The following is a 54353-nucleotide window of genomic DNA, read 5'->3' on the forward strand; positions in this document are numbered from 1 at the left end:
GTTAATTAAAAAATTAAATTAAAAAAATTGAATTAAAAAATAGATTGAGGGAATCCTTCAAAGAAGATCATTTCTGCTCAGAAAGCTAATCTGGATGTTGGGTTCGAGTCATATCTTTCACTGCAGCGATGGAATAAAATGATTAAAAAGCATGGCATTAAAGCGGTTGCCATTGTGTGGAGCAGCTCTGTATCATAGCTGCCAAGTTTTCCCTTTTCTCGCGAGGAAGCCTATTCAGCATAAGGGAAAATCCCTTAAAAAAAGGGATAACTTGGCAGCTATGCTATATGCAGGTAAGGGTTGTGGGGTTTTTTAACCACTCCAGCACGAACATTTTCTTCTTTTTAAAAGGCGTTTACTGCAATTATTTTGGGAGACTAGTAACTCTCAAGCGCCTACAAGAAAACGTAGAACGCTCACTTCAATGCTCCCAAACCCATCGACGCGCTTCCCATTTAAACGACGGCAAGTTTTCTGAAGTCGCCTCTGATTGGCGCCCATGCCGGCTGGCCCCGCCCCTTTAGCCGTACACGGGGCGCGCTCCCTCCTCCCTCCGGAGCTGCTTCCTCCACCCCCAATTAGCGCAGCTCCTCGGCCGCACCACGTGACCCGCGTGCCGCGGCTGCCGCCGGTGACGGACGCTGCGCGCGCGCGGTGTTAGGGAGCGGTTGGCCAACATGGCGGCGTCGGAGGAGGACGGGGGCTTCGGGGACGGGGAGCGGCTGGATTTCCTGAAGGAGCGGCACGTGCGGTTCTTCCAGCGCTGCCTGCAGATCCTGCCCGAGCGCTATTCGTCCCTGGAGACCAGCAGGTAGCCCTCCCGGGGTGGCGGCGGCGGCGGGGTGGGAGAAGGACAAGCGCCTGTCCACGGCGGCTGGGCATCCCGTTGCGGGTCTCTTCCTCACGTTCATTCTCGCTTAGTGGGGGGGGGGGTAGAATAACCCTAAGAGGTTTCCCCCACTGTGTCAGGGAGCACAACGGTGGCAGCAGCCCCCGGACCTCTGGACTTGCCCAAGGTTTAATTTCTAAATCGGATTCTCTGCTTTCCTACCCCCGTCCAACTCTCGGACCCCCCCCCCCCAGTCCATGTTGGTTGTGGTATAGCTCAGAACTGAGGGGAACTCTGTGTATGCGCTTTGGGTACCCTTTTACTCAAGTTAAGCTTCAACCCAATTGGTAAAAGGTAGTTTGTTATGTATGTATGTACGTACAGTATGTATGTATGTATGTATGTATGTATGTATGTATTCATTCATTCATTCATTCATTTGTATACTGCCCTTCATCCAAAGATCTCAGGGTGGTTCACAACATAAAAATATAAACTGACTCTACCCTATCTTTTTAGATAAGAGGTGAGGAACGCCATGTCCTTTCTCTTAAAAGTCCACTAAATTCATATGCTTAAACCTAGTGGCTGAAAACTATCTTTGGTGCTGTGGCTTAACATGCGTTAAGTCTTGGCTAAATATGAAATTGTGAGGTCTGTTTCTGTTCTGCTTTCTTGTAAGATGAACAAAAACAGGAAGGAGGTACAGAAAGAATATGAAAAGGAGAAACTTGTTCCCAGATGTGCCAGCTAAGATGATTATCGCAGCTCAACTTGTTTTGGAATACAAGTTGAGCTTGTTTTGGAATACATGTTGAGCGCTCCTTCATACAATACAACTTGTTTTGGAATACAAATTGAGCTCTCCTTCAGAGCCTTGGTCTCAGTTGGGAGCAATACCTCCTTTGTGCAAAGAGAAATAATTTTAGTTCAGCATGAATGCAAATATATTTTCAGTTTCTTCCTCTTCTATTTTCCTCTGTTACCGCTTCCTGACACAACTTTCAGTTTAGTTCAGTTGTTTCCAAACTTTTTTGGGCCACTGCCCTCTTGGTTCCATAAACTTGGTTCCCCAGTGCCCCCTACTCTATAAAAAGCATTATTCAGAATAGTGGTTTGCACAGCCTACTAAGGAAAGAAATAACACAGTAAAATTCAAAGCAGTAACAATTATTCAAAATCGAATTAAGCTAAATAGTTTTAACTGAACAAAACTGATGAACTTGATCCAGTTCATCAAAGCTTTTAAAAGTCTGGTAGTCTCCTGTTCCCCGCTCAGGGTGTAGTACCACCCACTTTGGGAACCAGTGGTCTAGTTGGTGTGGGAGGAGATACTGTACTGGCAGCTACAACTACTACTACTTCACCAATAGGCTAAGTAATAATTGTCCAGTAGCACCAAGTTAGTTTGTTCTGGGTATAAGCTTCCATATGCATGCACACTTCTTCAGATATCTGTTACCCTGGGACAGTTTTTTTGAAGTGTTAGAAACAAAACAAAAACCCCTCAAACACTCTGGATCCAGCCCTGTTGAAAGCAGTGGTATTTGCTTCCGAGTAAACATCCATAGGATAGGAAACAGCTTCAGAATTGCTCTTGGAACATGAAGGTCTGAAAATTTGGAAGGAGGGGAAACAATTTGCTAGAAAAATTTCTAGAAGGCGATTAGGCCACATCCGGCCCCCGGACCTTAGGTTGCCTACCCCTGTTGTAGAGAGCTGCTAAGAGTTTAGAACTTGAATGTTAAAGACATCTTTCAGATGTACCGTGTTTCTCATATTTTAAGGCATCCCTAAAAAATAAGGCATGGCAGGATTTTCATGACCTGGCGAAATATAAGGCATACCCCGAAAATAAGACGTAGCAGTACCGGGTTGTGGTGGGAGCAGGTCTGTGCAAAATACGGTACCATAAGAAGAAAAGGAAGATGCCTCCTCGGAACTGGATGCCGCTGCCACGTGGAGCTCCGTCCAAGTGGGAGCCAGCAAGAGCTGCAGCACGCACAGCAAGAGCTGCAGCAGGAGCCTCAGTGCGAAGCCCGGCTACGGTAGAGCCTCAGCGCGCGGCGCCGGGACCCTGCTAGACCCGCAGCTCAAGCCGCGCAAAGCCCGGCAGCCGGCAGGAGCCGCGGCGGGCAAAGAACAAAGGATCGGGACCCTGCTAAGCAAAGCCCCGGCAGCCGGCAGGAGCCTTAGCAGGCAGCGCGCGAAGCCCGGGAGCTGGCTGGAGCCGCAGCTCAAAGCGCGCTCCTGATAAGCCCCGGCAGCCGGCAGGAGCCTTAGCGCGCAGCGCGCGAAGCCCGGGAGCTGGCTGGAGCCGCAGCTCAAAGCGCGCTCCTGATAAGCCCCGGCAGCCGGCAGGAGCCTTAGCGCGCAGCGCGCGAAGCCCGGGAGCTGGCTGGAGCCGCAGCTCAAAGTGCACTATCGGTAAGCCCCAGCAGCCAGCAGGAGCCTTAGCGGGCAGCGCGCGAAGCCCGGGAGCTGGCTGGAGCCGCAGCTCAAAGTGCACTATCGGTAAGCCCCAGCAGCCAGCAGGAGCCTTAGCGGGCAGCGCGCGAAGCCCGGGAGCTGGCTGGAGCCGCAGCTCAAAGCGCGCTCCTGATAAGCCCCGGCAGCCGGCAGGAGCCTTAGCAGGCAGCGCGCGAAGCCCGGGAGCTGGCTGGAGCCGCAGCTCAATAAGACATCCCTTGAAAATAAGCCATGTTGTGTTTTTTGAGAAAAAAATAAATATAAGACATGACTTATAATATGAGAAACACGGTATGAAAAAGCTTGAAGAGTTGGAGGAGAGATAAAACCTCTGAGAAAAAAGAGGACAATGAATTTGGTCAGCAAGAAGCAAATTCAGTTTGAAACCTGATTTCTCTTTAAGAATAAAATCACCATTTTGGAAATAGTTCATTTCCCCCCTACTGGTCAGTTTGAAATAAATCAATTACTTAAGTAGAAATTATTTTCTAACAGGAGAAATTTGTTTAGTTAGCTCATGGGAATGAGACTCCCCAATTAATCTTTTTGTAAATGATACAGTCGTACCTCGGAAGTCTAATGCTTTGCGAGACTAATGTTTTGGCTCCCAAACGTAGCAAACCTGGAAGTGATTATTCTGGTTTGTGAACGTTCTTTGGAACCTGAATGTCCGTCAGGTTCCTGAACATTTTGAAGTTGAACGGACTTCTGGAACGGATTCTGTTCAACTTCCAAGGTACGACTGTACTATGAAAGAGAAAAAATGTTTACTTTCTATGTTGCAGCTTTTCTACCAATGATTGGGGAATGCTGACCCACTTAATATTAGATTTAGGAGAATCCTCAGGGCAGCATTATGTTTTCCTTGAATATGTTCTCCAGTATATGGAGCCACTTATTAAGGAACCTGTTCTAATAGCTATGCAGGTAATCTGTGCACTTAATTATACCATGGCTCTCAATAATTCCTCAAGCAGTGTGATTAGTTAGTAGTTTGTGATCTGTGATCTGTGAAAAGCAAAACAGGTTACAAGCAACAATGGGTGTAGCAGACCTGGAGGTTGTTCATTATATTGCAGAACCCAGATAGAGGTGAATAAAAGCATTGTAACTAAGACTGCAAAGCAAAGTGTACATTATGCTTAATTATGACGCTTGTCTGACCAAATCATTAATAACTTGAATTGCTACTGGTCTGTGTCTGTTAACTATTATGTGCCACCAAAATGTAATTAGATGACATCTCTTGTTTGTAGAGAAAACTGATGTCACGTGAATCCAAGAGTGTACCGTGTTTCTCATATTATAAGACATGTCTTATATTTATTTTTTCCTCAAAAAAACATACTATGGCTTATTTGCAAGGGATGTCTTATTTTTTTCCTCCTCCTCCTGCCGCGGCCGGCATTGCTGCTGTGCCTATCACTATGTCTTATTTTCGGGGTATGGCTTATATTCCTTGAATGCTTAAAAATCCTGCTATGGCTTATTTTATGGGTATGTCTTAAAATATGAGAAACAGGGTATTGCAGAGCTTTCCAAACTTTTCATGTTGATGACGCTTTTTAGACACACATCATTTCGTGACACAGTAATTCAGTTTTACTGATGTACTGCAACGCCTCTAGGGGTACAGTGGTACCTCAGGTTAAGTACTTACAGTATATTCCTGCGTATAAGACTACTTTTTAACCCAGGAAAATCTTCTCAAAAGTCAGGGGTTGTCTTATACGCCGGGTCGTATTTCTTATACAGTGAGTGTATCCCAAACTCTATATTTTAACTGGAAAAGTTGGGGGTCGTCTTATACGCCCAGTCGTCTTATACGCCGGAATATACGGCAATTGGTTTTAGAAGTCCGTACTTAACCTGAAGCGAACTTTCCCATTGAAAGTAATGGAAAGTGGATTAATCCATTCCAGACGGGTCCGTGGAGTACTTAAATTGAAAGTACTCAACCTGAAGTGTACTTAACCGAGGTATGACTGTATTGTCAAACTCAGTAGCAGGTGGTGCGGGTGAAGCTGCATTGCTTTTCCAACACCCTGGACACAGCATGGTGTGCAGTAGTGGGAGCATCACATTGGCTCAGCTGCTGCACATGTGCCAAGCTCCCACTGCCTCTCCCCTTCCCTTCTCTTCCCTACCTTCCCCTTCCTCTTCACTGCTATGCACGGTGTTGGATGTTGGGAAATTCCATTCCACCTTTAGTGCAGACATGGAACTGTTGCGTGTCACATGTCTGTTTACATACCAGCACAGATTGATGGGAACTTCTGTTTGTGTATAGCTTTTGCTTTCGTGACTCTCTCTGAGGAGACGAAGGAGAGACAACATGTTTTCTTTGTCCTGATTTATGCTTAATAAATCTGCTTGTTGTTGTGCTTTCACAAGCCTCCTCACGCTGCTTCTGTTCACGCAGCGCGCTCTGCTAATGTAGTGTACTCAGACTTTTGAAGTCTGGGTCGCTGGTTTTTGTCGGGGGATGGTCCAGCATGTCGGCTGGAAGGGCATGATCCAGCTGGGGGCTAGCCAGCTGGCCTCTCAACCCCCTCTGGATGCAGATTGGCAATGCAGCCCCATCCACACTGTCCACTACTGGTTGTACTAGGAAATTACTAGGTGCACATCCTGGGTGTTTTATTAGATTTAATTTTGGCCTACTTGGCAAAAATCTGACAGAATATGTTCTGGGCAGCAATTTTGAAAAATAAATATACAGTACCGTACTCTTCAAGTAGTTTGTGTGGAACTGTGTCTGACAGGTATACTAATAAAACAAAAGACATTTGAGAATTAAAGATAAAGTCAGTTATGGAATGTCCTCCTTTTGGAGGTGCACCAAGCACCAACTTTTCTCTTGTTCTATTGCAAGTTTGAAACCTAGTTGTTTTCTCGGTTATTTATGATTTTTTTTATTGTACCTGTAGTGAGCAGCTCTGTGTTTTAAGATTACTATTTATTGTTTTATCTCAGGGTGGATAAAAATCAATGCTTTCTTTAAAACAATAAAAAAAATTCTACGTCATGTCAAGAACCTGAGACCTAGATTCCAATGCAGCCATTCAGTCCTCTTCTGCTGGCTCTTGGCACACTCTGTGCCAGGCACAGGCAACCTTGGCTCTCCAGATGTTTTGGAACTACAACTCCCATGATCCCTGACCACTGGCCCTGTTAGCTAGGGATCATGGGAGTTGTAGTTCCAAAGCATCTGGAGAGCCAAGGTTGCCTGTGCCTACTCTTACCCATCAATGCTTCAGGAGTGTGTGCATAAATGCCTCTAACATTTGTGTTGCTGGAATGTAACCTACTACAGTCATACCTCGACAAGTTACTGAACGCTTCGACTTCCGAAGGTTTCGACTTCCGAAGTCGACAACCCCCGGAAGTCTTTTCTCCGTGTGTGCTGGGTGCGTGCGTTCTGCACATGCGCAGAAATGCGAAATCGTGCTTTGCACATGTGCCGAAGCAGCGCTTTGAGAACCGAAAACCTCGACTTACGAAGACGGCTGCGGAACGTATCGTCTTCGTAATTCGAGGTACCCCTGTATACAAACATAAGCTACATCCTTTCTTTGTCCACTTTTGCCTCTGGACCTGGATCTCTTTTATGCGTCCCCTGGATAGTGGCCCTTGGGTTCAAAAGGTTCCCACCCTTGTTTTAAGTGGTTTAAATGTTGAATTTACAATTCATTAGGAAATACAGTTGACTCGCAACTTGTGCTGTGGTTTTAGGGATTGTGTGTAAAGCCAAAATCACATATAGTAAGAACAACCCCAGAACTGCCCCTGTGTGTCCATCTCTACCTTTCCAAAGGCTCTGGAGGTGCTTTCAGCGAGCTTTAAAGCTCTTTCCGTGTCAAGTTTTCTTGCTGCGGAAATTGCTTTTAAGATCTCCTCCTTGCTTACCAGGTTGTCTTGCTGGAGCTCCCCAGAACCTGGTAACCAAGTCTGAGAGCTTAGAAGCTCTTTCTGCATCCAAGCTGTCCACCTTGTATGTGTTTAATTTGTGCAATTGCAGTTGCCCAGCCAAACATAAAGCTGTGATCATTCAAGTTGCAGGTTGATTGTATGCAACAAAATCAGTCTCCTTATGATTCAGAATAAGGTCTAACTATAAAATGCAAAAATATTATCCTAGTAACAACAGTAATAACAGGGCTCCAAAATTAAATCTTCATCCTAACCCAAGTCTTTAAAGAGCACTACATTCTGATAGTTTCTAGGCATCATGATCATCATGTTTTTCTGGACTCAAAACAAGATGGTCTGCATCGCTTTCAATAGTAACAGTTTTTGTAGCTGGAATCAGTCATTGCATTACCATCCCAGGCCAGGTGGGAACAGGCCAGCAATGCAGGTCTTGCAGGGCTCACAGTTAAGATGGTCTATTTGGTTTGCATTCTTCACACGCAACTGTGTGGAGCCACATTGTAGGGACACCTGCACCACCTTTTTATCTGCATAATTTCTAGCACCAAAATGTGTCTGATTTGTGTAAGACTTGTGTTTGTTACCTGTCAGATTGCATTTTTCTTCCATGGCTCTCGGTGCTGAAGACATTTCTCTTTCCTGATTTTGATGCTAATGAGCCAGTCATTTTACAGCTTCGTGAACATGTTGTTATTCTACATTTATGTGTGGTCTGCTTCATCAGTTGGAGAGGCTTGTTGGTATCGGTTTTTCACTCCTTCACTCCAGGTGGAGTTGGTTAGTGAAGCTTGACAGCAGCATGGCTTTCTGCCTGCAGAGTTACATGTAAGCCAGCTCCCTGCAGCATATTGTCGGGTTGCAGCACTCATGTCTGTTTTCAGTTCATGCTGGAGCTGACACATAACACAGGTACTTCTTTGTGGCTTAGAAGTACGACTTCTCATGCTTACAAACCATTTGATATCGATGGCGGGTAGTAATATCCTGCTTTTCTTCCCTTGCAGGTTGACGATTGCTTTTTTTGCACTCTCTGGTCTGGATATGTTGGATTCCTTAGATGTGGTGAACAAAGAGGATATAATAGAATGGATTTATTCCCTGCAGGTCCTTCCCACAGAAGACAGTGAGTGAGTTTTTAGCTTTTCTCTTACTGACATTTCATTACACTCATTTGTGCTGCTTTTAGCTTTTGATAATAGAGAGCAAACCCTTGTTCAGAGAGATGCTGAGCAGTGACCATCTTACTTGTAACAATTGAAAGTGCTTAGCAGTACTAAAATGTAGATGCTCTTAGCCAGGTCACAGAACTGTGCAGTGAAGCCTGTCAAAGAGCTATAGTGAGTTATAGATGCAGTTATATTAAGCAAAGTAGGTTAAGCTTTCAAGTAGGGGACACCCTGCTTTTTTTAAAAAAAAATGTTGCTTTGATGCGTTCTAGAAGGATATGTTGAAATTCTTAATATACTGTTAAATTAGAAACATTCAGAAGGTATTTGTCTAATCAAGACAAAACATGTTCATAATAGTTTTTTATAAAGCTGCTTAAATGTGCTTAGATGGGTCAATGGCTTTGTTCCTTCTTAATTGTACTGAATTTCCTTGTAAGACTTATTAGCTTAGCTGTACAAGAAATATGCAACTAATATAACTTGCTAGAACTATTATTACATTAATGAATGTTAAGCCAAACCCACCACTACTATAAGAGAACAATGGAAGAATACCAGGGAAACTCAAGCTAATTGATAGAACTGAGCCAGATGCCAATAATGCACTGTTGTCCTACTTGTTGGAAGTCAGTGGTCTTGTACTCTTGTGCTTTCTGCTCCATCTAGGAGGTAGGCTTTCTGAAAAAGAGAGCACTACTGGTAGTACTCCTTGGTTCTACATCTTGAAATCACTAAGGTTGCTGGTGAGTGGTAAGATATTAAAAACATTTTAAAAAGAAATATACATATAAAATCAGGATCCTCATGCCACTCTGATCACCAAAAGCCAACACATGCAAGATAAGGCTGTCTAGTTACTAATCATGATGACAGTTTACTATTTTCAGCATATCTCTGAATGCAAGTTTCTGGGGATCACGAGTTGGAGAAGGCTGTTGTGCTCTTGTTCTGCTTGCGGGTTTCCCATAGGCATCTGTTTGGCCACTGTGGGAACAGAATGTTGGAGTGAATGGGTCTTTGGTCTGATCCAGGAATGCTGCTCTTAAAGTTCTTAAGCCAAGTGAAATATTTAAAAGTCTTGTACTGCTTTCATTTGATGCTGTGGCTTGGGTTTTGGAGAGTATGGTGGGAGAAGACTGTTCCACAAGTGTTTCAAATTAGTTTTGATATTGTTCTGACTTCTTTCTAATTGTACTTTTTATGAGCCAATACTGAAAAAAGCAGAAGTCTAAAAATATGTTGTTGGTTTTTTTACAAAATCAGAAAATAACACTTCAGTGGAGCTAGAGTAGGGCTTTCATACAAGCTCTTTTCAGATTATTGGCAGTTTCACCATAGTGCTTTGTGAATTGTCATATACACTAAGTCAAATCAGATTTATGGCTAAAATGGGATAAATATTGACACGTGTTGCAAATGGAGCAGTATTGTACTACAAAAGCTTAGAGTTATGAGGTCCATGATAATCTTGTTTTGTTTTAGAACTTACTGCATACATGTTTGTGTGGTGGTGGTGGGGATATATTCTCTACAAAATAAGACTTCCTCCCATTACCCCTGATTTCAGCTGTCGTTAGAATAATTCCAGAGAGATTGTGCGTCTTTTAATAAGGTAAAGGTAAAGGGACCCCTGACCATTAGGTCCAGTCGTGACCGACTCTGGGGTTGCGCGCTCATCTCGCATTATTGGCCGAGGGAGCCGGCGTATAGCTTCCAGGTCCGCACAAAAATGAGGCTTGCAACAGCTTAACAAACATATTTTTTCTCTTTTAAGGTGCCGCAAGGCTCCAGTTTTGTTTCCTCAAACTCAATGGAGTGTGTTACATCTTTGTTGTTGTTGTTGTTGTTAAAGCTTCAATTGTTTTCAGTAGTAGTACCATTTATACGCAGCACAACCACTAGGTGGTGCCATTCCATAACTGAAGTACTAAATCCTTCCTGCGTTAACTTCCAGAGGGGTAGCTGTGCTAGTCTGCTGCAGTAAAAACAAGGGGCAAGCTACAGTTAAAGTTTTGTGACACCTTTAAGACTATCAAATTTATTACAGCATAAGTTTATACTTTAATAGATTTCCTAGACTTTAAGATGCTGCAAGAGACTCTTGCTGACAACAGCTTGTTGATTTTTTGCCATAGTAAGCAAAGGAGTACAGCCAGTTGTTTTTTTTTTTTTAAAAAAAAAGCTTTATTGATTATTACAAGTCGTTACACAAATACCTACAAAAGAAAAAATGAAGAAAAAATGAAGACAAGAAAACCATCAAAGAAAATCAGCAACAAATAAAGACATGAAAATTACGAGATGTATATGTGTGTCCCTTCAATTAATCAGCATCTAAAATACAACAGCTAATTACCCCCCTCCCCCCACCCCTTTCCCTTCTTCTCAACCTTCACTAAACTGTCTTATCAGTTCTCCTTCTTGTTTATATCTGCACCTTTTGGTTCCTATTCTTACAACACATTCTTTATTTCACTACTCCTCTACCATTTTTTACCTTCTTTCGACATTATTTCTTTGTTTCTACCTTTTATATCTTATTTCTTTCTCTATTCTTATTCTTCTCTCCCTGCCATAATTTCACTTGAGCGTTTAACAGTTCTGTACTAGGTTTGGTTTTTCCGCCTGGCACCCAATATAGTCTATAAATAATTTCCAATTTTTCGCACTATCTTCTTCCTTTATTCCCTTTACTTCCTCATATCTTTTGGCCAAATTACAATAGCTCATTACTTTGATTTGCCAATCTTCCTTAGTTGGAGCCTTTTGAGATTTCCATTCCTTTGCTATTAGTAATCTTGCTGCCGCTGTGGCGTAACTTATCAAACATCTATCCTGTGGTTTGATATCTTCCCCTAGCATGCCTAGTAGAAAAATTTCCGGTTTTTTCTTAAATGAATATTTCACTATTTTTTTTAATTCCCTATAAATTTCGTCCCAAAACACCCTGATGTGTTTGCATCCCCACCACATATGAATGTAGGAGCCTATCTCATTTAGGCATCTCCAGCATTGATTACTGGCACCCGGGTACATCTTTGCCAATTTCTCCGGTGTTAAATGCCACCTATTCTGCATTTTTAGCAAATTTTCTTTTATATCGTAATTGGGTGTAAATTTTGAATCCCTATCCCATAAGCTTTCCCATTTATCCATTGTAATTGTCTTTCCCAAATCTTGACCCTGTACTCCTTGACCTTGATTCAAGAGAAGGTCAAGGTCAAGGAGTACAGCCAGTTGTGATGCCTCTGACTTCTCTTAACATTTAATCTTTAACTGTAGCTGATTAAAAATATTAAATGATTAGGAAACTGTCCTCCCCCCATACTTAAAAATTCAGTGACATGATTTTCAAAGGTGTAGTTTTATGTGGCACCTATCAATAGTGTTGACATATTAATAGATATGCACTCACATGAAACATCCCTACTGAAGCTAAAATACTTCTTACTTTCTTAACATCTCCCAAAACCTGTTTTTAAATTTTGGAGCTTCAATATTAGCCTTAGACAGTCTTCCTGACTAATTACCATAAGACCTCATCTATAATAATTGATTCAGAACAGCTGCTCTTGTTGTTTTGAAACTGTTGGATTAACTCCTACTCAATGAATAGTGATCATGGTTTGTCTGTTAATCTCCAATTCTGTGTGGCGTTTCTCCATGGTTGTTAATTTCTGGAGTGCTTGACTTAAGAATTGAAGGCTTATGGGACCTTTAAGGTCATCTTGCAAAAGGAAACTTAAAAGTAACAAAGCTAATGAATGTATTTTAAAAAACCAAAACAAACTCTTGACTATCATCAGTATTCTCTTGGGATGTGTAATGAGGTGTTAGTGAAAGATTCCAGAAAAGCTCTTTGAGCTGAAAATAGATTTGGCTCTTCTTTCACAGCAGCTTTCTGCAAAACCAGGCACTGAAATGAAAACCTGCCAGTGAATAGCTAGAACCATGTTCTGAAGCTTCTTCTGTATACTAATTTAGTGTATTTTCTGAATTGAAATACTAGAGCAAAACCAAGGGTGGCAATCGACCAAGTTTTACTCAGAGGAGATCCACTGTAATGACTAAGTTGGGCCCATTAATTTCAGTAGGTGTACTCAAAATAAAATTGAGTCACTTACAGCCCTAATTCACAGCTGCATTCTTTTCATATACAGTAAGTATAGGTTTAGCTTTGCTGGGGAATGTCACAGCCCACTGTATTTCATGGCATTTTGGTATGTCAGGTTAAAAAGAAGTGAATTCTCTAAATATTTGCCCTTGTGGAGAACATTTAATGGGTTTAACTTACGCAATTATACATTATACATTTCCTGTGGCTTTGGGGCCAATATGGGAGAGAGATGTTTTGTTGCAGTTGGGGCAGATGAAGGCATCCAGTTGTGCTGCTGCAGATGCACCCTTGTGTTTTCTTCTCTCTGTGCTCCTCCCAGAGCGAATTCCTCCTCTGGTCACTTCTATGGATACACAACTTGACTGTCTACATTGATGCATTGGATATAACTCACCATAAATACTGGAGTGACATTAAAAATTAATAATATGTTGGAGGTTCATTATTTAGTATATCTCAGATGGAAAAAACTCTTTAAACAAGACTTCTTTGTGCAGGATGAATGCGTTGTATGCACGTGTTCCTTGGAGACCCCTCTTGTGAGGATCTGACTGGTACTGTTGCATGAATAATAGAGATTTTCTTTCAGTTTTTAGAGAATATATACAAAAGACAAACAATTGGTACATGAACTCTTTAATATAATTGCTGTAATAATTTTGTTTTTGTGTGGTTCTATATGCCTTACTTTGGCTCAACGTTTATATAGTTGTATGACATGTAAAACACAGCTTGTTTTTATTTAGCTGTTGCTTATTACAGCTCTTATCTCTGCAAGCCTGTTCTAGGCTAGATCCTAGAACAGCAGCTATATTTTCCTGGAAGGTCAGTCTGAGGAGGGGATAGACTGAAAATGGCTAGCTGACCATTTCTACATCAACTACATAGGATGAAGTGTTTGTAGAACTCAGAAAATGATCAGTATGTAGCAGGGTGGAAAAACTAACTAACCACTCCCATTGGCCTTCTATGGAAAATAGTTGTAAATGCTGAGCTGCATGTGGCCCTTGGGGACAGAACAGTTACCAGCCCCTTTACTCAAAAGTAAGTGGGTTCACAGAGTTCAATAGGAGTTACTCCAAGTTAAGTTTCTTAGGATAGCAGTCTGAGCTAGGGAATATGATTTGGCATTAATCATGAGCCAGAGAAAGACTTTAAATTTCAGTAGAATTGTTTAAAACAAATAGCTAGGAATTTGAAAAATGAATGCACAAAGTTAAACTAGGGTTGTTTTGTTTCCTACAAAGGATCAAACATGCATCGCTGTGGATTCCGTGGTTCTTCGTATCTGGGAATGCCATTCAATCCGTCCAAGGTTAGTGAATACTACATGAAGTTACAGTGCTTTCCTTTGCAGCCTTTTAACAAATATTTACATGATCATGAAATAAGGCTCTGAGGTGAGCATTTTTTAAAGTAAAAATAGCACTCTATTTTTGTAAATTCTACCCGTAAATTGAAAACATTTCTGTGAGGCAGAACAGTGCTCTTATTATTGAAGCCATATTTTAATGAGAGCTAGAAATGGGTGCACAGCTTTTTAATGTGCTTTATGCTTTTAAAACCAATAAGAATAGAAATTGGGAAGTTGTCTACTCAGAAGCAAGTCACATTGAATTGAATGAGGCTTGCTCCCAGATAAGTGAAGTTAGGATTGCACCGTAAGTTACCAGTACTTAAGTAACTACATTGAATGTATGCGGGCAGGTAGGATGTGTGGAAGCCTGCAACTTGATAATATAATGATTTTGTTGTTCTGTGAACCCTTGTGACTCAAGAATTGCAAGTTGATGTGAACATAGGGTACTCTGTTCACTTTTCATAGAATCGACTAAGCAGTGAAGCTGTGCAACCTCTGCTCATATCCTACTTGAGGTCTGTTAAAAAGAACGGCATCTGCTCAGCAGTAGTGCTTGCTGGAGTATGTGTTCGGTTCAGTTCTTTATTTTGGAACCACAGGTTTTTCAAGGTGTGCCCACAGAACATGTAAAAATCAGTGATTTTAAAAGTAGTCCTGATTTTTCCCAAGTTTATCTTGCTTTCAACTTTGCACAAATCATGGCCATTTGCACCTCCTTCGGGTCTTCATTAGATGCGAATCCTGCTCACTCTCTTTCCGTCATTCCATAGCCTGGACATGTACAGACAAAAGGTGTTAATGCATAATTTACTGTCATTTTCCATGTATAAGACGAGGTTATTTTATTAAAAAATTATGCTAAAAACGTCTTCTACACGGATATTGGAGAGGTGGGATGGGCGATTGGTGTCTTATACATGGGGGAGTGTTATATACAGGAAAATGCGGCAAATCCTCAGATTAATGCAGCATTGCCTGAACACACATTTGAATGTTTTATTCTAAATGAGGATATTCTTCATAGGAAACCGTCACCTTTATAACGTGGTTGTCTCATGTAGTTTGTGGCAGTGGGGTCCTTGAAGTATGAACAGCCTGTAGGATTGAAAGTGGGTTAGAAAGGGAGCACAAATCAAATACACGGAATGCAAGTTCAGAGGAGTCAAATAAGTCTGCAGTGTCAGTGTGCTAGCAGGCTGGCTGCATGGACAGAAATTCCATTCCTTACATATCTGTCTTGCTTTTATCAGGACAGCATCAGTGTGGTTCTTGTGAGGAAGGCACAAAAATAGATGCCCTTAAGATAGACTAGCATGATGGACAGGCAAACCAACACGTGTGGGCTTTTCTTTACAGTTGAGAGAGGTATGAAATCCTTCTTTAAAAAAAGACTAGACTTTCTAAATGATGCATAACACATCAAACCTACAGCACATCTTATCCATATTTCCATTAGTTTGTATCCAACCTAAAGATATTCCGTAGACTCACTGAAATAAATGGAAATCTACTCTTGGTATGGCTTAGTTGGATAGAACCCATTATCAACTCATGGAAGTGAGAGAGAATGCACATCCCTAGAATGTAAGCCACCTGGGCTTGAGTGGCCTCTTTTTAAAATAGGGTTGCCATATTTTGAAGAGCAAAAAAATAGGATACTATGATGGCCATTCAAAGCCAATAAATGCAATTTGTCTCAAAATTTAGCTCCTGAAAAAGAGGGCAAGTCCTGAAAAAAGGACACATACCAACCATGAAATTCTTATCAACAGAGTGTGATTATTTTTTAGGTTGTCACTATTTATATGGTGTGATCATATTTCCAGATTTATTGAAAGTGATATTAGATGTGTGGTGATAACTCATTGTATCCTTTTACATGGTGCCAGAATTTTGTAACCTGGGATCTCTAATGTAAATCCCAGAAAATACTAAAAAGGTATTGTGAAGTGCTGCCTTTCTGCAGGACCAGCTTATTAAAATGTTTTATTTATTTCTCAAGCTGTTTGTCTTTCTAGACTGAACGTTTCATGAATATTTGCAAAGGAAAGTCTAGTTTGGTCATCTATCCTAGTACAGTAGTTGAGATCTGCCATATAGGACTAAACTGGCGCACTGGAAGCAGCCATCAGTTCGTAGATATCTGTGCAAAATTCTTCTGGTGTTGGAAATGCACCCTGGTCTTAAAATAACTGTCACACTTCCTGCTATTTGCATAGCTGCTGCTATGTGTGGGTCATGCAGAGGTGGGCATTTATATATAGCCATTCAGGCAGTGCTCTTGCATATTTCTCCTGCCCAGTGTTAGAAATCTGAAATTTTAGGCTCAGTACTGCGCCCAGAGCTCAGAAACTGTTTGTGGTAATGAAATTCCGTCGCAAAATGCGCCTAGAGGACTGGGAGTTTTGAACACTGCTCCTGCCCAAAGACACTTCAGGAAAACGATCTTTGTTTTCTGCTAAAGCAAATGCTTGTTTTGTTATCCGTTGATAACTGTAAACTGTAATAATAATTATAGTTGCATTTTCTTGTGTTTCAGGGTCCCGGCATTGCTCATCCCTATGATAGCGGGCACATAGCAATGACTTACACTGGCCTTTCCTGCTTAGTTATTCTTGGCGATGACTTGAGCCGAGTAAATAAAGAAGCCTGCTTGGCAGGACTAAGAGCTCTCCAGCTGGACGATGGGAGGTACAGTGAATTCTGTGTTGCCAGGTGTTAAATATTTTTAGGAAGGAAAAACTGATCCAAATACATAACACACAGTAGTGTAAAGGAACTAGCGAGACTGAATCCAGCGTGGAGAAAGTGAGGCTTGAGCACAGTAAGCACAGTAAGCAAGAGGAAGCTTACATACTTTGAGGTCTCTTCTTTCCAAGGGAAGCAAACTGAGACTAGGATATTCTCAGTCAAGAGACTTTTGCAGATTTAGGTAGGGAAGAGTACTGTACTATATAGTTCGCTGAATGTCCTCAGTTCTCCTATCACAGCAACTTATTAAAGGCTTAATTCCTTTTGATCTCCAGAACCTCTTAATAGACCCTCATTGGCACTCAAATGCTTTTACCGCTGTTCCAGTCTGGTCTAGAGCCCTTTTCCTTGTTCCATGTTCTGTGCACCCACAGACATGACTTTGATCTCTTTGGCTTGCCTTTCAAACTGAGCATTCCTCCCTCCATTGCTGAGACTGGCTGCTTTCATAGACTGCAGACTTTCTATAGATGGAAAAAGTGACTCCCCTGAATCTCGGGTATGGCTGCAACCAGAACAACAACAACCATAATTTGATCTTGCTTGTTTTAATTCTTTTCCATTTAGTAGCTCAGCAATACGGTAGTTTCCATTATGTTCTAGAAAGTTGAAGCCCCCTGGTTGTCTAATATTTGTGGGATGGTGGTGTAGAAATCATAAGCTTTCATGAAAAGCTGGAATTAAAAATGCAGAATTCCTGCTGATTATGCCAAACCCTGCCTCCGTCTGCCACCCTTTTGTGACTGGTGGATCTCCATAATTTTCAACAACCTTGGGGGAAGAAAGGTTCATAACCCTTGCTCTAGGAAGCAGAGGGCCTTGCTAATGGCACATGGCACAGAATAATTCAGTTTAGTCCCTGCCACTCAGGTGAGTGGTGGATATTCTGGCTGGTCAAAATGGTACTTTCACTAGCTAGTGTGTGTATGCTGGCTTCGTAGTAAATGTCTGAAAGAGGTCTTGTAATCACCTGACAGGGTTCTGCCTTCGGCAAGTAATTAGATCGTTTCACCATAGAAACTGACAGTTTGAAGTAAATTATGCTTTGTCCAAAAAAAACCCCCAAACAAACCCAGATTGAGATTCACTTGAACAGAGCAGTAACTGTTGCATAACTTCTGTGTGTTTTAGTTTTTGTGCAGTCCTGGAAGGAAGTGAAAATGACATGAGATTTGTGTACTGTGCTGCTTGTATATGCTACATGCTTAACAACTGGTCAGGGATGGATACGAAGAAAGCCATTGACTATATCAGGAGGAGCATGGTGAGTTTTGCAAATCATTTTTTTTTCAACTTCCTCTATTCAGAGGGTCTTCAGAAATGAACATTTCATATGCATACATTTAGTATTCCTGTGTTGATTGAGGAACTAAAGCAATAAAGCAGTTTCTTTGCCAGTTTTCCTGCGTCCAAACATATTTAATGCAGAATATAATAGCATTAATGCATAGATTTGCCTTGTAATGAGCAGTGTGAGAGACCCACAAGTTAGGATATGCTAAATGATTTAGGACACAAAGGACTTCTAAAACATGAATTTTTATGGTGCTACAGTGGTATATGCTACTTAGTTTTTCTTCTTACCAGAAATAATGGTGGATTTCATGACTTCTATTGGGCAAAATAGCCTCCACTTCGATAAAAATTGTTGCCTATTCTGATTGTGTACAAGAAATATTAAGTATTCTGTGCATTCATTCATTCATGGATAGTATTAGCCCTTCTTGGCAATTCAGACTCCAATCCTTTGTGAACTTAGCTGTGAGTAAGTATGAACTTAGTGGGACTTATTCCTAAATATGGTTACATACGGTTGCACTGTAAGGCTCCAACATTACAATCTTACGTATGTTTACTCAGAAATATGGTACATAGCCATAGGATTTCAACATTCAAAATTCTTTTATTGCTGCTTTTTATGACGTTATTGGCATATAGACCTTTCAAAAACTGAAAAGCTACCAGTTCATATTTTACGCTAGCGTTTTCCATACTAGTGTGATTGCAACACTGGAATCCTGCCCCAATAGCATAGTGAAAATATAATCGTCTAGTTGGGCACAGCTTTACTTAAGGTATAAATCTAGTTTAAGTTCAAACAATTTAAATGTTGCCTTTTGTAAGCATAGAAATACAGGATTGTGTTGTGAACAGCATTGGCTATTGCCTATTATCTGTCAGAGTACATGGGTCACAGATTAACAACCCAGGCCCTGAGTTTCCTGTTCTCTTTTAGCTGATACTATAAATGAGTTAAACTTCCCCTACAAGTTTGGAATCTACACCAGCAGACAGCAGACCATCATTAGCATGCCAGACTGCAACTTTCTAGGCACTGTCTCTATGGGCTTCTCCTAGAGATGCGCAATAACCAGTAGGCTGCCGTTTTGCCACCAATTATTTTATAAAAAGAGAATCCCGCACTCCACCATCAATCCTGCACAATGCCAAGAATCTGGCATGCTATATTTTTAGTCTTGATCTGATGTGCAGAAAGCCAGTAGCTCTTGCATAGTTAGCACTTGTAGTGAGACACTAGACTTCAAGTACCCTTGATTATACACTTGAATGCTCAAGTGTGCTCCAAAATACTGCTCTTGAAAAGCAAGTCAAACAGATAGTCCTTCTATGTTTTCCTCTTTAGTTCAAATTCTGCCAAAGCCGTAAGCAGTCAGCTTTCAACTGCTGTACAGGAATGAATGTGTAAATTGCCGTTTGGTAAGCTGTGTCCTTGGAGGCGATTGTGGTAAAGTTGACTTTTAAAAGCTGAAACTTGAAGAATGCGTCCTGACCTGCTTGAAAGATTGAAAATACTGCTGGTAGAATAAGGAAAACAGTGAATGCTATATTTTTGAGAGAGACGTATAAAGGGGAGGGTGATTACAAATGTGCTATGTGCAGTGGTGAAGCTGCATGCTCTGGCACCGGGGGCAGAGATCAGGCGGGTGTGTGGCTGGCCTGCATCCTGGGGGTGTGGCATGTCGCCCGTGGGGGGGCGTGGCGTCTGGCGCGGTGGGGGGGTGCACGATGCGTGTCCGGGGGTGGTGGCTGTGATGCTACCCTATCTCCGATGGTGCCGGGGGTGGTACACTCCCCCAGCCCCCCATTCCTCCACCAGTGACTAAGTGAATCTTTTCATAGAGCGTAGCAGAATTTAATTGTGTACAAGCAGAACTAGGCATCTGGCAGCAAACGTAGGAATTCCGGGCCCTACCTTTGCTTGTGACATGTAAAGCAGAGGCAGAGAGGCTTTTGCAGAGAGCCTGCTGCTTTTCCTCTGCAACCTGCTCTCTGCTGTTCCCCTGTTGTTGTTGTTGTTGTTGCTACTGTATTCTACCAGTCGATGCCAAGAAACATCAAACTGGGAGACATTTACTACACAGCAATATCAGTTTTTTTGTTGTTGTTTACCGGTAGTCGTGTCCAACTCTTCGTGACCCCATGGACCAGAGCACGCCAGGCACTCCTGTCTTCCACTGCCTCCCACAGTTTGGTCAGACTCATGTTGGTAGCTTCGAGAACACTGTCCAACCACAGACTTACTCCACCCCTATTCTCACCTGGGACAAAAATTCACTCCTTCTGTCCACCACAAAGAAAAGGGCATGGGGCTCCCACATGAAGTTCCCAGGAAATGGGGGGTGGGAATCATTTGGAGAGCTTTAGAAAAGTAATTAAGAAAGTTTAAGCACCCCAGAAAATGCCTCATCCCTACTTTGCATGCAAACACTTTGTCCTACCCTACCCTATAGTGTTCCATTTCTTTTTCAGCTTAATAGGTTGGAGGATAGAGGTGAATGCTCTGATGATCAAAGTCTGCCTCTTTTTAGATTTCTGTTATACTAGCATTCTCTGAAGACAGCAATGGCTTTTGCTTTGTGGTCAGTTAAGAGCAGTGTGAATATACCATATTTTTTCCATTTATAAGACAATGTTTTTTGGTAATTTTTTTAGTAAAAAATTGGGGGCCGTCTTATACATGGATGGTAGTCTAAACCACTGAGCCTCTTGGGCTTGCCGATTAGAACATTGGTGGTTCGAATCCCTGCGACGGGGTGAGGTCCCATTGCTCTGTCCCAGCTCCTGCCAAGCTAGCAGTTCGAAAGCACATCAAAGTGCAAGTAGATAAATAGGTACCGCTGCAGCGGGAAGGTAAATGGTGTTTCCATGCGCTCTGGTTTCTGTCACGGTGTTCTGTTGCTCCAGTAGTGGTTTAGTCATGCTGGCTACGTGACCCGGAAAGCTGTCTGTGGAGAAACGCCAGCTCTCACAGCCTGAAAGCGAGATGAGTGCCGCAACCCCATAGTCACCTTTGATTGGACTTAACCGCCCAGGGGTCTTTTACCTTTACCTTTCCATCTGCTTGTAAGTTACAGTGTCATTTGTGGTTTTAGCAACGCTATTTTAAAATACAGTATTGATTTCTTAATTTTGGGTTCAAAAACATAGGTGTCGTCATATACATAGAAAAATATGGTATTTGTTATCTTGGTGCTTGAGATCTCTCAAAATTCCCAGCACCAGAATACATTATCGGAGTTTCTTCATAGCAGACATGAGTCTCCTAGCAGCAAAAGTATTATATTTAGGAATTAACAAGCACAATTACCGGTACTCTTAAACTAGATTAATCTAAAACAGTGCTCCCCCCCCCCCTTAGAAAAATAGGTGCTGGTACTCACCATGAAGTTGTCACAGTATATGTGTCACACTTTTTCGCAACAACAAAAGAGGTGCTGGTACTGCGTACTCTTTAGTACCCAGCTGGTCTAGAATATTTTTGCAGCACTAATATTCCAAATAGCAACTTCCCTTGCAATCTGAATTTTTCTCAAAAAGGGTAATATGGAGAATGGAGATTGGAAATATATATTTTTTCAACACCTTATCTATGTTTCTGAGGTGCCCATGTATTTCATTGTAGTGGACTGTTGGTCTACGTACAATTCTAGCTTGTACTGATAATGTCCTCTTTATCATAGGCAAAACAGATGCCATTGTTGGATGGGTGCTATTATTCAAAGATGTGGTTTTTGTTTCAACATCTATTATGTTGTCGTTTGCAAGAAAATAAGGCTCGTTCAAGGTTATTCGTGTTTATCATTGCAGTGCAAATTTGAATGCTGCTGAATATAATTTGGTTAGGTAGCAACACTTTTGGCAAGTCAAATATTATTTCCAGTATTTTCATAGACTTAGATTCTTTTTGTTTTTCTGTACCACAGCCCATGCCATTCTAAGGGCCCCTTGACCCTCATGTATTCTATTTTTTCCTTTGGATTTACTGGTTTGTTTAGTATTGGGATACGCAAGCTCTAGCACTGTCACAGTTGGCTCAGTGAGTACTTCTGCACCAAAGGTAATGTGCAGCAAGAAATATTACAGAAAAATCCAATGACCAGGAACTGTTTTGAAAACAACACTCTAGTCTGTTCTAGAATTGCCCAGTGTCCTAAAGGGCTGTGCTTTAGTTTTGCATAGCTGTAGTTTGAGCATAGAGTAAACTACACATTCAGTAATACAATTAGGAATCTGTAATTAGGCTAAAAATATATATTCTATCCAAACAGCGAAGACTGTTTTTTGTTTGGCTTTTCACATTTCCTGTCTCGTGTCAGTCAAACATATGAGTGCAATAATTATTGGAAGGGCGGAGGATTGCAGTTCCTCCTTTAAAAGGGCAAAGTTCCCAGTTATCTTACAAGCAAGAGGACAACAGTCAGTCTCAGCTCCAGATAAACCTTAGGTCGGTGTTCTGTGTTTTTTAAAGTATCACAAGATTGGTGCTGGAGTAAACTAGGTCCTCTACCTACCTGCAAGCTAATTATTTTCTACTTGGTGTGATGTTTCATTCTCATTGTTTATGACACACCTGATTATCTGGGCACCCGGTGTCTACAAGTAGCAGATTATTTTGAGTCAGCTGATTAGTTTTTAGGGAAGGGTGGACCTTGTTTGCTGCCTTCATTCTTCCCCCCAACCCTGACCCACAGGTAGCAGTCACAATTGCTTGTCAACGTCTTTTCATAATGGCATTATCTGGGCTCCTGTATAGAGCGGAATAACACCACCACCTATTATTATTATTATTATTATTATTATTATTATTATTATTAAGAATTTAAGCACTGTCTAGCTGTATACATTTGGTTATAACTTTGAAGGTAGTCCAGTGTCTTTGAAAAGTCATCTCCTAGGCTGTTGGAGACTAGAAACAACTTTCGGCCAAGGCCATATAGTTTTACTAAAATGAAGTGAACATTCAAAGTTTTTCATGAATGCTTACATTTGCCTGCCTTTTGCCTTTTCAGTCTTATGATAATGGACTTGCCCAAGGAGCTGGACTTGAATCTCATGGTAGGATTATTTGTTTTCTTAATGATCACTTTAATATAGTGGTAATGAGATAGAACACTTCTGCAAGGAAAAACTGCACACACTGAGAAACTTTATTTTTGAGCTTGGCTTCATTGCAAGTTATTGATGAAATTTGGATATCATGAATCTTGTGCTAAGAGTCCTCCTTATGAAAGTGATAGGTCAGGAGGACTCAACACAAGATTCACGATATCCAGTTTTCGCCAGTAACTCAATGAAACCAAGCGCAAAAAGGAAGCTTCTCGGCATGTGCATTTCTCTTTGCAGAACTTTTTAAGTGAGCCCAGACTTGGGGGAAATGTGCGTATGTGGGAGCCTATGATATCATAGTCTATTTGTGTTACATCTGTGCCTGGCCTAAAACTACAGGTAAAGTAACAAACATGCATACCATGGTGTAAGTGGGATGACAGCTGGTTAACAAAACAGCAACATGGTTGAGTGGCTTACCAATCATTTTGTTTGTAAATTGTTTGTCCAGCTCTGTATATGTGCTTAACTCAGTGACTCCTCTCTCTGCTAGGGTGAATGACAGTGTATCACTTAAAATTGTCCTTTATTAACTTTAGATACAGTAGTTATGTAGAAGCTTCCTCAGTAGCTTCCTGAGCTTCCTCAGTAGCTCCATGAAAGACTGAAAACTATGTTTGGGAAACTCTTGTCTGGTTTTTCAGGTGGCTCTACTTTTTGTGGTATTGCGTCCCTATGCCTAATGGGTAAACTTGAAGAAGTATTCTCTGAGAAACAGCTGGACAGGATAAGGAGATGGTGCATTATGCGGCAACAAAATGGATATCATGGCCGACCTAACAAGCCTGTGGATACCTGCTACTCATTTTGGGTTGGAGCAACTCTTAAGGTAACTGTCATTCATAATCTGCCTTCTGACTATTTAACTTCTTCATTAATAAGTTAATTAAGGTTGACCTTTAATATCAAAGGTGCTATTTTATGTCCTGTAGTTAATTCTAGAAATTCATTTTTCTTCTTAAAAAGTAAGGGTATAGCAAACTTTAGAATTCTCTACTTATACTTCTAGTGGATGTTAAAACTGAGAATGTGTGTTAACACGACAAACCTTTCTTTCAGCTTCTGAAAATATTTCAGTATACAAACTATGAAAAGAACAGGAATTACATTTTATCAACCCAAGATCGCCTTGTTGGTGGATTTGCTAAATGGCCGGATAGTCATCCAGGTAAATGAACTTTTTTTTTGCCCACCTACATGAGAGGGCAAGGGGGAAGGAGGCGGCGGGTGGGGTGGGGGAGAGGAACGATAGCCAAATACTTATAATATGAAAATGAAGCATTAATACTTTTGGTATGGTATAAGAGAGTAGTGACATTGAACATTAACAGGCTCTTACAACGCAAATCATTTATAAGAACTTCTTAAGCCATGATTTTGGCTTTACAGATTGTGCTAGCTGGTGTTTTGCTTACATAACCAGCAGTAGATTGGTTGAAAACAATATTGTGCACTACATCCATAGGAAAAAGTAGATGAGAGCAAAAGGTGAAGGAAATTGGAAGTAGGTATTAGTGGTTGTATAGTAGTGCTGAAGTAGCACATTAAGGAGTATGGTGTCTGCATTTGCATAATTGTCCTAAGGAATAAATCTCTTTCCTATCCATTTTTGTTGTTGTGACAATGTTCCCATTTAGTTACACAACCCATTAGCATAACATCTGTTTTGGAACCATTATTGAAGATAGATATTGATGAGGGGAAATCCCTTTCCACAGAGGGAATATATACTACTTATCTCGCCTTTGAAAGTGTTAACAAATGGGTACAAAAGTTTGATCCACTATATATTGTATACCTGCACTTCCCAAAAACCTTTGAGATAATACCTTGCCAAAGTCTCCTAAGTAAACTTACCAGTCATGGGAACTAACCAGAGAAGTTGTGTTGATGGGTGGCATGTAAGTATTGTAAATAAATACATAAGATAATACTCTTCCTGTTACAGGTTGGTAATGGGTTGTAAAACAGGAACAGGGTAGAGGTAAATGGACATTTGTTACAATAAAGGGATGTAAGTCGGGCAGCCACACAAGGTTCTGTATGGAGAATGGAGCTGTACAACTTACTCCTGAATGACCAAGTTTGAAGATGGCTTCACATTATTCAGGATGATAAAAATCTAAGCTGATACTGAAGAGCCCCATAAGGTTTCTCCAAACTGCGTGAAAAGCCAGTAAAATAGCAAGTGAGGTTCAGTTTCAGAAAATGTAAAATGATTCAAATTGCGGCAAAAAATCCTAATCAGATATGCATGGGGATCTGAACTGCTGTGGCTAATGAGGAAAAACCTTGGGGTCACTGAAATGTCAAACTGGTGGCAAGCAGAGAAAAAGATTAAATCATTCTCAGTGTTGTTAGGACTGTGACCACAACATGGCTTTTATAGTATGGCTGGATTTGGAATGATGTGTACAGTTGTGAATTAAAAAATATTGCCAGGGGCCAGAAGACTCTGCAAATTGTTAGAGGACATTCTCCTGGGATGACGGCTTTCCTGTCTCAGTTCTTCATTTACACCAGAGCTGGGCAAGCCATGGGCTGCATTTCCCAAAGCCCTCTAGACCTTTCTACCGTTGGAGAGAGAGAGAGATAGAAATGACAGGCAGGCATTTGTGTGTAGGTGAGCGCAGCATGTAGAGCAGCACTTTGGAACTCCACTCTCAACCCATCTTCCGTGTGCCGTTGAAATATGGAGGGTGCACATCACCAATTGAAACTTTTGTGTGCTAGAGTACAAATGGAGGGCCCTATATCGTTGGAATCTGTAGCATGTGCTGTTTGGTATGGGGATGGGGTCAGCAGGTTATGCCCTTGCTTCCACATGCAGCTGTAGGCAGTTCACGATAGTCTGCCCAGAGCTTTGGCAACCTTGCAAGAAAACTTCTTTTAGGGCTTATTTTGAGCTGGGGCTTAGCTCTGGAATGTATTTTCAAATGCTAGAACTCAGCCGTGGAACCTGTGAAGTATGGTACCGGTATTAATGCATCTGTGTTGGTATCTCCTGCTTTAGAAGGACATTCTGACAGTCCCAGCTAGCATCTTTTCCAGACGTCTGCTATTCTACAGGAAGGTAGGATAGAATCTATCACTTGTAGCTAGCAATAAGCTGATTTAACTAGTTTGTTCTTAGACCTAGAGCAATGGAATGAATAGCTTGCTGAAGTTCTCTGTTTGAGCTAGGGCTTCCTGCTGTCATGATTTGAACCAGAGTCTTCTGTACTATGTGCCATGCACTTACAGAGAATGGTTGAAGAGGTTGGGCTTCTGGATCAGAGGGCCTAATTTTCAGCAGTTTCAAGCCTCTGCCATTCCTTAAACAGCTGAAGTTCTGATAGCTTCTAAAATTGTCTTGCTGAGTTGAATGAAGGACATTAAAACTGCTTTTATCCATAGAAGTAGTTGGAAATTATGCTCAGGATGCTGGTTTAACTAAGCAGCAGCATCTAACAGCTTGAGACTTGTGGGAGAGAAGGAAGGAACCACCATGATTAAGGACTAACCAGGTATTGAAACTTGGTAAGGTCTAAGCAGCATAAGCAGTAAAAAAATGAGGGTTTTGGTCTAGAAAGATACAGATCAAAGCACAAATTCTCCTGCTTCCATTTCTATTCTCTTGCCTCTAGGTTGACACCCTTGTTCCTTCCTGTAAGGTAGGGTAGGGAACCTCTGGCCATGAGAACAAGTTCAGCCTTCCAGGCCCCTCTGTCCTTGGGACTCTTCCCAGGCTCTGCTGCTTCCTAAGCCACACCCTTCGCTGTCCCAGGTCCTCAAGTGTTTTTGACTGGCTGGAATGTTTCCTTGAACTGTGATAATGTCTCTTGCTTACCTGGATGGAGAAAGATACAGGTAGAAACATATGATTTTCATGTGGCTGGAATGTAGTCTACTATCAAAGAGTAAAAATCTGTTGCCCCAACCAGCTTTTGCCCTTGTGGTCCTTGTGTTCATGATGGGATATGGCCTTTGGGCTGAAAATTACACACACACACACACACAGAGAGAGAGAGAGAGCGCCTTGATATAAAGAAAATGCTTGAGCACTTTTAGAAAAGAAAAAAACAGGATAGCTTTTTCTGTCTTACTAATACTTCTCCGGAAGTGTTTCCAGACATGGGATATGACCCAGCATCCTTGGGAAAATGTCTGACATCTAGAAGTTGTCCAGATTCGAAGGTGGTCTTTCCTGAGCAGGAAGGAACTTCTGCTTGTAGAAGCCGTCCTCCCATGGCTCATCATACTGCAGGGGCTACAGTGTAGTGGAGGAACCAGGAATGCCCAGTTGCAGGAATAGATTCTGTGTCTCCAGATCCAACACACTGTGTCACTTGGTTGACCAGCTGCACATTTTTAGTATTATTTGGTTGTTGGCATCAGCTCTTCAGGTGTGGTTCTGAGCACGCATACAAATTCAATTTCATTAAGTTTTGGGTGGAATGCTATGTAACAGTAAGGAAGTCTTTACATGTGCAACATGTTTCTCCCCACCACCGCTGTGTACTCCCTAATTCTGTTTTGTAGGTTCCCTCAGTCCAAAGGAGGGGAGGATGTATGGTGGGACAAGCTTAAATTCATGTGCTAATGGAATGATTGGATACCACCATTTAAATGATCCTTTCCATTCACCAAATACACAATTTAAAAAGCAGCAACCACCTTTGTTACATGTGTTGTGGAAGGAGCCGGGGAAGGGATTTTCACTTTGATTGACAGATCTAGTTGTTAATTACAGTGAATTATTTCCTTGGACCTTCAATTCACAGTTATTTGGAGGAGAGAGGTTTCTTCACATGGGTGATCATTCTTTGAATTTTGGCTCTCAGATCAGGGTGTTAATGATGAATTTAGACTATTTGAGTGGCCTCTTCCTTTTCTGAATTTTCCCTAACAAAGAATCAAACAGCATAGTGCGCTCGCTCACTCTCTTTTCTTTTTCATGGACGGTACTTCCAGGAATGAGGGCAGATGGTGAGAAAATGCAGGCTTTTCTGGGTGGGTTAAGCAAGGTACAATACCGTAGGACAGTGGTTCCCAAACCTTTCCCCTTCCCCTTACAGCTCACTTGAAATTGCAGAGGATCTTGGCAAACCACTTGTTTCCCCCCACCTGTTGTAGCAACTGACCCTCACTGTGCTAGGTTTTGGGTTGGATTTTTACAGACGTGCTGTGGACCACTTCTTTTTTTAAGATTCTGCAATATAATCAGGGTATGTGTGTAGAGCTTCAGATTTGACAGATCAGGTTTAAAGCTGTAATAATGAATAGAATTGGAACAACACAGTGGCTCAGAAACAGATAGAGCTGCTGCACACCCCTTATGTGCCTTTTGGAATTACCATATATCTCTTTGAAGACTTGTGATGACTTCAGTCTTTTGACTGTATGACCTGGTATGTGGGATGTTGTTGGGAACTTCAAATCAAGTTACCGTATTGGCCCGACAATAAGCCGCACCAGCAAATAAGCCACATCTTTGAAATTCAAGGCTTATTTGTGGGTGTGGCTGGTGCTCTGCGTCCTGCTAACCAAGCTGGCGCTGGCGCTGGCACTCAGTTCCAAATATAGGCCGCACTTTAACTTTTCACAGTCGGAATTTGGGGGGGGGGTAAGTACAGCTTATATTTGGGCCAATATGGTATTATACACCTGTCCTGTAGTTTGGGACCCTCTAGTGCAGGTGTTCTATAGGGCTGGCTTATACCTGGTTTTCACAATCGCAATATATCACCAGCTAAACATTGCGATAAACTGATACATTACAACATCTGAAATAAGGATGGAGGTATGTACAGGTATTGGCTGGCATCACGGTTTTCTCCACATTGTGATTTTTGCAGGGTACACACACGCATCATGATTCGCAATACATTGCCAAGTCAAAAAATATGAAACTGCTATCACGATATAGACTTCAAACTGGTTTTGGACGATATGTAGGGCTGCAATATTTCAATAAGTAAAAAACAGGATACCCCAAACTTGTTGAGCTGTTTACAAAATGCCAAAAAAAAAACCCCGTGATTTTTCAATTGACTTGCCTAAGATGTAGGACAAAACGCCGCCTTTTGGGAATTCCCCCCAGACATCAATTCCGCCTTCGAAATCCCAGTAGTGTCCAGGATAATCCAGATGTATGGCAGCCCTATTATATATAAATATATATCACGAGCTTCAGATCGTGAAGCTGAGGCTCCAATACTTTGGCCACCTCATGAGAAGAGAAGAATCCTTGGAAAAGACCCTGATGTTGGGAAAGATTGAGGGCACTAGGAGAAGGGGACGACAGAGGACAAGATGGTTGGACAGTGTTCTCGAAGCTACAAACATGAGTTTGACCAAACTGCGGGAGGCAGTGCAAGACAGGAGTGCCTGGCGTGCTATGGTCCATGGGGTCACAAAGAGTCGGACACGACTAAAAGACTAAACAACAACAACAAAATCGCCCAGCCCCAGTCTTCTGCTATTTATAGTATTAAATTTGTCTCTTAAAAATTTTAGATCAAACTCTTCACCAGGTTTTTCTCATTTCTGGAATATTGTATGGATTCTAACAAAGATTAATATAAAAGCAGGGTATAATGTGATGTGCATGACTCCATGGCTGTATTTTGTCCCAGGAGGCAGAGCAAGGTCACGACCTTCAGTGGCATTCCTGTAGAACAGTGGTTCCCAACTTGTGGTCCATGGACCCCAGGCGGGGGCCACATAACCCACCCAGGGGGTTTGTGGCACCATTCACATAACAAAAAATAAAGAGATCCCCCCCAAAAAAGCAGGGGGTCCATGGGTTGGCTAATTGGGGGGGGGGGTCAACAGTACTTGCTTGACTAGAATATTTCTGTTAAGTAATGCAAACTTTTAATAATGACAAGTACGTATTGCTTCTGGGAGGTAGGGTGAGGGGATCAGTGCTACTTGAATGAAATCACATGGACTTGTGTAGTTTGGAATTCCTCAGTACTTGGCATCAGGGGTGCCAACTTGAATAAAATACTTGCGGGGCAGGTAAGCCCCACCCTGCATAATCAATCACATGACGTAGCACACACACACCATTTGAATGGCAATACCCATCAACTTTAGGGGGGTCTGGCCCCCTCAGACATTTTAGGGGGGGGCAATTGAACTTTAGCCTCTAGGAGTTGGTTCCCATGCTTGGCATACATGGCCCCTTTCCCTCCCCCCCCCAATTTGCTGTCTCCCATAAGCTTTAGTTACTACAGACATTTTTCACACAGCAAGAAGGAATATTGTGTGTTGATGCTATGTTTACTATTGGCATGCAGTGAAATAATGTTTCTTGAGAAAATGACAATTGTCTACTGCAGAATAATGCACATTGTCTGATGTCTCCTCCCAGATGCTCTGCATGCCTACTTTGGGGTCTGTGGCCTGTCGCTAATGGAGGAGTCTGGCATTCGCAAGGTTCACCCCGCCCTGAATGTAAGCACACGAACCTCGGAGCGCCTTCTGCACCTTCATCGGATCTGGGCAACCAAGGACTCTAAACAGTGTTCAGATACTGTGCACGATGCCACATGACTGATTTCAGACTCCAGTTGAGCTTGGTAGCATAATTGTAGCCCAAGGTTAAAAGCCATGTATAACCAATGTGCTCTTTTTAAGTGCTGGAATCATACAATCAAGTTCATGTCACTGGCATCATTCAGACAGCAAATGGCCTTCAGCCAGTTTTCTGGATTGGAATTCTAAAAAATTGCTTGCCCCTACAGATGCTGTCTCTGTTTCAACGAATCTCTTCAAAGCAACGTTGTTCTATTATGTTACTTTAAACTGTGCAATGGCAAAGTGTAATGATAATAAAAAGGATATTAAAAATGTATTTAAGTATTTTCATACTTAATCCCTTGAATTTACTGAAATTTATTTGATACATCCTTCATATAAAATCTTATAAATCAAGTGTTGATTACTAAAAAAAAAGGTGTCATTTTAAGGTAGATGACAATTCTATAACCTTTGTAAAAAAAAAGAAATAAAATAAAATAAAAAATATTTTATTCATTATAATGGACCCAATATGTTTGCATTATTTTTAGGCACCTTGGTTGCTGCTAGTTGGAATATTTTGAGATAACACTTGGAGTATCACACTTTTAACTGAACTTTAATGCTATTTTAAGATGTATCATGCTAACTGAAGAGAAATAACTAAAAGAAAAAAGTATTGCAGTTGATGTGATTTGCTGCAGAAAATTGAACCAAGTAGTGCAGTATTTCCTGCATTCTGTGATCTTATTTATCCCACACAATCTAATACCGGTGCACTTCACTGAAATGAGTGTAGACAGCAGTTTTAACTGCCCTTTGTTTTTGTCACTTCATTTTGGGACTTTTTCTGCTGCTTCCTGTATTATTAGGGGAGTTGTCCCACTGTTTCTGTGCGCACATTCAATAACCTCATTTTATTTGCCCTTTTTTAAAGCAAAGGAGCTATATTTCATTTCCTCGTTTTGCAAATTGCATCACATTTATTTGGTGTTCTCTAAGCCTTCTTGGAGCTACCGTAATTCCTGCGTTCATAAACCATGGTATACGGAGTCGGGAACAAGGGTTGGGGCCAAGCACACTTTTCCCACCCCTTCATTTCTCCGTTATTTTTGGAGTTTCTTAACTGACATTAAGCCAGCATTCCCTGATTTGAACTAACAGAACTGTTACAAACTAGATTAGAATCTTTGTGCTCAAGCCATTGTGGAACGGGAATGGGTGAAGCATGCTGTTGTGGTGTTCAGAAGGGCTTTTTAAAAAGCAGACAAGCAAAAAAGCTTGGTCTCCCCATGCTAAACTAAAACTCGAGTGTTTCTTTTGAAAGTGTCTTCAGTAGAAGTACAATTGTTGGGTACAAAGGTGGTTCAGATTCTGTTAATATAATACTATGCAAGTCTGAGTTCTGATAAGCTGCAATTTAGACAACAACCTACCTTAAGTCTTCCAAAGGGGGACCAGGGATAAACTTGACCTTTTATTTGCTTGTGTCTCATTATACTCTCAAGCTGATGAATCTGCGAAATGTGGATTCTGGGATTTGTTACTTCTTACCGGTAGGTATCTGTGAAAAGACCATTTGAAGTTTGAAACATGGAAATCAGAAACATTAAAGTTAAACCAATACAGTAATTTTAATTTTTGAATTGCGAAAAGCAAACAGGTCTTTTAAAGCAGAGTTTGGATGGCCACCTGTCAGGGATTCTTTAACTGAGATTCCTGCATTGCAAGGGGCTGGACTAGATGACCCTTGGGGGTCCCTACTGTACAATTTTATGATTCTAACAGATGAGATGACTCTTAACTAAATAAGCATATTTAAACAAGAAATAATGCAGTGGTACTTTGCACTAGAATTGTACTTTTTAAAAATTATTGCTGTTCTAAATATATATTCCTCTCAAGTGTCAGAGCTCATTTAAGGCAACTAATAATTTGTAAGGCTCTGCTAGCACTACTTCTGCTGTACAAACTTGAAAGGTGTGGATGTCATTATTAAATTTAGCAGAATGCAGCTAAGCAAATCATAAGCACTGAAAGTTTAACAAATGTTAACTTGATTCCTGGTCTCTATGTAATCCTCCTGCAGTTTAGCTACAACCAACCAAAGTATATTGCCTTTGGTGCAGCCCATCTTAATAGGCCCTAAAATAAACACAGCTACTAAGAAGAAAGGATTTAGTAGGAGGCAGATTTTAGATATGGCCTGGAGCATTTATTGTTGTATCTGTGAGATTATATCACTGTGTAGTTCACAGTGCCCTAAAATACAACACACGCATTCTTTCTAATGTTAAATATAAAATTGGAACTTCCGTTCCACCCCCGTTACCAGTTAATTATTGTTATCTTATTTGTGTGTATGCAGGGGCTTTTTTTCAGCCGGAACTCACCAGAACTCGGCTCTGGCACCTCTCCAGTGAGCGCCATTGCCATTATAAGAGAACAAGGCAGGCATACATGGTGAGTTCTGGCACCTCTTTTTCTAGAAAAAATAGCAATGTGTATGTAACATGAAAGGGACCCAGGTGGCGCTGTGGGTTAAACCACAGAGCCTAGGCTACGGCTTGCTGATCAGAAGGTCGGCGGTTCGAATCCCTGCAATGGGGTGAGCTCCCGTTGCTCGGTCCCAGCTCCTGCCCACCAAGCAGTTTGAAAGCACATCAAAGTGGAAGTAGATAAATAGGGACCGCTCCGGCGGGAAGGTAAATGGCGTTTCCGTGCACTGCTCTGGTTCGCCAGAAGCAGCTTTGTCATGCTGGCCACATGACCCGGAAGCTGTCTGCGGACAAACGCCCGCTCCCTCGGCCTATAGAGCGAGATGAGCGCCGCAACCCCAGAGTCGGACACGACTGGACCTGATGGTCAGGGGCCCCTTTACCCTTTACCTTTATGTAACATAAAACTAAAATGTAGCTTGGTCTTTCTATTTTTCTCTCAGGGCTCTGGGGATTCCCTCTTTTTTGCATGCAAAGCAAGCAAGCATTACACCAGCAGTTCGGACCAAAATCAAAAGAACACGGTGCCCTATGTTGTAGACTACAAGTCTAACCCCTGACTGTTGGCCACGTTAGCTAGGGCCGATGGGAGCTGTAGTTCAAAACATCAAGAGAGTACCAGGTTGGGGTTGGGGGACTCTTCCAAAGTTTTGGAATTGGATCCTGTCTAAGTTACAGTTTCCCGTCAAAAGGAAAGGGACTTAACTAATGTTTCAAATTGATCTCAATGGGACCCAAGTAGAACCAACTTTTAGGCTGTAATCCTAACCCCATTTACCTGGGCATAAGCCCCGTTGAATTAAGTTGAGTAGACATGGTTAGGATTGCACTGCCAAGTGTGCCTCCTATCCTTAGACTCTAAACATAATCTCCGAAAATCTTTTGTGAAATGACTAATCCATGGTATGCCCAGGCTTTTGAGCTACACTGTGGATTCAGATGTTTCAAGTAGTCTTGGAGCCGTTTGTACAAGATGGCTGGAACTGTAGTCTAGCTACTTCTAAATATAAGTGCCTGGGGATTAGGATGCCCTATTGCCTATCCCTCCACAGCTCTTGCATGTGTTTATAGCATGCCCCTCCTTTACATACCAGCAATTTCGTTTCAATGGTCATATTTCTGCAGTCTAAAAATAGTAGGTTTTACAATTGCACATAAACTTCACTTTTGCTGTGTTGCCTCTGACGTTTGGTGGCGCTTTGGAATCCTGGTACATGAAATGTGGGGGCCCCTTGCATGTTGATCTCAAACAGCACGTGCAGACGCTGGAATGCCGTTGGGAGATCAAGAGTTCCCACAGTTTTCCTTCTAAAAAAGGCAACCGAGTTCTGCTGCAGCTGTTGATCTGATACCAAGTCTGCATTGGGTTCTTTTTATTTGCTTTCCCCTCTCTTTCCTCCTTGCCCTCTCGGCAGCTGCAACGGTTTCTGAAGCAAACAGGCAGTGAAGAAGCTCCCCGCCCCCCAATATTAATTCTCTCTCTCTCTCTCTCTGCTCACACACAGCAGAGGAATGAGGGATTGTGTGGCGCGATGAGCGAACAGCTTCAGAGAGGCTATGAATGCTTTACCAACATGCGTAAACCGTCGACCTTTTCAATGCTCGTTTGCTTTTAAATTCCAGCACATCTAAAACATTTAAAAGTGTGTAGTATAGTTAATTTTTTTAAGTGGTGTGCCTTGTAAGTAGTTTCTTCCGCAACTAACATCGCCACCATTTCGCAACAGAAGAGCCAGTGCACTGTCTACTAGTGTTTGATTTGATGTTTGATTTGGGTTAAAAACAACCTGGATTCAAATGTCTGTGCAGCTGTGAAACTTGCTGGGTAACAGGCTGCAAGACGCGGCTTTGACTACCTTACTATTGAATTCTTAGGAGGAAAAGTCAGCTGCAAATAACGTGCCGTATATTCCGGCGTATAAGACGACTGGGCGTATAAGACGACCCCCAACTTTTCCAGTTAAAATATAGATATACTCGCCGTATAAGAAATACGATCTGGCGTATAAGACGACTCCTGACTTTTGAGAAGATTTTCCTGGGTTAAAAAGTAGTCTTATACGCAGGAATATACAGTAAGTTAAGAGGGGCCTTCAGATGCCTAATGCAGCTGCTGGAAGAAGTCCCGTGCATGGAATTCTTCTGAAAATGAGGCTCATCACATTTTGAATCATAGAACTGTAGAGTTGGAAGAGACCCTGAGGGTCATCTAGTCCAGTATTTCCCAACCATGGGTATCCAGCTGTTTTTGGACTACAATTCCCATCACCCCTGACCACTGGTCTTGCTAGCTAGCTAGGGATGATGGGAGTTGTAGTCTGAAAACAGCTGGAGACCCAAACACTGGTCTAGTCCAGTTCCCTGCCATGCAGAAATCAGGCATCTCTAACAGATGTCTATCCAACCTCTTAAAAACTTCCAATGAAGGCTGAGCCCACCACCACCTTCCAAGGGACTCCGTTCCACTGTCTGACAGCTCTTACTGTCAAAAAGTTATTCCTGATGTTTAGTCGGAATCTTCTAAATTGAATCCACTGGTTCATGTCCTAACCTGCACAGCAGCAGAAAACAAGCTTGCCCCATCTTCCATGGGACAGCCCTCATATTCTGGATAAAACAGGCAGGATATCACTTGGGATTCAAAAGGCTGGATAAAGGTGTGGGAACCACTGCTGTAATCCAGGTGCACTTGATCTGTGTTTCGCAACCAAAAAATTGCACTATTTTTTTTTACAGACTTGGCTACTTCACCTGCATGTTGTGGGGTGGGTGTTTGGTGCACCTATTGCTACTGCTATTTCAGAAATAGACTGGAAAGAGAAGTTGCTGAATTGCAACTTATCACCAAGCTTAAAACCATGGAGAGACCTGGTTTGAACAGAGATGTTGGATTCTTATATACACGATAAAGTGATCTTCAGTCATCTCACCCCTTGCTTTTTCTTGCAAGACCATTTGCAGTACAGTCGTCAACAGCTATCAGTCAGTCAGTCTACCCCTCCCCACCCTTTCTCTACATATAAGCGTCTGGGGACTTCTATTTCAGTGTATCTGAAGAAGTGTGCATGCACACAAAAGCTCATACCAAAATAAAAAACTTAGTTAGTCTTTAAGGTGCTGCTGGAAGGATTTATTATTATTATTATTTGCTACTGCTATGGTTGAGAGAACTGTGATTGCCCCATCTGCCCAGCTCACAATGCAACCCACATTCATTAAATAAAATAATCCTGTGTGGTTATTAGCCTTCAAGCACCTACCAATATGCAAATGTCTTAAATTGCTTGTGAAAGACATCAAAGCTATAGCTGTAGGGGAATTTCAGTGCTTGCTGTGCTCAGAAACATTTGCTCAAGGTGTCTTTTGTTCCCAGGGAAATGTAGAAACTGTGATGCCCCAAGAAGTAGGAGAGGAGATCTTTATGGTAGGTAGAGCCTGGGCATACCTGCTGGCCTCTCTATGTCAAGCATTTTTCCTTGATAAAAGTGTCCTTGCCGTTTCATTTCGCCTGAAAAGTCCATGATCGCTGGCCTTTTCTATTTATAGAAGGTATTCAGTTTCCTGAATAATTCTTCTCATCCTTTTCTGCGTCTTGAATAATGCCATGGTGTCCTTTGAGGAGGAGGAGATTATGTAGCTGTCGAGTTCCTCTCCAAAACAAAGTAAATAATGTGTTGCTTCATGCAAGGGAAATATAAAGAGCCATAAAAATGGAGAAGGGGTGAATAAAAGCATTGGGGGTGGGGTGTAAATCAAAGAAGGCCCAAAAGCATAACTCTTTGCTCACTGGGATTGTGTTTCAGTGGGTAAGTCCCAGGGCTTGATGCATTTCAAAGGAAAACTGATTATCTTAGAAAAGCAGCTGAGAGACCCTTCCTTGGCCCTGGGGCACAGCTAATTGCCCAGCAGGCCACTTTTGCTTCCTATTTCCATAAATCTTTGATGCCATGTCTGTTTCTTTAGCACAATTAATATACTCAGCCAACACACAGCTAAAGCCAATTCCTGTTTTTAACCCTCAGTGTACCTGCATTTTTCTGACAGCAGCCTGATCCTATGCATATGTACCCAGGAGATACTCCCACTTATTATTATTTATATGCCGCCCATCTGACTCGGTTGCCCCAGCCACTTTGGGTGACTCTCAACAAAAAATGAAAAACTCAATAAGCATTGCAGCTTCAGTTACCTTCATCTGCTAATGAAGGGTTTTTTTCCTCCTTTTTAATGCTGCTGCATATGTATGGTATGTCTAGCTATAGAGATGGGGGTTGCTGCTTAAAAATATGTAACAGCACGCTGAAAATTATGCATGAAATATTCATATTGGTCTACATATTTAACCCATATTTCTGACATGAACTCTTCTCGCATGGGCACGTGATAATGGGGGAAAGGGTTTTTCCATGGATGAATGCCAACGTGCTGAGAAGGTTAGCCATGTGAGAAATAGGTTTTAAATGCCAGAGGCTTGGCGGCTTTTTCATTATTGTAAATAGAACTTGCATTATTGTATTTATAGATGCACGAAAGATCTTCCCAGTTAGTATTTTGGTGCCACATCATATACACACAGTTACAGGAGCTGCATTAGAAATCACTAGGACGTCAGTGTGCATTTTTTCCCATTCGTATCTCAGTTTCCATAAAAATGCCTGAATAACCATAAAACGTGCATTAAAAATAACCTTTGATGCACAGCTAAGCGACTGTGTCACTAAGCATTTCCCAACATTCCGGCCACACATATATAGGTTCTTCCACTGTGAATGACAAACTTCCTGTGGTGAATGACAAGCAAAACACTTTTCAAACTCCAAGCATGTCTAAGGTAAAGGTAAAGATACCCCTGACCATTAGGTCCAGTCACGGACGACTCCGAGGTTGCTCATCTTGCTTTACTGGCTGAGGGAGCCGGCGTTTGTCTGCAGACAGCTTCCAGGTCATGTGGCCAGCATGACTGCCGAACCAGAGCAGCCCACGGAAACGCTGTTTACCTTCCCGCCAGAGCGGTACCTATTTATCTAGGTTGGCAGGAGCTGGGACCAAACAATGGGAACTCACCCCGTCCAGGGATTTGAACCCCCTATCTTCTGATCGGCAAGACCTAGGCTCAGTTGTTTAGACCACAGCAGCCACCCATGCCCCTATATGTCTAAGGTAATTCTCAGTAATTACTTCTCTACACATTTCCTTTCCAGGAATTCCCTTCCCACAGAGATGTGTCTGGCACCTTCATTGTGTAGTTTTGACATTGTATGTTTGAAGCTGCACCTCTTTACCCTGGTCTTTGACATTTGAGATAAGTGTTTTCAGGACTCCTCCTGTTCCTTTGATTGTAATTTCTTTAAACTGTTTTTAATACTGACTTTTAAAATATTGTATCCCACCCTGTGGTGATTGTTGAAGGGTGAGTGATTTATTCATTAACAACAACAACAACAACAACAACAACAACAAAACACATGGTCAAAAACACCAAACAACTACAGCTGCATTCAGATGTGGAGTTTATTGTGTTAGTTCTGGTGGTTATAATGCTAGTGTTTCTCTCCCAATTTCTAATGCTCCTTTTACACTGCAGTATGTGCTGCATTATGGAACTGTGGCTTTTTGATTGCTATACCACCATGTCACGCTAAATTTTAAATAGTGGGAAAGAACTGGGTGCTGGGATACCACCCTAAATTTAGCCACATGAAATTGCAATGCAAAACTCCTGTCATTTTCGGCGTTAACAGGTTTGGAAACAGATTTATTTCTGGAAACAACACAGAAACGAGCGCTAAACTTCCCTTAGATTTTCAGAAGTGGAAATTGTCAGGTAAGGAAACATCAGGAGAGTTGAATAAAGCGCTATCTGAATGTAGCCTATGTGATCATTGCAATATGGCTTCAGATGCCACTGTTCCTATAACAGCACACTAACCAATATACCTCCATCTCCTACCAAAGGCTGAAATACCTAATCTAACAGTGGGAACATGGAAGGATGTAGCAGCCAGTGAGGAAGGCCACAAGGACAGTTTTAGCCCTACCAAACAGAGGACTCTGCATTGCTGTCTTTATTCGTGTTTTCCTGAGCACACTGGGAAGGAAGAGTCTCTTGTTTTTCTGTGGCTGCTGCCAGTCTCCATCAAAGGCCCTGTTATAAGAATTTTGAGGTCATATCTATATATATATATAATAATGGTTCATAAAACATGTACATGAATGTACAGAAACATGTCTGAAGCAGCACAGGAAGACAGGCCTTTCTGACACCATTTTGACTCTCTCTGACCAGGTGTTCCTCTGCAAGGAAGAAGGGGGGTGGGGGGAACCTTCTCATTGTCTCAGGAATTAAAGTGATAATCCCTGGCATCCTGATACCTGACTGCCAGACAAAAGGGTGTGATTAACTTGGCTGGGAAACAGGGAAATGTAAATATCTCTCAATTTTGTTGATTAGGTTTTGGGGGCAGGGGGCAGGGTCCAGGATGCTCAGATTACTGCCACCAGACCTCCCCTTTCATGATGTACCTATGATGAATCTAGGGAGAGGGGTCTTGGGCTACACCCCTTCTGTGACATATGGATGATGCTTCTGGGGGGTGGGCTGAAACCAATTTCAAATTTCTTTTTAAGGGCAAGACATCTTTGTTTGGGGTTCCTTCCTTGTTCTCCTGTGTGAGAGGAAGGACCCTGTTGCAACAGCAAAAATAAAAGTGCCTTGCTTCGTACGTCCTGGTTTGGTCTCTGTCATTTGGTGGGCAGGAGACGCTTAAATTCGTCTGCTTGCCTGGATCCTTGAGCTCTCCCTGGGTCAAGATCCATTTCTCTGGGTTCATAGGAACCAGCTTAAATTTTACAACAATTTGGCGACCACTTCGGGGACCCAGTTTTGCCTTGAGCTCCGGGTTCACTGAGGAAGGGGAGCCCAGCGCGCCCTTGCCTCTTTTGCAGGGGGGTAAACCAACCTCAGGACCCGAGGCGCTTGGTAGTAATTGAGAGTCCAAGCGGGACCCCCAGGACGAAGCAACGTTTAAAGGGACAAGGCTGTTTTTTCTTCAGGAACCAGTGGGAAGCTGGAGACAACGGGATTCGACTGAAAGGATCGGTCGTGAGTATTAAAAGGGGACACCTTGGGTGAGCTAAGAACCACAGCAACTAAAAATCTATTTCTCCGCTTGAACTATCCTTTTCTACTCTCCTCTTTGGACCTCAGTTGCAGCAAGGCTGCCAAGGCACGGGTATAAAGTAGAACTGAGGTGCAGGGCAACAGTCTTTACGTTAAACGCAGTGCTTAGAAAGACTGTCCCAGCTCCCTTCTGCCAAACTGAGCAGAAGTCTGAGCAAACTGTCGCCTTTTCTACCAATCTGGGAATCTGGCTATCCCAGCTCTGTTTCCTATTCCTCTGCTCTTAATCTTCGGGTGAAGACGCCCCCCTGCCATGGCGACCCATTGTTGGGTATGACCCATGACCAGGGAACGCAAGTGCACCCGTTCTTTTCCAACCTTTTATTCCTCAGTTCCGACCTGGCATTGCATAGGCAAGCGTTCAGTAGGATCTGAGTTTAGTGTGTAAGAGGCAGGGAAGTTGCTGTGGAACCCTCAGGCAATTGATGACCAGTGGGAGGGTTCCAATAGGGTTTTAGCTGCACCAGGCCGCCTAGTAGTTAGTGCACGCGAACGGCAGGCAGGAACACCACTAGGACGTGGGGGTGAGTCATAGACTCGGGAAGTTAAGAGTGTCCAGGAACAGGGTCGGGGACCCAGAACTGCAGTATAAAAAGACAGAAGTAAAATGGGTGCAACCCACTCTAAGGAATTCCTTTCCCAGACTCCCAACCGAGGCAAAGCACAACTGAGGCTTGGCTCCGGTAAGGACTTTGAGGATGAAAGTCCACTCCAATTCGTTCTCTTAAATTGGCACGAAATCCCCGGGGCGGACAAGCTTGAAGGGAACCAATTGCAAAAACTTTGTAAGAAAAAAACATTGGGTCCGATTTACTATGGACCACCCAGATGAGGGGAAATGGCTACCAGGAGGTTCCTTTAACATACAGTGAATCTCCGCTTTAAAATTAACCCTGGTGAACTCTGAATGAGAAAAGTTTTGTGAGGAATCCTACAAAGTATGTTATGGTATAAAATTATATATGTTTGCATGTTACATGTTTGTGTTGTCTGTTAAGTGTATGTGCGTCTGTTCCTTGTGTCTGCTATAGTTCATTGTTCCCCTTAAAGTAAATGAGAGATGTAATCCAGGTTTAGGAAATTAGGGGTTTGTGTTTAGAATTTGGCCATGACACCCACAGACTGCCTTTTTTAAGCATGCATAGTTTAAAATAATATAATAATAATGCAAGCTTGCTTAAATAATCTTATGTAAGGGCTTGATCAACCCAAAAACATGGCAAATATTTAAAAGAGTGGAGGTAGTGTGTAAAGGTTTGTTTTAAAGAGGCTGTAGAAGGCCATTTTTTTCCTCTCCAAAAGTAAAAAAAAAAGGGGGGCAGGATGAAGGAAAATAAAGAGTAGTAAGTTTGAAAATGCTTGCTCAATGCTTTGAAAATATTTTGAAACTTGAAAATGTTCACTTCATGAGGTGTGCAAATGTTTGTTATTGAGAGAGGCTCTAAAAGGGAGTCTTCCTCCAAGTGACTAGAGGAATATTGACTAAAGGAAAATTGAACAGCTATTCCAATAAAGGTGATTTGTTTGTCAAAAAGGTAGAGCTTCCATAGCCAGGAATTGTCTATCTGAGTCTAGTTTTAACTTCAATTGTGTTGGATAGAAGGGTTATTGTTGGGCTCCTAATATCAGTCTCTTAAGGAAAAAACTCATCTGCTAAAGGGTTCTGTATAAAGTTGGTATTTTCATTCAAATCTTGTGAATCCTGTATCTTAGAGGGTTAGACTAAATGACCTCAGGGTCCCTTCTAACCCCCATTTTAGAGCTATGTGAAAGGCAATGTGTCTGATGTGGTGATGGGTTGAAATTCAGCCCAGCTCTGCTTTCTGGCAAGGAAAGATTATTGGTTTTCAGAGTTGGAACAAGAGTGTAATTGTTGTTTTTATGGAGTGATTATATAAGTTTTTATCACTTTCTCTATTAAGGTTTAAAGTCTAAGCACATATGAAAGTCTTGAACATTTCCCAATCTTTCTCTAGAGAGTAAAAGAGGGGTGTATGTGCATACCTACCCCTTTCTGTACAGAAAGGGGGAGCGGGAAGGGAAAAGGGAGATTGTAACCTTGAAAATGTTTGTTTGTGAACTCACAATATTTAAGGTCTGTGTCACAAGGGAGCCATGTGCTCTGTATGTAATGTTTCACCATGTGACTATGGAATATAGTGTTCCTTCTAGGGAAATGTTATTAAAAGTAGAGGCTCCATAGCCAGCAAATGTCTATCTGAGTCACTTTAACCTTGATTCAAATGGACAGAATGGTTTTAGTAAGGAAGTAAATTCCCTCTTAAACTGTTTATCCAATCTTAAGGTTTGCTAAAGGCTTCTATATAACGTTGGTACTTTTAATCTTCCCCTTCCTTATTTTTCCCTTAGTACACACATGTGCTTCCGTGATAGGGCATAGCCTGTGTTTCCTTCCCAGTCAGGCGTCTGTACTCAAATGTATGTGTATCCTAAGGGCAGTGATAGTGTTGAGATCCCCATATTTCAGAAGGGGTGGACTAGATTACTCAAGATCCCTTCCAACCCTTTCCAAACTTGCAAAAAGGAGGGAGAGAAAATGTGTTTGTAAGCACTGAAAAGTGAGTTTAAACCCTGGTGGTATAGTGAAATGGCCTGAATTCAGTCAAGCATTACTCTTTGGTGGAGAAGGATGGAAAGATAGATTTTTAAAGTTTGGCATGAAGAGTTTGAGGTGCCATTCAGAAAGAGGTAGAGATGGTATATCATGCATTGAAAATGAATGTCTGGTGTTATTTTTTCCACCATATTGTCAGCTATTTTTTTTAACTGCAAAACTCCAGCCAACAGTTCAAGCACATACAAATTCATAATCAAGCAGAATGAGCCTTGACCATCCCTGTAAATAAAGGGCCAGAAAATTTTGTCTGGAATTGGTAAGGCTGAAAATCAATGAGAATGCAAAGGATTTTATGAATTCTGGCTCTATGACCATATTACCCATAGATAAGGGGGCAGAGAATTTAGTCTGCCATGGCTGTAATAAATTAATTAAAAACAAACAAACGAAAACATTTGCAATTACGAATTCACCCCGAACCCTGTAGATAAAGGGGGCAAATCAAGATTTATTTTGCCTGGGGTATGAGATGTTTATTTGGTGACTTCATTAGGACTTTAATCTGACCCAACTTTTATTGCAGCTTCCAAGTTAGTTTAATATTTTTAAGCCTGCTTCTTAAGCAGCAAGAAACAAGAAACAATGTATCAAATTGTATTCAGACTCCAAACTAGGAAAACGAATTTAAACTGGCTCTGGAAAAAAAACAAAAAACAAAAAACACTGCTATGTTTCTATCTTTTGTTTGAAATCTAACCCTACTTTAAAATCTACTCTTTCCCCTTCCCCTCCTTTATTCAGATGGTAATTTTGTCAAGAGGTGCAGCACTTTAAAAAATGGTACAATAGATTTCTGAATCATGAACTTTGTACATGCACAGAGGCTATGCCAGCTTGAAGAGAAAAATAGAGAGAAAAAGGAGGTTAAAAACAAAACAAAACAAAAACAGCAACCAAATGCTGAAGGGCCTGTGCCATGCAGGGGAAAATTTGTTTAAATTTCCTTATGTGTCTTTGACTCCAGGGGGTCACTTGAGAAAACAAAAGGGTCAAGTGTTGGACCATCATTCCAAATCTAATATGCAAAATTCTTTCCAGAGGTAAATATCTCAGCACTCCCACTTTGAGTTCATCGCTTGAGTACTTTCATCGCTTGAGTACTTTTTGTTGTTGTTTGTTTCCCCTTTCAACAGGATACTGATTGTGATTTTAGTCAAGGGCTTAGAAAAAACTCCAGACTATGCAAACCAAGGGTCTACTCCCCCTTTCCAATGGGTATTCAGGAAGCACCTTCAGATACTTATCTCGCATTTGCATTTCACCCCAAGCATTAACTCCTGCATAACCTCCCCCCTTGCAAAGTTCCAACCTAACATGCAAAAATTATTCTCACAGCTTTCCCAGGAAGAACATTTCTAAAGGATATGTGAACCTTTAAGAAGACTAAACCCCAGTAACAAGTGTTATTTTTTTCCTTTCTCCCACAGCAAAAAAAAAAAGAAAAAGGGGGGGGGGGTAGTGAAGAGATACAAACAGTAATTTCTTTCCTTACAGTCTGCAAAACGAGCTTAAATCCCTGCTGTATTAGTTTACTTCCCGCTATAGTTTTATATATTTCCTTTACTTTGATGCTTCTCTTTAGGTTGCAAATAATCTGCTTTCATTTATTAAATCAGTTTTTCCATTATGTCTATGAAATTAATCTAACCATACTTGTACAACTTTAGATTGCTACTCTTTATTTTCATTTGAGATGCTCATTATTAGAAATTGTGTATTTTAGCATTTATTTATTTTGGTTCCTCATATGTCAGTGTTTTGTTTTGTTATATTTTGGGGCATGTCCATCACGTGGAATGAGGTCTTTCATTCACTGCGTCTCCAAAACTTATTACTGATGTTTATTCAGGTACCATCTGTGTTTTTCCCCATAGAGTTCTCTTTTATCAGATAGCACATGATGACTTTTAAGGTTTTTCCCATTATTTTACCATTCACCTTCAAATCTTTAGGTTACAGTCCAATATTAACCTGTATGGTCTTTATAATGTCTTCATATTATTTGATAATAATTCTTTTTTTTAATCTGAGATTTTTGTGTCAAGTCCTTCTAAAAATTTTTTTGTTGTTTGAGTGGTAATCTAAATATCATTTTGTTTTTATTTATGCATTTTTTTCTATTTCTACTTTTTCTTCCTGTACATACGAATGTAGCATCTAAGTCATTCTTTCCTGTAAATAATAATGGTAATAATAATCCCTTTCAAACAGGATACGCGAACCTCAAAGAGAATTCGGAACCACACATGGAAAATGTTAATAACTTATCAATTGTGTCCTAATTAACAAAATTGTTGTCCTCCACAGCCAAACTAGGTGAAGTAAATTAAACAGACTGAGTAGACAATAACAGCAGTAATTAAATATGAATGATAATAATAATATTTAAATGAATAAAATGCCTAACTATGATCTTATATTATTTGCAGCTTCCCAAGAAGAAATTTCTAGAATATTCTCCCCTTTCTTGACTATTTATTATTATTATTTTTTAACTAATTATATCTTCAGGCCCCAACCCCCTGCAGGCCTATTTTCAAAAGGATGTTTTACAGGAAACCAAATTGACATTTTATCTCTTTGATCACAACCTAAGAAGGAGGACCTAGAAAGCTATAACGTTTCAGCAAGGTTTAGAAGTGCTGTTATAGAAGTACTGTTAACTTCCTCCCAGTGACTCGAAGGCAGACAAGAAAACCCCCTTGTTGGAGATACATGCAAAAGCAGCAAGAATTATCTCAAGTTCACCTGATTGCCTCAAGATATACAAGTGGCGTATAATTAATAATTTGAAGGTTTTGTGCATTATGTGTTATATAGGAATACTGAAATGTGTCAAATGACTTTGGGACAAAGGGGGAAAGTGAATTGCAAGGACATTCTCTCTCCTTGACCTCAAGACTCTGTGCCCTAGGATTTAAAAGCAGCTGGAATTGTCTCAAGATCATGATGGCCTCAAGACATACAACTGATATATGATTATGTTTTATGTTGTGTGATATTCGACAGAAACATTGAACTATGTCTGACAGTATGTTATTTCCACAAGGAGGGAGGGGGGGTGAACCAATTTTGTGTTTAATTGTTTTTTATGTTTAATGTATAGTGTCCCAATGTTTTTTTTTTGTATTATTGCCATGCATTGTATGCCTTTTAGGATCAGGATATTGCATAGTCCAGTATTTAGATTAAGATCAATTTATGACCACATTTTCTTGTCCCACCTGGCACTCTGCAGTGTGCCAGCCTTCTTACACAATTTTAGATTGTTTTAAATCATTTTACCAAGAATAAGCCCCAAGATCCATGAAACACCAGATAAATGAAGGTATTTATGTCTTGATTTAACAGGAATGATCCCTTTTAGAGTTAAAATTGACTAATTTGGACATGTTTTTTGGGGCTGTATAAATTTTAATTTGGCTTCAGTTCTAATTGGGCAAGTGTATCCAAGGTGCAAGTAGCTTTCTTCCTTTAAGAGCAACTGGGCAACTCCCTACAGTGCAAGGCCAGAGCCTATAATAAAGGCCCATAGAAAGCCCAAGGCAAAGGCATCTCTCTCATGACATGTCCAAACCTGTGGCAGCTATGGTGAGTGCCAGGCGACATGGTCAATATGAAAGCCCTAAGGGGATTCACCAGGGATTGTTGCTGTTGTGCCACGATGGAGGTGTGCAACCAGAGGAGAGCTAGCTTTTGACACCTGAAGAACACACAAAAGGGTAAACAAGCAAACTGCACTTTCCAGTCAATATTGGTGGACCATCCTGTTAAGTGTAATACATAGACCATTTTTGAGAAATGCTTCTCCCAAAGTACTAAAACAACACATCTGGTTATTCTTTTGTGGGGCAACAATTTTTAAGAAAAATTATAGCCCCAAATGGGGGATTGTTATAAGAATTTTGAGGTCATATCTATATATATATATAATAATGGTTCATAAAACATGTACATGAATGTACAGAAACATGTCTGAAGCAGCACAGGAAGACAGGCCTTTCTGACACCATTTTGACTCTCTCTGACCAGGTGTTCCTCTGCAAGGAAGAAGGGGGGTGGGGGGAACCTTCTCATTGTCTCAGGAATTAAAGTGATAATCCCTGGCATCCTGATACCTGACTGCCAGACAAAAGGGTGTGATTAACTTGGCTGGGAAACAGGGAAATGTAAATATCTCTCAATTTTGTTGATTAGGTTTTGGGGGCAGGGGGCAGGGTCCAGGATGCTCAGATTACTGCCACCAGACCTCCCCTTTCATGATGTACCTATGATGAATCTAGGGAGAGGGGTCTTGGGCTACACCCCTTCTGTGACATATGGATGATGCTTCTGGGGGGTGGGCTGAAACCAATTTCAAATTTCTTTTTAAGGGCAAGACATCTTTGTTTGGGGTTCCTTCCTTGTTCTCCTGTGTGAGAGGAAGGACCCTGTTGCAACAGCAAAAATAAAAGTGCCTTGCTTCGTACGTCCTGGTTTGGTCTCTGTCATTTGGTGGGCAGGAGACGCTTAAATTCGTCTGCTTGCCTGGATCCTTGAGCTCTCCCTGGGTCAAGATCCATTTCTCTGGGTTCATAGGAACCAGCTTAAATTTTACAACAGCCCTCTCTACAAAGTCACAATAGTTTATGCAAAATTGATAAGCTACTAATGCAAAGGCTCTTATGCTCTGAATGGCTTGGGCGCAGCAGCACAGAACGTTTCTCTTAATGCAGCTGGCAGAATAAAAAGCAAACCCATTTCTGCACTTGAGAGTGAAGTGTAGCTGTGATTAGATTCATCTTTAAAATGCTTCACACCATTTGTTGTTTTAACAGAAGGCAATTCCTAAGTGCAAGAAGGTTGGTTGCACTGAGATACTGTACTGCTTTCCTTGATCCGCTATTGGATCCTTCTGTTGCCTGGCAATAACCTAATCCTACACATAAGAGGACAATAAAAACACTTGCTACACCATTATAAATCTTCTGCTCTTGCTCATAGTGTTTGCCATATTTTGTATCCCACCCTTCCTCCAAGGAACTGGAGTGTTCATGAGGCTTTCCTCCAGAACACTGACCGATATTGTGGTTTGATGTACAGTCCTTAAATTTCCCCTGTGTCATCTCAGGATATTTCTGCCCATAAGATCCAGTATGTTTTTTGGTAACTGTTTTTCTGAAGATGCCCAAAGGAGCTTTGAATATATTGTTATGAGTTGGTGGGGGCAGGCTGCATGCCTTGCGCCCACTTCTAATTCCTGGATCCAGCACAAATTCAATTCCTGGAACAGCCAGGCTAGCTTCCTGGTGAGGTAATGGCCCTTTATGTATAGGCCATTAAGGTAACAAAGGAAAGTGCCTCTGTGCCAGATGTCAAAGTTAGAAAGACAAAGGCTGGAGTTGGGAGTTTTGAGTGATGTGAGATAGAAGCTGGAAGACGGCAGGCTGGGCAGCTGGGAGAAAAAGCCATGCCTAATCTCTTCTTGATTCCAAGGTGGTGGCTATGGGAGAAGAATGACCTACTTGGGGTCTTGATGCTGTGAGCCCCTCCATTGTAGACTCAGTTGTATATATATATATATATATATATATATATATATATATATATATATATATATATATATGTTTAAATAAACCATATATCATAAGGACACCAGAGATTCCACTGTGCCTCATTCTAAAGAAGCATGAACCCTTGGATAAGCGCCTGGGACCCCTGGGATCTCACACCACTCGGCGATTGGGGTGGCGTGCAACAATACGAAGGATTCCAAGTCCTCGGTTTGGTATATTTGGAATTAAAGCAACATAAAAGGGCTCCTTGGCTGCAGGAATACCCCCCTACCCTATTAGACATGCATTCATTCAGCTCAGATTTCATACTATGCCCATAATTGACTGGTAAATTTTAGGGGGGTGTATTGTCTTTGAGTGTATCCTGAATAAAGGGGCGAATCAGGCAGACCCTCACATCCTGATTGGGCTGTTGGCAAAGCAAGTTTGGGCAGGAGAGGAAACAAAAGCAAAGAAGAGGCAACGCCGGAGTACCAAGAGAGGGCAATTGGAGAGGAGGTACAGCCAGGATGGGCAAACTGTCCTGAAAATCTTTGCCTTGGGGCCAAGGCTTGCACCGCCTGAAGTTGCTTGTACCCATTCTAATGCAGTTGAGCATTAGAGATATTTGAAGATGGCTAGCGTATCTCCTCTCAGTCTCCTCTTTTCCAGGTTAAACATACCCAGCTCCTTCAACTGTTCCTCATAAGGCTTGGCTTCTAGACCCTTGAAGACCTTGGTTGCCATCCTTGGCGCACGTTCCAGCTTGTCAACCACCTTCCTAAATTGTGCCCAGAACTGGACAGAGTATTCCCGGTGTGGTCCCACCAAGTCAGAATAGAGTGGTACTATTACTTCCCTTGTTCTGGACACTATACTTCTGTTAATGCAGCCTAGAATTGTTGTTGTTTAGTCGTTTAGTCGTGTCCGACTCTTCGTGACCCCATGGACCATAGCACGCCAGGCACTCCTGTCTTCTACTGCCTCCCGCAGTTTGGTCAAACTCATGTTCGTAGCTTCGAGAACACTGTCCAACCATCTTGTCCTCTGTCGTCCCCTTCTCCTAGTGCCCTCAATCTTTCCCAACATCAGGGTCTTTTCCAAGGATTCTTCTCTTCTCATGAGGTGGCCAAAGTATTGGAGCCTCAGCTTCACGATCTGTCCTTCCAGGGAGCACTCAGGGCTGATTTCCTTAAGAATGGATAGGTTTGATCTTCTTGCAGTCCATGGGACTCTCAAGAGTCTCCTCCAGCACCATAATTCAAAAGCATCAATTCTTCGGCGATCAGCCTTCTTTATGGTCCAGCTCTCACTTCCATACATCACTACTGGGAAAACCATAGCTTTAACTATACAGACCTTTGTAGGCAAGGTGATGTCTCTGCTTTTTAAGATGCTGTCTAGGTTTGTCATTGCTTTTCTCCCAAGAAGCAGGCGTCTTTTAATTTCGTGACTGCTGTCACCATCTGCAGTGATCAAGGAGCCCAAGAAAGTAAAATCTCTCACTGCCTCCATTTCTTCCCCTTCTATTTGCCAGGAGGTGATGGGACCAGTGGCCATGATCTTGGTTTTTTTGATGTTGAGCTTCAGACCATATTTTGCGCTCTCCTCTTTCACCCTCATTAAAAGGTTCTTTAATTCCTCCTCGCTTTCTGCCATCAAGGTTGTGTCATCTGCATATCTGAGGTTGTTGATATTTCTTCCGGCAATCTTAATTCCGGCTATGATTATTTTAATCTTGAATCTTCTGTTTACTTTTGTTGACTGTTTGACTGCGATGGCATCTTTTTTATGCTGGGGTTGTTAATCAATGAGGGAGTGGGATAGAAATTGAACAAGCAAACAAAAATGCTGTCGCCCAATATTCCTCTTGTGGCAACTTTGCTTCGGGCCCAGCAGGAACTGTTGAAGGGAGAAGAAAGCAATTTGTCACAGGTCTAGCAGCTCTGACCGCTGTCATAGGTTAGAATGAGGTGACAGGACTTTAGCAGAGGAAGGGCCCCCACCAGCCTTGGGGGGGGGGGGGAGAGCTGGAGCAATCTGCTTTGCCATCTAGGTCCAAACAGAATGAGGGTATAAAGTTACCACCTTTATGAACATCTTTTCCTCTGTGTTGGTTGAGGACAGTTCTTCTTTCTCTCTGCGCTCATGTTGTTAATCTGGATCCCTTGTCCCCAAAAGAAAACACAGAAGACAGTGTTGAAAAAAGTACTGGAGATGTGCCGAGAGATTCAAACAGCAAGCTATTTAGCTAATGAATTATCTAATGGAAGCGCACAGTATCTCGTAACAAATGAGCTTGATAGCTATTCATGCACTCAGTTTCCAGAGAAATAAAGGGTATATTGTGTCAGGGTTTAACCTGTAGAAAAGATCTGGAGTAATGTTACTACAGTAACCTTAACCACTGGAGCCTCTGAAAAGGGCCGTTCTGCCATTCTAAAGTAACCTGTGGACACACTCCATGGATAGATTTAGTGAGGTTACATAATATGTTCGGGTCAGGTTTTCAGCTCCCAGTCTCTGAATAAGCTATTTTTCTACAGAAAATCTGAGGCTATGCAGGCATTCAAACCTGTTGGGAAAGTTATGGTACTGCATGTTCAGATTCAAAAAGGACAAAGAGAATAATGGCACTTCAGAAGGCAGAAGACACCTAGATTCTGAGCATGGAAGAATCAGAGCTATTATTGTTCTTTAGAAATCTACTTTTTAAAAGAACATAATTGGAATGAGGTATGTGAGGAATGAGCAGTGGCTTATTGTTCCTTGTACATTTCTTCTATATTTTCTCCCTATGAACAAATATCTCCTCTAACACCAGATTCAGGAGGCTGAGTGCCAAAGCATGGAAGTCTTCCATTTCTTTTTTCATTGCAGGGGGTTGGACTAGATGATCCACGGGGTCCCTTCCAGCTCTACAATTCTGTGTGTCTAAAATGCATAAAATACACACCATTAACGTATACATTAAGTTTGTCCTTCCTGGCTTATAGATACAGTGGTACCTTGGTTCCCAAACTTAATCCGTTCCGGAAGTCCATTCCAAAACCAAAGCGTTCTAAAACCAAGGTGTGCTTTCCCACAGAAAGTAATGCAAAATGGATTAATCCATTCCAGACTTTTAGAAACAACCCCTAAAACAGCAATCTAACATAAATTTTACTATCTAACAAGACCATTGATCCATAAAATGAAAGCAATAATCAATGCACTGTACTATAAAATAAATAAGACAGTATTGTAATGATAAAAATGAAAATAATTATTTTTTTCTTACATGCACTGATGGTAGTCATTGTTTGGATGGGGGGCTTTTATCCATTTCTGCAGTCACACAATCAATCTGTAGCTGAACTGGGTTCCACAGTCACAAAAAACAAGACAGAAAAACGAAGTCACAAGCCAAAGTCACAAAAACAAAGTCACAAGCCACACTCACATGTCAGTCCCATAAAACAAAGAACAGGTCACAGTCAAAAAACGAAAAAGCCACACAAAAAAGCAAATAAAAAAAGCAAAAAAATTAGCTTGAAATACCACTTCTGTGTTGTGTGGATGCTCAGGACTCAACAGTCAACAGACTCAACAGGAAGCTGGATTAGCAGCGGGGGACTCAATTTACAAACGGAACGCACTCAACAGGAAGCGGAGCATGTTCCGCTTCCAAGGCAAAGTTCACAAACCAAAGCACTTCTGGGTTTGCAGCGTTCCATTTCCAAATTGTTCATAAACTAAGCTGTTCTAAAACCAAGGTACCACTGTACTGCCAGAGGGAGACTCGCCAAGGTGGTAAGGGTCAATGCTCCTCTGAGAGGGAACTGTTCCATTCAGCCTTAAAGAGCTGGTCCAGGTAAAGACTGGTCCTTTTTGAACTCCTTTGTATCAGGCAATTTCTGCCCATTCTCCAATGCTCCGTCCTTGGGCAAGGTGCACAGTGGTTTGGTGGCATCCCAACTCTTATTTCCTGCTCCCCCGGATGACACAAATTATCTAGATTCATTGCTTTCAATCCAGTTCCAGTTACGAGACAGAGACAGCTCTTCCCACAGTGATGGGCACTGCACCAGGAACTAGATATGGGGAGTGCATCCCTGTTGGGTTTTCTTGGACCTCTTGGTGGCTTTTGATAACATTGTCCATGGTATCCTTCTGGACTGCATGGCTGGGATGGAAACCAGGTGGCACTGTGTTCTGATGGTTTCAGGCCTTTCTTGAGGGTTGGTTTCAGACAGTTGTGCGGGGGGGGGGGAAGCTTCTGGTTAACACCTCGGCTGTGAACCTGTGGTCTCCCACAGAGTTCCTACTCTGTCTCCTTCAAGACTTAAACTTCCTGCAGCAGTTGAATGTAGATGTTATCTAGAGTTTGGAGCCATCACTATGCAGAGAAGACCCAACTCTCTCGCTCCTTTCCATCACAATCAAGGAAACTGTCAATGTTCTGAATCAATTTCAGTGAACAGTGAACAGACTAGTAATTCAGACAAGATGGGCCACTTAAAGGATTTATTTATTTTGTATGAGCCTGCCCAGCTGTTTGTTGAGAACAGAAGTGTGTTTGTAGGGAATTTTGTTTGTTGCCTGCAGAACATCTGGGAGGCATTAAAACTGTATATCTCACCTGCAGTCTGACATGGTACATCCCTTCGTTTGTTCTGTGAGTCCATCACCTCTAAGCTCCGCCTTGGTGATGGTTCCTATGTCCAAGGCTTTTTAAAAAGCAGATTACTCGCAGCAAAACCAATGATGACAAGTAACTGTATTATAGGATAAGCTTTTATGGACTCGTACTCACTTTGTCTCCTGCCAACCTAGCAGTTTGAAAGCATGTCACAGTGCAAGTAGATAAACAGGTACCGCTCTGGCAGGAAGGTAAACGGCGTTTCCGTGCGCTGCTCTGCTTTGCCAGATGCATGTGATCAGGTAGGCCTGAGTCCATGAAAGCTTATGTCCCAATACATTTTCAGGTGCTACATCTGAAGAGGTGGGCTTAAGACAACAAAAGAGGTAGGCTTAAGACAACAAAAGCTTAGACCACAATAAATGTGTTAGTCTTGAAGGTGCCGTGGGATTCTTGTTATCAATACCAGTGTCTTATACCGGTACCAACCTAGTTATATTTTGCTTACATTATGAGTATTTGGTTCAGCTTTGCTCTTGACGCCTGGAAACTTCTGAGCGTTGCTAAAGTGCAAATAATAATAATAATAATAATAATAATAATAATAATAATGTATTACTTATACCCCGCCCATCTGGCCGGGCCTCCCCAGCTACTCTGGGCGGCTCCCAACAGAATATTAAAAACATGATAAAACATCAAACATTAAAAACTTCCCTAAACAGCTTTGCCTTCAGATGTCTTCTAAAAGTCAGATAGTTGTTTATTTCCTTGACATCTGATGGGAGGGCGTTCCACAGGGCTGGCGCCACTACGGAGAAGGCCCTCTGCCTGGTTCCCTGTAACCTCACTTCTCGCAGTTAGGGAACCACCAGAAGGTGCTCAGAGCTGGACCTCAGTGTCTGGGCTGAACGATGGGGGTGGAGACGCTCCCAGGTATACTGGGCCGAGGCCATTTAGGGCCTTATTCTTTACCCAAACACCTCTGAATTCTAGTTCTGCAAATTTGCATGGTACTCCTTTGGATGCAAATATCTTTCAAATAAAACAAATACATTTTGATTTGCAAATCTGAAAAAGGGAAGAGGAAATTTCCTCAGGGACAGGGCACTTTTCAACATAACATTCAAATACAGCTGAAGTATTGATGTAAACCCCACAACACAATGGATTTGTGTGCTTAAAGGATAATATTATGAGGAGTCATCCTTACTGTGCAGTTCAAACATGTGTATCTGGAAGTAAGCACCATTGTATACAATTGGGGCCTTCGTTGTACAGATTCCTCCTTATTAGAAAGGAATGCCCACTGAATCAATACTAGCTATCCATAAAAA

The 54353-nt window shown here is 41.7% G+C and overlaps 1 protein-coding gene across 2 annotated transcripts; it reads left to right on the forward strand.

Annotated features, from left to right (window-relative positions):
• The first annotated feature begins 646 nt into the window (after positions 1 to 646).
• PGGT1B (protein geranylgeranyltransferase type I subunit beta) lies at positions 647 to 33124 on the forward strand. Of its 2 annotated transcripts, XM_035100017.2 has the most exons (10): positions 647 to 811; positions 8236 to 8354; positions 13765 to 13832; positions 16417 to 16568; positions 17760 to 17892; positions 22940 to 22985; positions 23681 to 23865; positions 24096 to 24204; positions 26050 to 26109; positions 30397 to 30528. In XM_035100017.2, exons 1-9 carry the CDS (start codon positions 678 to 680, stop codon positions 26073 to 26075), a joined length of 972 nt encoding a protein of 323 aa, XP_034955908.1. In that variant the 5' UTR covers positions 647 to 677; the 3' UTR covers positions 26076 to 26109; positions 30397 to 30528. The 2 variants fall into 2 exon arrangements, with proteins under 2 accessions (XP_034955908.1, XP_034955907.1); XM_035100016.2 differs by lacking the exon at positions 26050 to 26109 and having other exon boundaries at positions 30397 to 33124.
• The last annotated feature ends 21229 nt before the right edge of the window (positions 33125 to 54353 follow it).

The sequence above is a fragment of the Zootoca vivipara genome, chromosome 11, assembly GCF_963506605.1.
Source record: "Zootoca vivipara chromosome 11, rZooViv1.1, whole genome shotgun sequence".
In the NCBI taxonomy this organism is placed as follows: Eukaryota; Metazoa; Chordata; class Lepidosauria; order Squamata; family Lacertidae; genus Zootoca; species Zootoca vivipara.

Coding starts and splice junctions, on each gene's coding strand:
- PGGT1B (XM_035100016.2), top strand. CDS start 678: ATGGCGGCGTCGGAGGAGGACGGGGGCTTCGGGGACGGGGAGCGGCTG. Junction 17,893..22,939: donor ACTATATCAGGAGGAGCATG/GTGAGTTTTGCA, acceptor TTGCCTTTTCAG/TCTTATGATAATGGACTTGC. Junction 23,866..24,095: donor GGGTTGGAGCAACTCTTAAG/GTAACTGTCATT, acceptor CCTTTCTTTCAG/CTTCTGAAAATATTTCAGTA.